Source organism: Pteronotus mesoamericanus, unplaced genomic scaffold, assembly GCF_021234165.1.
Source record: "Pteronotus mesoamericanus isolate MK-2021 breed Mesoamerican mustached bat unplaced genomic scaffold, CSHL_Meso_final contig_78, whole genome shotgun sequence".
NCBI lineage: Eukaryota > Metazoa > Chordata > Mammalia > Chiroptera > Mormoopidae > Pteronotus > Pteronotus mesoamericanus.
In genome coordinates, this window is record NW_026555258.1 from 2,049,111 (window position 1) to 2,115,130 (window position 66,020).

Consider the following 66,020-nt stretch of genomic DNA (forward strand, 5'->3'; position numbering starts at 1 on the left):
CTTAAGGCTCCCGCTGAAACCTAAACAAGAAAAAACAACCAAGAAAATTCTGACTAAAGGACGAGTGTGTTTCGGTCAGGATGAAGCTTGGTGGCATGTAACACACATTCATCCTCAGACGGTTGCTGATGCGCGTTTGTTTCTCTGTCCTGCAAAAGAAGCCCCGAGTGAGGCAGGCAGCCCAGGCAGGGCTGTGGGGGCTCCTGGTGTCCAGGACTCAGGTCCTTCCCTCTCTCTGCCCCACGCTCCTGTTGGGCGGTTTCCTTCCCAAGTTTGCCCAGCGGCCCAGGATGGCGGCTGGAGTTCCAGTCATCACCTCCACATTCCAGGAGGCCAGAAGGAGAGAGGAAGGAGAAGCATTCATGCCCTCCATGACAGGGACAGTCCTTGGAAGTGCCATAGCTCACTTCTGCTTCCCCCTCATTGGCCAGAACCTTGTCCTGTGGCCACACCTCTGTCATGAAGCTGGGAAAAGCATGTTCCCAGGCCTTTGCTGCCTCCAATGAAATCAGGTTACAGAGGAGGAAGAAGGAAGGTCATGGACGTTGGGGTGGGCTCCTCAGGTCTCTGCCGAAGTGAGAAGGAGGGACTAGCCCCACCAGGTAATAAGAACTGTTACAGCCCTGGCTGGTATGACTCAATGGACTGAGCACCGGCCTGCAAACCAAAGGGTCACCAGTTCGATTCCCAACCAAGGCACATGCCTGGGTTGTAGGCCAGGTCCCCAGTAGGGGGCGCGCAAGAGGCAACCATACACGGATGTTTCTCTCCTCTTTCTCCCTCCCTTCTCCTTTCTCTAAAAATAAATAAATAGAACCTTTTAAAAAATGTTACAAAGTGACAAAAATGAAAACAATGTGATAATGGTGCAGAAGAAGTAGGTGGATTCATGGGGCAGAATAAAGCCCAGAAACAGATGCAAATGTGTAAAGGAACTTCACGTGTGACCAAGAGGGAATATCAAATCAGCTAGAAACCAGGACCACCTGTGCCCAGGAAGCCAGGTAGTCTGGAAAGGATACAGCTGGATCTCACCCCTCGTGCCAAAATCAATTCCAGGGAGGCCAGGCGGGTCGGGGGAAAGACAAAACCACAAAGGCTAGAAAAAAGACAGAGGAGGTTTCTCTGTAAACTAGAGGCGAGAGCTTCCCAAGCGTGACACAGAACACCAAAACCAAAGGCCCGCACAATTTGCTCCATAAATGTCTGATCACGATATTGTGCACCTGAAACTAATCGAATGCTGTATGTCAACTGTAACTGAAGAACTAAAATTGAAACATGTTTTAATAAAGTCAAAAACATAAAATGCAGGTTCTGCATCGCACAGACCACCGGATGCAAAGCCGTGTCTGCTGCTCAGCACGGCGGGGAACGCGCTCTCCAACGACGTCGCACAGACGCGGCTCAGTCCTCTCCCATCTCCAGGGAGCGGACAGCCCAGTGTATGAGGCTGACCGTCCGGGCAGGGGGAGGGGGAAGCAAAGGGAATGCACAGACAGTTCATGTGGGAGGAAACGCTGTGGGCCAGGGAGAAGGTCTCAGCCTCACTCCTAGTGACAGAAATGCAGATGAGAACAGCGGATGGCACAGCCATCCCTCAGTCTGTCACGCCCTTGACCTCAAGCCGTGGCCAGATGGGGAGGACGCGGGGATGCGCGCTTACTATTGGAAAGCATCGCGACCTCCGCAGACGGCAACTGGGCGAAATCTCCCAGAACTGTGAAAGCACATCTCTGCCCCAGCGGTCGGTCGGTCCGTCCCCCTTTCTGGGAAGGCTTCCTGCCCCAGGTCACCGTGACAGGTTCCCGAATGGGCCAGGGTGCCCCCCCCACCCCTGCTCTGTGCCCGCCGGCAGGCTGCCCACCCTCAGCCAAGCGCCAGTGACGAGGGAGGCTCAAGGTGCAGCCGTTTCTACAAGGTGTGGGAGCGAAGGGCAAGGCCGGCAGCGTGCAGAGTGGGCTCGGGGTGGCGTGGGACGGCAGAGAGAAATCTTGTCTCGGGAAGGGCCCCCGGGACGGGCCGCCAGTCGTCTTCAGGACTGGGTAGCGGGAAGCCTTGCTCACACGCCCGGGGTCCTGGCTGACTTGTGAACACGTGACCATCTTCCCACTCAGAACACAAGGGCGGCCGGGAGGGGTCGGGGGTGGGTGAGGGCTTGGGGTCCCGCCAAAGCCAGGCCACCTGTCCCTGGGCTGGGTTGGGCCCTGGGTGTGTGAGAACAGGTGGGGAAGGGCGACAAGGTTGCTTCTCCCAAATGCAGCCGCGCTGACCCCAGAGCTGGGCCCTGACCAGATAGGCTCTGTCCTCTGAAATCGGGCCTTGGCGGAGGCCACAGGGTGGTGGCCTGGGGGGGATGGCAATGCACCGTGACAAAGGCTGTGCCGTGGAGGGGCACCCACCAGGCCGGGGTCCCGGACGGAGCCGGGGGAGGGAGGCCCAGGAGCGGCCCTCTACACCCCAGGCAGCTCTCGGCCCTGATGGGTGTGGGGGCGAGGGGGCGAGGGGGCGGCCACCCTTCCTCGGGGCTTGGCCCGGGCCCATCAGCACCTCATTTGCATGGCCATTCATCCTCTCCCGGCATTCCCAGCCGCGCCCCCCCCCCCCCCCCCCCCCCCCCGCCCACACCAAGCCCTTCCTGCCCCGGAGAAAGGGACAGGGGCCTGGGTCCCCTACCCAGTGGCCCCCCACTCTGCTGCCCCAGAGGGAAGGACAATGGGGGTGGGGGGAAGTGGGGGAGGGGTCTGGCGGGCCGGGCCGGGCCGGCGGGAACCATTGTGAGTGAGGCCCCGCGTGTTTGCACAGCGAACGCTGTGGCTGCTGAATGGGCGCAAGCATCCCAGGAATGCTCGGCGCAGAGGGGCCGGCTCCCAGCCCCACGTCCCTGCCGAGTCCCTGCTGAGCGGCTGAGTCTTCCCGCCATTCGCGCCTGTGCGGGCAGAGTGGACAGAGGGATGCGATGGGCTATGCCCTGCCCAGCCCCGGGGGCACCACGCACCTTCCAGTGACCTGCAGCCTCCCCACTGACCTCAGCGGTCTCAGCAGGGAAACAGGACAGGAGGCCCTGGCCCTGAGAGGCCATCTGCTCTCAGCCCAGGGCTGGGAGGGGCGTGGGCTGCTGGGAGGGAGGGAGGGAAGGAAGGAGGGAGGGAGGGAATCGCTGAGGCTTCCAGATGGGACCGGCTTCTCACCGGGCAGGCCGTGGGCCCCGCAGGGCGCGAGGGGCTACTGGGGGCACCCTGGGGCCCTGGACCCCGGGGAGGGTCCACCCTGCAGACCCAGTGGTGATGGCTAGCAACTCAGAGGCGGCCACAGCTGTCCCTGTGCGCCGGGACCTCGCCCTGCTGCTGTCTGTGAAATGGGGTGCAGGAGGCCGGTGGAGTCAGCACCCCAGAAATGGCAGCCAGATCGCCGCTGTCCCAGACAAGGTCCTGGGCTGCGCTTTCAGGAGCAGGGAAGGGGTCGGGGTGGGGGTGTTCCCGGCAAAGGCCAGGAGGCGTGGGGGGCCGGGGAAGAGGCCATTGATCTTAAGAGGAAAGGTAGCCAGGGGACAGCCAGGAGGCCCAAGGGCCAGCGGGTCAGCCCCTCTCTTTGCCCCAGCCAGGGGACATCACTGTCCCGGAAGCCATGGAAGCCACAGAGAGGGCGGGGGCACCCATGGCCCCAGCAAGGGAGCACCGACAGGCAGCATGCCGGTCAGGACCAGGGCACCTATCTGGCCAGGATGCTGGCCATGGGGCTCTGAGGGCGTGACTACTGCTCTCGCTGCAGGGCCCAGTAGGGCCCAGGGACTCTGGCTCCAAGGAGTTGTCCCCGGTCCCTGTCAGTGTCAGAACAAGCCAGGAGGGCTCCCTGGCAGAGGCAGTACTGACCGAAGGCAAGTGGGCTGGGGTCCCCGGTGCTGGGAGGGCCAGGTGCCCATCGCAAGGACAGGGACACCGAGGCGCAGAAAGCGGCCGGGGCTTGCCGCGGACACTGATCGTGGTGGGGGCCCTTGAGGGAGGGGGTGGAGCTCTGCCGTGCGGAGCTGAGGGGAGGGCAGGGGCCCCAGATCTCCCCAGGCCCCCAGCAAGTGGCCAGAACACCCAGCGCCGGGACAGAGAGGGGTCTGGGCCGCGGCCTCCCACATGCCTGGCCAAGGTGGGCCCCGCCCTGGGGGGCGGTACTGGGGGCCCGCCCTCCCATTTCAGGGCCTGACAGGAAGTGGGTCTCAGCCCAGCTCCGGCCTCTGGCCTGCGGCCCTGGCTCCGCTCCTGGGCGCCAGCTGGGCCCCAGGCGCCAGGAGGGCGAAGGGGGACCCGGCCGGGTGAAGGGCCGGAGGGACAGGAAGGGCAGGGGCGGGGGCTGTGCACGAGCAGGGTCGGACCCAGACCCATCAGCCGCCCCGGATGTGGGCGGAGGGCTGGCCATCCGGACCTAGGGCAGCCCCGCAGAGGGGCTGCTCCCGCCTGTCCCCAGGCCCGGCCCGGCCCTTTCTTGCCTCCAGTGACGTCTCTGGGGACACAGGTCCTCAGCCCCGGAACTGCACCTCCCCATTCCTGGGATCCCATCCCTGCTCCTGAAGGGGACCCGAGGCAGGGTGTACCCCCCAACACCCACTTTGCAGTTGGAGACCTGGGTTCAAACCCCACCCAGCCCTCGGCCAGGTCGCCGCACTCCCTGAGCCAAGCTTGCTTTCCGGGGAGGGGGACAGTGCCAGCGCAAGGCCCGCTGCCTGGAGGGCCCCGCACTTCCGTCTGTGTTCTCCGTTGGGGTGAAATTCACACAACGTACACCTAGGCACCGCAACGCGGGCAATCCAGTGGCGTCCCGCACGCGGTGCTGTGCAAGCACCGCCTCTGCCCTGGCCCAGAGCACCCTCGCCCCCCAACCCCTGGAGGCCACCCCGTCAGCGCACACCCACTCCCTGCGCCTGGCGGCCGCTCGTCTCCTCACCGCCTCCGCGGACTTATCTCTGTGGTCTCTTCCCGTCAATCCCGCGGCACTTGCCCCTCACGTCTTGTTTCTTTCCTGGACACGGTGTTTGAAGCTCCTCCCGATGCAGCCCGTGCCAGAGGTTACCCTTCCTGTCCCTCCGGCCCTTCCATCCCATTCATTCCTTCGTTCGTTCGTTCGTGCTGACGGTAGAGCCTCTGCCCGTCAGCCCGGGGGCGGGGGGCGGGGCAGATGACCCACCACCCTCACACCCTTCAAGGAAGGGAGCCCTGCCCCTGCTTTCAGGTGAGGAGGACGAGGCCTGGGGCGGTGCACAGTGAGATCGCAGGGGCTTTTCCTCCAGGGGCCGGCGGCTGTGGCCCCGTGCGGGGGGCCGAGCCTCCTCACCCCGGGAGCGGAGGAGGGCCCTGCCCGCCAGCCCGTGTGAGGCTTGTCTGGGCCCGACCCGGGGCTCTCGCCAGCAGGGAGAGAGAAATCGCCCACTTAGCCCGGAGATGGCACCCATCCCTCGTCTTGTGCAAGTATCGAGATGATTCACGGTGTGAGCCGGCGGTGACGTCCAGGGTGCGGGGGTCCTCCCGCTGCCCAGCCTTCCCCAGCCTGCTGCCTAGCACCCAGACACCCACGCGGCCCAGTCGCTCCCGGCTGTTTTCCTTAAGGGCGGTGGGGTTGGGGGGGCATTGCGGGGGGCCTCCAGGGTCCTGGGGCTCCGCTTTCTCCTTGCGAGGCTCAGGGATAAGCAACCCTCAAGTCTCAGGCTCCTTTGGGCAAGAAGAGGCCCAGCCCTGCGTGTGGGACCCCGAGCCCTGGCCCTTTACCTCTGCGAGGTCCCGCGGGCTTTAGGGACCCTGAGAAGGCTCAGACCCTCTCCCCAGGAAACCCCTGCAGCTCAAAGGTGTGCATAAAACTCCAGCGCATCCCAGGAACCAGGCGCACACAGGCGGCGGCGGCAGTCCGGCCCGGCTCCCTCCTGCCTCTGCCTTTCCTCACCACGTGACTCGGTTTCCCGGTCTTTAAACGGACCCTTCCCACAGGGCTGCGATAACGCAGTAGGAAAAGTAGCAGTGGTGTCCACCGAGATATATGCGGGCGATGGGGGCCCATGGTCCCTCCTCCGCTGGGCCCTGACCTGCCCCTGGGGAAGGGCGGCCTGTCTGTGGCTGCCCTGGAGCGAGGTCGGGAGGAGGGAGCAGCGCCCACCCCCTGAGGCCATAGTTGCTGACGGCAGGCCCTCCGGGGGCTGGCCCCGCCCCTGGCACCCTCGCGCATGCCCCTCAGAGCCCCATGCCCCGGGGACCTATCAGCCCTCTGGGGCTCAGGTCCTGGACCCCCCACCCTCCCACAAGGAGGCCTGTGTCTCACCCCAGGGCCTGCGCTGCGTTTGGGGCGGGGGTGCTCACCCTCCCCCTGTTGCCTCCCTGACTACCCTCCTCACCTCCTCCACTCCCCAGTGCCCCGTGCCAGCTGTGCCCCGGGGTGGATGCCAGCTCGACCCTCCTGGCTGCTAGGACCTCGAGGCAGTGCCCGAGGGTGCGGCACCAGGCCCGGAAGCTGCGCTTCTCCCCCTGGGGCTCAGCCCAGCCCGGCCGTACTCCTCCTCGGGGAAGCCCTCCCTGATTCTCCGTGGGCAGGGACGCCCTTCCTCCTCACTGGTCACTGTGCCCTGAGCTCCAGGCCTATCACGGGGCAGGGACACCAGCTAAACCCAGTCCACAGCCTCGTTAAGACCCCCACAGGCTTGGGGGGGAGGTGATAGGGGTGGCGGGGCAACAGGGTAGCCCCCATGGGTGGCCTCATTCAGAGAGGACCCCTCACTCCATGCATCCCAATGGCCTGGAGCTCAGAAACCACCCCTGAGGGGGTGCAGATCCCAAATGGGGTGGCCCAGCAGGGAGAACAGGCGCCTCCCCTGTCACCCGTTCACCCCGGCCTACACAGTGGTCCCCCCGGACAAGGAGGCAGCAGCATGCTCCCTCCCAATGCCCTTCCAGAGGCCCCGCGGCCAAGGGCCCAGCCCCTGGGGCCGGGCCAGCGCCTCTGAGCTGCGGCGAGGGCCTCACACGGTTTTGTAAGCAGGTCCCCACCGTGGACCATGACCCAGAGCAGAACGTGGCAGGAACCCAAACCACTTCTCTCAAGCGGGCGCTTGCATCCTAAGCTCCAGGCTTCAGTCTGCTTGGCCCGGCCGAAATCCTGGCGAAGATGACAGCGTCTCCTGCCTTTCCCCCTCCCGTCCCATAATAAGCATTTCCCACGTTGTTGGAACTTCCACAGACACGTTACCAATCATGCAGTGAGACAGCCGAGCGCCGGCCTCCGAGCCGGCCTCCCCGCGCGTCTGGGCTGCGTCCCGGTTCCCGCCGTAAATAACGCCGCTGAGCGACGTCCGCGCGGCCAGCCATCTGGGCTCCGCGTTATTTGCTCCACGTGAATTCCCAGAAGGAGACTCGCGGGTCAGCAAACGAACACTGCATGTATCTCACAGCACACTGACGTCAGGACGGACCGAACCTCGATCCGGCAAGACGGAGACACACCCGCTGCTGCGCCTCCCCCTCTACCCCCAGCAGGGTCTTCCCGGGCCCCCAGGACCGCCCTGTGCGGAGCCCTACCCTGCACAGCCGCTCCAATTTCTAAGTCTTCGCACTCAGAGGTGCACAGGGCCAGGCCTCCGTCGGGGGGATGGCTGAGAAGGCCCCTGGGACCCGCTGGGGCCTGGGGTGTGTCGAGAACATCCTGGGTGTCTTTGCGTGGCTCCACTGAAGGAGATGCTCTTGTCTGAGAAAATCAGCCTGTGGTCAAGCTTGGGCCGCCAGACTGGGAGGCAGAGACCCGTCACCGACCCCCAGGCGGACCCTGGGCCTCCCCTTCCTCCCGAGGCCTCAGTTTCCCAGGCACAGCTCCAGCAGGGAAGCCGGGGAGGGCCGCCAGAGCCACAGCGGAGGCGCCATGCCAGGGGACGGCGGAGGGGTGGGGTGGGAGGGCTAGGCCGCGGTGGGCTCCCTGCAATTCACACGTGCTGGGGCCCTGGGGCAGGGCCCTTAGCCTGCCAGCTGGCTCAGCAGTGGAGGCGGGGCGGGGGGGGGGGCACACAGACACTGAGAAGTCACCATTTCCTGCCCGCTCTAAACAGTCTGTGAAGCTCTTTGGCTCGGCCCTTTCCTCCCTCCCTGGAGCTCCAGCCCCCCGTGGATTTTCCTGTTTACTGCACCCCAGAGGCCGGCCTTGACCCACCTCTGCTGGGGCCTGTTCCCGAAAGGACTCTCAGCTTCCACAGGCAGCCGCAGGCCCCAGGCCCTGGGTGCTGGCGGGGGGCCCTGCGCCCTCAGTCAGCTCTGCCTCCAGGTCCTGGTGGTTGGTTGCCCACGCTGCCCCTTCACTTCTTCAGTTGCCCATCTTGTTAGTTGTCGCTCCTGTAGGAAGCTGTCCCCGCACCCCACTGAGGCAGGAAAGGAGGGGTCTCCTCTTGCCAAGGGCCTACCCGGGCCCTGACGGCCTGTCTCCCTGCCCACGCCCACAAGGCTGCCGCTCCTGACGGCCGAAGCCCGGGGCCCAGGGCCCTCACGGGGCTGGGCTCAGGGTGCCTCCAGCCAGTGCTTCTAAGTCTGAGTCTGAACCAGGGGCCTCGGACCCTGGAACCCTAGGAAGGCCCACCACATTTCCACATGGTCAGCCTGGTTTGGGAGCAGGGTGGTGACCACCTCCCCACCTTCCAAACTCCAGAAAGATCCCAGACTGAGGATCGAGCGAAGAGGAGCCATTGAGAATCCCAGGGAGAGGGCGCGGCAGGGAAGGGTTCCACGCAATAGTGCGAACGAACTGGAAAGTGCCTCCCTTGCTTTGGGAATTACCACGGGCCCCGTGCAGCCCCCCAGGGCGGCCGGGGGTCCTGAGCGGCGCAGACGGCCCGGCGGGAAGAGCCTCAGCGCTTCATCCGTCCCCCGGCATTTCCGCCCCACGCCACCTTCTTCAATCCCTGGCCAACCTGATGGCGGGAGTGGGTAGAAAGAAATATCCCCATTTTCTGGGGGAAAAAAGTAAGGCTGACAAAGGCCAGCTGGCTTGTCTGTGGCCACAAAGCTGGTGAGTTACAGGGTAAGGCCGCAAACCCAAGCCTCTTCGGTCAGTGACGGGGGGACGGTCCTTGTTGCAGGGGGGACATTGGTCATCCTGGGAGGCCTGGCCTTCCTGGGGCAGGGCAGGAGGCCCAAGGGTCGCCCCTGGGGAGAGCTGGCCAAAGACCGCCGGTGCCAGGCCAGGCTGTCGCCCAGGGGCAGGGCACCCCTCCCCGGCGAGGCCCGCGCACGCACGGCGACACCCCATCTCCTGGGCCTGCCTGGTCGGCAGTGGCGGCTCCTGCTGTAACCTGAGTGTGCTCCTGCTCCACCCCCTCAACCCCAGCCAGCGTCCCACCTGCTGGCTGAAGCGGGGACAGGGTCTCCGCCACCTCTGCCATCGTCCCCCTCCCGTGTCTCACTGCAGCCCTGGGTTGGGGTGGCGTTGGCCCCACTTGACAGGCGGGAAAGTCAATGCAGAAGAGTTGGACCTGCCTGAGGAAGAGCAGGCGGCAGGGGCGGGGGGGCGGGGCGGGGGGCTGGCTCCGTGGCTCCCGGCCAGGCGCCGATCCCCTCCTGATCTCGGAACAGAAAGGAGACACGCCCCACGAGGGCCAGGCTGGTCTGGCCGGTTCCCGGCTGCGGGCGGGCTGGGTGCAGGGCCGGGCAGTGTCCCGGTGGTCTCGGGGGTGCACATGGCGCCCGGCTCCTGCCAAGGTGGATGGGAAGCTTTGTCTGAGAGTAAACAAGCTGCGGCCTGGCTGGGGAGGCCTCTGGGAGCCTCTGATCCCCGCCGCGGGGCTCCGAGGTCCCCCCTGCGTGCCTGGGCGCGGAAACACCTGCTCGGCCCCAGGACGAAGGCAGTGGGCGCGGTGCGGCGCCCTAAGAATCTCGGGGCCGGGCCACTTCCCGAGTGGGGCTGACAGCCTCTGCTGCACAGCTACCTGGCCAGATGGCCCAGCCGTGCTCGGGTGGAGGAAGTGGGCACGGGACAGGTGGAGGGGCCTCGGCTGGAGGGAGGGTGCCCAGGGCTGGGGCCCGGTGGGAAGAGGGCTCCGGGACCCAGGTGGCAGGTCGTGGCCCCCTCTGCCGGGCTGTGGTGACCTGGGAAGGAAGTGGGTGGGCCGGCTTGAGCTGCAACAGGCGTCGGGCGTCGGGCCAAGGTGTCTGTCCCAGCCCGGAGGTCGCAGGTACAGGGACTTTCTCAGGCTGGCTCCGCAGCCGCCGCAGGGCAGGAGGGGGCGGGCGGGCCCTCGGAGGGGTCCTGGCTGCCGTTCGGCAGGCCAGCCCCGGGAAGCCCTGCGTGGTCATTCACACACCGGCCCAACAGGCAGGCAGCGGCTCGGCCCCAGCTGGGGGCTCCTGGAGGGGCCGGGGCTCCCCCCTGCCTCTGCCTCCAGCTCCCCACGCGCCCCAAGGGCTGTCCCAGCGGCCCCCTTCCCCTTGCTCGTTCGTGCCCGGCTGAGTGTCCGCACGGCGCCCGCCTCTGGAGACGCCTTGGCAGCGTCCCACCACCCCTGCCCTCGCGGGCACACCCCCTCTGCGAGGCTGGGATGACGAAACCCCGCGGTCCGCGGGACGGGGGTCCGGGAAGGCCCCCGGAGGAGGGGCGCCGGGGCAGCGGTAAGCCGGGCGCGCCTCGCAGCAGGCGCCCTGGCCTGAGACTGCCCACCGCGCGGGCCCCCTAGAGAGGAGAGAAGTCCTCTGTCCCGTGTAAGACTCGGCCTCTGCTGGGGGCTGTCGGCGCTGCCACCTCCTCCTCTTCGCTTTTGGTTCTGTCTGAAGTTTTATAATGGGGGTGTGGGGGTGCTGAGACCTGGAATATCTTTCCTCCCACCTCCTACATTCTCCTGGCCGGGTTAATCCTCACAGTGACGGAGACAGGCTCACAGGAGAAAATCAGACCTTAGCGCCACGCGTGGGACGGTCACGCAGGCCAGGCACCGCCTGAGCCGAGGAGGCAGCGCGGGGCGCCAAGACACTGCGGGCAAAGGAGGAGGGGGCGCTCGGCTGCAGGAGGGGGAGTGGGGGGTTGGCAGGTCGCCGGGGGCGGGGGACGCACGGGGCGGGAGATCCGCCCTGGCCACGTGGAAGCCGCGCGACCCGGGGGTGTGCAGCCAACACCCAGCCTGAGACCCTGTTCCCAGCCGTCAGGCACAGGAGGCCACGGCAACATCCCAAGGCCTCTTTCCTGGAGGAGCTTCTGTGTCTGAGCCTCTCGGGCAGGAAGGAGGGGTCAGAGGTTCTTTCTGAGTCTTTTGTTTCGTCATAAAGAGCTTAGAACCGATGTCCCAAAAGGCATCGTCCGGTGGCAGAGCTGTGATGCCCTGCAGGGGGAAACCCGTTGCCATTTGCATGGGGGAAAAAAACTGTAACCAGTAAACCCAACATGTTTGTTTCTCCTCAATTGGCCTTGACCTGAAAAAAAAATGAGACGCTGCTCCCTGAACCTCCCAGCACCTTCCTTCCCGGGGCCTAGGACACAGGACAGGCTGTGTTGCCCCAGGGCCTGGGTCACGGCTGGGCCGCCTGTGCAGGGGTCGGGGGTCAGTCAGTGGTGTGCAGGGTTGACCCCTGGCCCGGGGAGCGGGGGGTGGGGACCAGCTCTGGCTCTGCGCCACCTGTCCCGAGGGAAGCGGGCCTGAGCCTCCCGCCTCTCCCCTCGTGTGTGGCAGGGACAGAGGCCCCAAAACACAGCGCGCCCTCGTTGCGTCCTGGCGCCCTTCTTCCTGAACCAGTTTTCTGCGGGGCTACCCGAGCGCAGATGCCATTCTGACAGCGGCGGGAACCCTGGAGCCGCGTGATGGCTAAGGCCGGCAGCCACGTCACCGCTGGAACCAAAACTCCACGTCTTCCCCAGAGAAGGTGAGCCAGACGGGGCTTCCTCGTGCCCGGCTCTCGTCCCGGCCTCCCGGCCGCCCGCTGGGCTGGCAGGCCGGCCTCCGCCGGGCCAGCCCGAGGCCCTCGCACCTGCAGTTGCGCCCAGGAACCAGCAAGCAAGGCACAGATGCCAGCCCCCTGGGGCGGGGCGGGGGGGTGCTCCGGTGCGGCCCAGGCTACATTTTCAGGGCCCTGGTCATGAAAACCCCAGAAAGCGACCTGCTCGTTAGCTGCCGTCACCTTTCCGCCACGCGTTTCCCGGAAAGCCTGGAGCGGCCCCGGTCACGGGGTCGGCCTGCCCATGGGAGACTGTGCCTGGGGACAGGGCCCGTTCCCTGTTCCTCATCGGTCACGGCCCTGCAGAGTGCTGGCCCCCGGGGACGGGCGGTGGTCACGTGGCCCTCCGTGTGGCCTGACACGGATGGGTCCGGCGCTCTGGCCCAGCCGGGACAGGGGACAGGAGCCCTTTAGCCACCAGAGAGCCCGCGGCCAGAGCGGCAGTCTCTCTGCTGCTGTGGGGCCAGCCGAGTCCCGCTTCACAATGTCACGGACGCAAAGGCCACCTGGGAGGGGCCTGCTGCGGCCACAGGGGCGGGAGGCAGGGGCCGCACCTCCAGGGAGGAGGCCCCGGCCCCTCGGGGACCTGACGTGACTTCCTCACTCACCCTCGCCGGGCCCCCCAGCCACTTCGGGTGCAAAGCCCCCGAAATTAAAAGCTACGTTTCTTCGTATTAAAATACCTCTACCTGTCTGTTGGTCTCCTTGCGGGGGCAGTCACAATGACCGCAAACTCAGAGGCTCCAGACAACAGAGCTCGATTCGCCTCTCCCAGCTCTGAGGCCAAGCGTCTGAAATCTGCTCACTCTAGAGGCCCCGGGAGGGCGGCTCCCGCCGGCCAGGGGCGATCCTGGGGCTCCTGGGCTGTGGCCACATCGCCCCATCTCTGCCTCTGCGACCGTGTCCGAAAGTCCTTCTTCTCAGGATGCTCGCCATTGGGTGAGAGCCCACCCCACACTAGGCTGACATCCCCTAAGCTCGGTCTGCAGTGACCCTATTTCCAGACAAGGCTGCGTTGCATTGGCTCCTGGGGAACCCGTCTAACGTATCTTTAGGGGACATAATTCAAGTCCTAACACCCCGTGGGCGGCAAGTGACACACCAGGAGCCATCTCCTGGCAGGGAGTCAAGCGCGGGGAGGGAAGTGGGCGTGGGGACAGAGTTGAACGCCCGGATCTTAAGCCTCGGGAGCTGACTCCCATCTGAATGGCGCCCGGCACTCCGCCGCCCCGCCCCATCCCCCCCCCCCCCCCCCGCCCCCCGTAACGGTCCTCCGCCCCGGAACAGGCCCTGCCACCGAAGACACGCCGCCGGGTTCCCTGGGACCAGCCTGGGTCTGAGCACCGCAGGGACAAGGTGTGTGCCCGCTCCAGGGCTGGTGGGGCCACGGAGCACAAGGTTCTTCCTTGGACTTAACCCCCATGCTCCGTGTTCTCAGTGGGGAGGGGTCACATGTCACATTCATTGCTGGGGCCCCCCTCGCCCCTCGCACCTCTGTGTCCTGCAGAAAGGGACTTCCCAGCTCACCCAAAGTCCCCGAAGGGTGGTGGCCAAGGGGCAACTACCCCCCACGTGCACACTCACCTGGTACCGGCAGAGCCCTGCATCCAGCACCCTTCCCAGCCCCACCCTCAGGCAACGGAATGCAGACTGACACAACCCGCGAGGCCCTCCCCGCACCCACCCAAGGACGGTGGGTGTGCAGCCCGAAGTCCTCACCCCTGGCTCAGGACACCACCTTGAAAGAGGTGTCGCCGGCGGGTCCCTTGGCTGAGCGCCCGCACCCTGGGCAAGGAGGCGTGGGGGCCGTGGGTTCCCACGTCCACCGGCCCCAGCACGGTCCTGTCGGCCCCGCCTCCTCCGGCCAGCCCCTGGGAACGTGCAACCCGATCCTATGGCCGCTGGCTTTTCCATCACGCGAGTATTTTTATCTCCCTCCGCCCCAGCGAGCACAGGGCTGATTTATATTGTGCAGGGACCCTCGGGGGGCTGAAGCGCCCCTGGGGCCAGACTGGGGCGGCCCTGGGAGGGCCGGTCCTCCAGCCGGAGGAGGAGGCCGACCTTGCCTGCCGGTGTTTTAAATTATTGCATCAAGTGTTTACCAGGGATGATAAGGAGGCCAGAGAGGCCAAGAAAAAAAGAGATGGGGGGGCACATGGGAACCCCCTTCCCAGCCACAGCAGCCCCTGGGGCCGGCCTGTCCTGCTGGCAGTAGTCACCGGAGCGCCTGTTTTTATTTAAATGGCCCAGAGCAAATCTCTGACTAAACTAACATTCCCACGCCAACACTCAGCAGCGTCTCTGGTTTTGGGCGATTTTTTTTCCTGAGCTGTCAAGGCAGAAATATAGATGAATTCTGGTCTTACTTAAGGGTTGCTGGGTTTTTTCCCTTCCCCCTGGGGATGTGAAAATAGCTCGCAGATGTGCGTGTGTGCGTACCTGCAGCCGACCCGCGCGCGCTCTCCTGGGCCTTCGAGAGCGGAACTCCCCGCGCTCCCTGTAACCCAAGCCCCAACGTCCAGGCCCCGCCGTCTGCAGGTCCGCAGTGGGCCGCGGGGGGCGGGGGGGGTGCGGAAGTTCTGAACACGTCTAAATGCGCCTGGAGCAAATGCGAGAAACCCGCGGGGGCTCAGAGTTCCTGCGGGCAGGCGGATGGCCTCCGGGGAGGGCAGCCCGGCGGGGTCGGGCACGGTAGGGGCAGAGCGCTGGGGCGCTCCTAGGTCCTCCAGCAAGGCCTGCTGGGGCAGAAGCGTTCTGCTGAGGGCGGCCTGTTATCTTCCCGGCAAAAATAAAAGCGGGCTCTTTTTGTTTGTTTGTTTAAAGGACATTTCCAGCTATTTTTAACCCCAGAAAGGAAAAAAGGGAAGGGAGATAGGGAGGAGGAAGGGGGAAGGCAGGGAGGGGGCAGGAGGGGGGAGGCAGAGGAGGAGGGACTCGGCCTGGCTGCCTTTTCCACGGGTGACTCAGGCCTTTGGAGGCTCCGTTTGAACCAAAGCCCAGGGGGGCGGGGCCCAGCAGTTTCGTCCCCGGAGGCTCTTTCTTTCTGGAGCAGGTTCTGTGCTCCAGCCTGCAGGGCCAGGTAGGGTGGGAGTGCCCCAGAGGCGCCCCAGCCCTCCCCGGAGTCCACCTCCCCGGGGCTCTGCGGGAGCCCCGGAGGGGAGGGTTAGAGGCTGGTGTGGGCAGACCCCAGCGCGGGGCTGGGCTCCACGGCCCCTCTGGGAGCATCACTGACCCGGCCGGTCCACACGGTGGACATGGGGACGCCTTCCCTGCCGTGGGCGGGGAACTGCAGGGGGCATCAGCCAGCCCTTGCCTGGAGGGGTTGGCGCTGAGCTCGGACCTCAGACAGCACTTCAGAGCCCACTCCTCCACCCCTTCCCTCCTCTGTGCAACCCCCCTGATTTGGGCAGGACGGGCCCACTTCTCAGCACCTCCCCAACCCACCCCCCAGGCCGCCAGGGTGCCCTGGAGTCCTCCCCCCGCCAGAACCTGCACCCAGGCCTCCCCTTCTCTTAGGCCGCCTGCCTGCCTGGGGCGCCCAGGGGCGCCCACTGAACCCCGAGGGACGCCACTTCAGTCCGACGCAGCCCTGGTTCTGCGGGCAGCTGAGGGGCCTGGGGGACTCGAGAGGGCCCTCCCTTCTCGGGACTTGGGAAGCCAGGCCCCAGCCACCTGCTGTTGGGGTCTGCGCACTGGGCAGCCCAGGAGCGGCGGTCTCCGAGCCCTGGGGTGCCGGGAGCGGACGGGCGGGCGGCGTCTGCCCAGGCCTGCGCTGCCCTGGCCGCCCTCGGCCCACTGCTCAAAGGCAAGGACCAGGCCGGCCCCGCGGGCCAGCTTAGGGCCCTCGGAGCCCGCGCCGGCCAGCCTCCTCGGCTCGCTCGCAGGGAGGCAGGCCGCCGCCGGGGACTTGCCCGGGCAACACGCTCCCCAGGCTCCGCGACTGCTTCTGGGGCACTGACCCTCCTTCGCGGGCCTGGAGGGCGGCGGGGGGCTCACGCCCACGCCCACCCTGGCCCTGAGCTGCCAAGAGGCCTTGGTCTCCCCAGGTGTGGCCGCTGTGAGATGTGGGGGAACCGCATCCCCCCGCGGGGACCGGGGCCAGGGCAGAGGCCAGCACTCGCTGAGCCCTCTGTTAGTCACACGGGTCGGGCTACGTCTGCGGGGTGGGCACGGACCCACAGTGACAGGTCCCTGCCTCGGGGTCCTCACTCCCCCAACACCGCACGATGCGAGTGCTTCCCGGAGGAGGCAAAGGCCGAGGGGGGTGGGTGCTCCCAGCACAGGGGAGAACACACAGGAAATGGGGCAGGGCACCGACCACGGCGGGCAGCCTGGGGCGCAGGGCACAGCGGCCAGCCCCACCGGGCCTGACACGGCTGGCTCGGGGTGCACGCTGGGTCCCTGCACGGGGGGTGGGCAAGGGGCGGGCAGAAAGCGAGCCCCCTGCCCCAGCCTCCTTCTGGGAGCGAGGGGGAGCCCTGGAGGTCGGCCTGAAGCCCCTTTCAGGAGAGTGGCAGCGGCCCCCTGCCTGTCCCGCTCAGAGGCACCCTGCTCGCAGGGGAGCGGCCGGCACAGGGGCCTGGGTGTCAGCCTGGTCTGTCCACCTGACACAGCGTGCCGCCGTTCCCACCGCGCGCCGGGAAAACGCACGCTCAGGCCTCTGAGGAACGTTCCCGGTGGGTTTTAAGTGGGGAAAAGGCAGGGAGGACGTGAGAAATCACTTCACGGGGGGAAACTGAGGCCCGGGGGGCCGTGCGTGGGCCTGGCCATGGCGAACGGGGGCGGGGCAAGAGGCTGGACAATTCTCAGGCCCCGGGCTGTCTCTTCGCCAGCAGGTCGGGTCTGTTTTACAAGCAGCTTCAGAAGGTGGCGGCGGGGGTAGTAGCGCGGGGGACTCCACCGCTGTCTGCGTGCTGGAACCTTCCCACGGCTGCCCCCAACCCCCCAAACAGGCCAGCCCACTGCACCCTCAGCCCCACCTCTGGCCTTGCCCCCGCCCCCGACACTCCGGCCCTTGCTTTAGGGGCACGGTCACCCACCCGCAGCAGACCTGAGCCTGCACCCTCGGTCCGACGGCGCCCCACACTGTGAACAGATCCTGAGGCGGGAGGTGGGGGGTGCGGAAGGGGCAGGGGCGGCGCAGCAGGGCACCCCGGCCTTTCACGGGCGCGCGCGCACAGCCCGCCCAGCCTTCAGGGGCTCACCGGCCGCCGCCGAAGGCCAAGGCCCGGTCTGGCCCGACCCCAGCCAGGGAGCTCAGGAGCACTGTGCTCCCCCAGCCCAGGGCTCCAGGGCCACGGGCACCACCTGAAGTGCCCCGAGGAATCCCTGCAGGAAGGAGGGGACCAGAACCCCAAGACCAGGATTCTCGGGCCCGGCTGCACCTGCAAGTCCTTTAAAAACACTGACACTCCCTCTCCCCAGGAGGATGAGTCATGCTGGACCCCCTCCCCCCCAGGAGAGGGCCGAGTGGTTTTTCTTCGGGGGACAGGAACGGACTGACGTCAGCCCAGCCTCCCAGCCACCCTGATGACGGCACCCCACTATCTCTGGAGGCAAGAGAGAGGGACACTGAGCCGGCGCAGTCGGCCTGGGGCGCGGAGCGATGGTTTCCCCGCTCCAGGGCCCGGGAGATGCCTGTGCCTGATGCGGCTCCTGGAGAAGAAAGTGGCCGTCCGACACTCGTCCCACTCTGCAAGCCAGGCCTGCGGCCACACCACCGGCGCGGGGCGGCCCCGCTGCACGGCCTGTGCGGGGCTCTGACTGCCCTGCTGGCCCGTCCCAGCACCACATCAGCAGGGCAGGGAGGCCCATGTGGCCCACATTGCTGCCCCCAGTTCGGCTTCTTGCCGTCTGCCACCCAGGGCTGCCCACTCCCTGAAAGGTCTCCAGGTCCTAGGCCATCAGGACCCCCATCTCTCCTCTCCTTCCAGGCCCCTGGCCTGGGAAGGCTCAGAAAGAGACCAGAAGGGGAGGCCAGAAATCTCGCCCACTTGATTTGTGAATAAAAAAGCTTCTTTGCACTCGTTCCCCAGCCTGGAGGGGAAGGAGCCCTTTCCCAGCCTCAGCCGCTCCTGGCTTTCCTGGGGTCTCCTCCTGGGTCCCAGGTGCCCCAGGCGGCAGGTGGCACAGGGGCTGGAAGCCTGGGAGGCCTGCTTGTGGGTCTGTCGAATGGGCTAATGAGAGCGCCGGCTCCTAGGTGGAGGCCCAGGGTAGACCTGGCGCAGCCGGCACATCCAGGTGCGACTCTCCCTCCCTTCTTCCTCCTCTAAAACCTGCCCCTCTGGGCCCCGGCTATCAGACTCGTGTCTCTGCAGAATCCAGGCACATCCCGTCCCAGCACTGACCCAGAGAGAAGCCTCCCCGGACCAGGAGAAGTGCAGCCAGTATCTGGGAGGACCGTGGACAAGGGAGGTTCCAGAAGCTGCCCATGGCCCAGCCTGATTGTCTTGTCCCTCCAGTGCTCATGACAGCATCCCAGCTGCCACCACTGCCCAGCCACAGGTGGGCCAAGTAGGGCTGGCCGCCGGCAGGTGTGCAGTCTGCCACTGCCGCTCCAGCTCTGCCCATCTCACTGGGCCTCTCTGGCAAGGGCTGCTTCTCTGCCAAACTCCTGGTTTTCTGCGTCCCTGTGGGCTCTACTCCAGGGCCCTTCATCTGGCTAGGTCCCTCCGCACCCTGAGGGCTCGCCTCTGGCATCCACCTACTCCAGGGAGGCCTCCAAGACGCCCGGGCTGCGCGCACTGCCCTGTGTTGGGATGGGGCAGGGCGTCTGTTCCCAGTGCGAGGCTGTGAGCGCTGGTTTCCTTGGACTGTGGCAGGCATTTTGGATGCCCAGGGCTCAGCCTGCCTTGGCACAGGAGGTCCAAATCTGGCATCCGCTCGGAGAATTAAATCATCCGGAAGGAGTACGTGGGGGCCCAGGGTCTGCTCAGGCGCTAGCAGCGGGTCTGCGCGACCCGCACGCTTTGCACCATAGGGGGGAGGTGCCAGGAGAAGGGGTAGGACAGTGAAGTGACCAAGGAGCGTCCAGAGGCGAGTCCCTCCTGGGGGAGCCGGTGCGCAATCCCTCCAGCCAGGGGTTGGCCGTAGGCTGTTCCTTTGGGGCACTCAGAGCCTCCTTCCCAGAGGTTGCGTCCGAGGCCCCACCAACTCTCTGGGTCAAGTACCTCGGCAGTCAAAGCCGGGGGTGTCTAGCCTCAGCCTGACGGAGGCTTAAAGCTGCGACCGCGGGGCGCTTGGGGGTGGAGCCCCTAGGCCAGATTCTCCCAAATTTGGCTTCGGCCGCTCCGTCCCACCTCCCGGGGCTCACCTCGCCGCCGGGCACGGCCCCCCGCAGGCTTCCCCTTTCCCCTCTACGCCCTCGCCTCCTCTGCTATTGAGATGCAAATAGTTGCCAATTGCCGTTGAGCTCGGCACAGCCACAGCTGGATCCTTCCGCAGTCCTGCACCAAACTTTTGGCCTCTGAAAACTTTTGAACGAGAAGTAGTCCCCAGGGCTCGCCCCCGAGTCTCCGCACCTCCACATTCCCCAGTGCCGGGGAACCCGGGCTCCGGACGCGATCTCCAGCCCGAGGAGGTGCAAGGGTGGTCGGGGCGCGCGGAGGGGCGCGGCCAGCGAGGGGGCCGAGGGTGCGGAGGGATCGGAGGGATCTGTGGGGGCGGGACCCAGAGGGGCGGGGCCGGCGGGACGGGGGCGGAGCGCACGGCGGCACTGCACCTCACTAGTGCCTCGGCCGCGGGAGGGAGCGCAGGGGCGCGGGGTGCGGGCGCGGGCGCGGCGCAGCGAAGGGACAAGCCGGCGCGCGGAACCGGGGCGGGTAGCCGCGAAAGCCCAGCGCCGCCCGCCAGCCAAGGGAAGGGCAATAGCGGGCCGCCGCCGCCCGTGGGATCTCCCGGCGCGCCAGTGTGTGCCCGAACCCCGCCGGCCCGGCTCAGGAGGCCGCCACCGGGCGCAGCGGGCAGCCCGCGGGCAGGCATGCCGCCGCTCCTGGCGCCTCTCCTCTGCCTGGCGCTGCTGCCCGCGCTCGGCGCACGAGGTAGGCGCCCGCCCACCGCGAGCCTGCAACTTTCCGCGCCCTTCGGAAACTTTGGCGGCGCCCTACGCGCGCGCCCCGGGTGCTGGGAGCGGGCGGCCGGGGAGGGAGGAAAGGGTCCAGGCGCTTCGGGGCGGGGGTGGGGTGGAGGGAACAACCGGAGTCTGGGGCTAGGGGAGAAAGACTGATCCTCTCCCGCGCCGTATGCCCATTCGGGGTGGACTCGTGCCGCGAGCTCCCGGAGTCCGGGTTTGAAGCCCGATGTGGGGCGCTGGGAGCCCCCAGAGGCCCTGCTTTGGGCTCGCGCCCTTCACTGGCTGTGCGTGAGGCTCGCCGCCAGGGCGGGCGAACTGCCTACCCACTTTTCGATTTGAATTGAGTAGGTTTTGGTTTCCTGTTGCTTTGGGGGCCATTTATCTTTTTTCTTAGCCCTCTCCAAGGGCGGATGTTGGGGTGCGGAGTGTGGGGTCCGGGGCGCCGCGTTCGCTTTTACCGAGCCGCGCTGCCCGGCCGAATGCGAGGCGGGGTGGGCAGCAGGGCGCGAGACGGGCCCGGTCTACCTACCCCGTTAGAGTTCGCGCAAAGCCGGAGAAAGGGGCGCGGACCCAGGACCCACGGGTCCCCGGGCTCCTGGCCGCCTCTCCCGCCAGAGTCCTCTCCCCATGCCGGGTCGCTGCCCCCTATACTGGCTCACAGACAGTTTGGGGGAAGGGGCTGGTGTGGAAGACTCAGCTGCGACCGGGGGGACTTTCACTTTGCAGAGTTCAAGTTTGGAGACCTTGCCGCAGCGGGGCGGGGGCGCTAATTCCTCCCTCCCCTTCAGTTGGAGGGGATCAGTGAGGGATCTAGTGACTAATTTAATGCCCCCAAAAGTTGGAGGGCAGAGCTCCTCACTTCACAAGGTGGGGTTCCATGTCATGCCCTGTCCCAGCTTCCATGAGGGGCTTAACTTACACAGCCCTGGTGAGACGGGCTTGATTAGTTGATCTTTTCTAGGGAATAGGGTCAAATTCCTTCCAAATGGGGCATCTCCAATCCTCCACCCCGGGGTGTGTGTGTGGGGGGGGGGTGCGCAGCCCCGAAGACGCCCGAGGGAGCAGGTATTGGGTGTCCTCCGGGGCGGGGCCAGGTCCCCAGGGTGCAGTCCAAGTGCCCCAGGAGGCGGCCCTGGTACGACAATGGGCTGCTCTGATTCCTCGGCCGGCGGGCGCTTTGTTGGCGGGCGGGGCGGCTGGCCTTGCAGCTGTCGCATTTTCCCACGATCGCGGAGCCCAGGGCAGCCACCCTCCAGCGCCGCCCCCTCGCAGAACATGTTTGAACAGCAAGACAATCCTGGTGGCTGGAGAGGACCCCCAGCCCGGCCAGACTCCCCAGTGGAAACGGTGGGGTGCCCTGTTGACAAGAGCGGACCAGGGTCGTCTCAGCTTTTCCCCACCGCAATCCAGGGGGCATTTAAGGCCACCCTGACCCACTTTAGGCATAACGGGCGCACCTGCCACGTAGCCGACCTGTTCTCCCCGACCCCTGTTTCAACATTCTGGGCAGAACCTTGAAGCCCCTTGGGGTTAATGCAAGGGCTTCCTGGGGCCCCCTGCCCACAGCAACCCCATTATCCAGCAGAGGCTCCGAGGCGAGGGGTGGGTGATGCCCGGCCCCACCTCAGCGGGGCTCCGAGCCTCAGAGGCTGACCTCTCTTCTCGCCCCTCCCCAGGCCTGCGGTGCTCCCAGCCCAGCGAGAGCTGCGTGAATGGCGGGACGTGTGAGGTGTCCGCCAACGGCACGGAGGCCTGTGTGTGAGTACTGCCTCTGGGCGCCGCCCCGCGGGACCTGTTGCTTTGTCGGGCAGAGCCCCTGCCTCTGCTGTGGGGCCGGCAGGGACAGAACACTAGCCCATTGTCTTCTGGAGATGGCCCAGAAGGCTGGGCGTGGTCACGTGCTACTTTTATTGGAGAGAGTCTGGCAATTACTTAATCACCCGCAATTATGCTGCGTGTGGAGCCGGTCTGGGCTCCGGAGGTCGGCGTACTCCCCCGGGGGCCCATGGGGCTCCCGGCGCCCGAAGTGGGAATTCCGGGCTCCCGGTTCCTTCCCGAAGTCCCTGAGAGTCGACCGACCTGCCAGGCAGGCTCTGGATCTTCTATTGAGAGGTCCAGCCCCCGCTGCCCTGCCGGCCCTGGAGTACCTCTTCGGGGCGGCGGGGCGGGGGGGGGCCTCTCTCCTCCAGGCAGGCTGCGCCTCGCAGCAGAGCGCTGCTCTTCCGAAGCCTCCTCGGCCCCTGCTGCCCAGCCAGCTCCTCTGGCCTCCAGGGAGGCAGGGAGGGAAGTGGGAGCCAGGCCTGTCGGCAGTGCCCGTGCCCTCTGGTTGGGAGGCTGGGGCGGCCTCCCCTGCTGGAAGTTTGGTGGCGGTCCTGGGCCCTGTCATGCGCAGCTTGGCCTGGCTCCCAAACGGCCTTGAGTTCTCAGCTGTGAAATGGGCACGTGGGGGTGGGGGAGCGGCTGGAGCCCGGATCTGCTCTGGGCAAGTTTTTCTTCTGCGGCGGACCGATGCCCTTCAACTTGAATTCGTCCCTGATGGGAATAATGAGGAGGTGCTTGCTGGCCGCGGGGAGGCCCCCGCCTCCCCCTGGAGACTGCAGAGGAAGAAGCGGCTCCCTAGACCCGCAGCCGGCGCGCCCTCATTCCAAGTGCCGAGGGCCCATTCCCTTGACAACCCCCAGCTAGTGGGCCGGCAGCCCCCCTCCCAGCTCCCACCCTGCCCACACTGAAGCCAATTAAGCGGCCTGTGAGCAGTTTAATGGACAAAGCCGATTGTGTCTTTGTCAGATGCTAATGAATGCACACTGCTTTTTTTTTTTTTTTTTGGCTTTTTTTTTTTTTGGCTTTTTTGGGGCCTTTTCCTCCTGCAGAAGCCTCACCGACGCTTGATGCCCTAAATCTTGTTTCCCTTCATTCAGAGACCGACAGCTGGGACTCCGTGGACGTGCACTGGCTATTGTTGGGGGAGGCGGATTAATGCTGTATGATTAATTATGCGTGGCTTCCCAGAATGCACAGCTCCGCCCGCCCAATCCTGTGGGGGTGGGGGTGAGAGTCTGGGCTTCTGCAGAGGGTTTGGGGAAGGCGGGAGGGGTGCCGTGCGGGGAAAGTGGCGGCAGTGTCTTACCAGTGCCACCATGGAGTAGGGACACTCTGGCCCCGGGGACGCTGAGGTGACCCTTGGGACGAAGCTGCGCCGGCCTCAGGGTGGGACACAGCGATCATGCGACATGCCCTCCCACCCCTGGGCCTGGGCTCCTTGGGAGCCCTGCCAGGCCAAGCCAGGCCGCCGATCAGGGTGCCAGCCTTGTCTCTGCCCGGGGGCCTGGCGTGTGCCCCGCCCCCGCCGAGGGAGGCCTGCCTCCGTGCGGCCTGGCACTCCGCCGAGCTCAGCCCACAGAGACCCCATTGTGCACACCCCGCAGACCCACTTGGAAGATGGACGGAAGCGGCGTCCTCAGTGCCCCCGCCTCTGGGCGGCACCGTGTTGGGGGCGAGGGGCCCGTGCAGGGCTGGGCCCCCGCGGGGTCCAGGTGCGGCGAGGCACAGATTCCGGCTCACGGGGCAGTCTGTGGGTGTTATGGCTGTGGCGGGGGGGCCAGGGCCCTGGCGCCCTCCTCCCCCGGGGCATATGCCTTCCTGCGCATCCCCAGCCCGCACGGCTGCCCCGAGGCCCTGGCGGCTGCTAGTGTGGGAGATGCCCGTCTAGTCTGGCTGCGGGGCACACCGCTCTCTTTCCTCGAAGGTGCCAGGGCGCCAGCCTCTGGAGCCTGCCAACCTGAGACCCTCTGTAGAGTCTTTGACTGGGCCGGTTTGCCGGCTTCCTCATGGACAGGGCGTGGGAAATAGCGGTGTCACCGTGCCAGGCACGCCAGTACCTGCTGAGTCATCTGTTTCCGCCTCAAAGACAAGGAAACTTCCCCAGAAGCCGCTGGTCAGGTGGCCGCGGGGCTCAGCATCGGAAAAAAAGGTGCAAGCGTCTTCCCAGGATGTCCCAGTGGCCCGGAGGAAGGACTCTCTGCACGTCCCCGTGTGTCCCCGTGTGTGGAGCCAGATGTGCAGCTGCTGTGGGCGGTGGCCCCTGGGCAGGCCTGGGGGGGGCGGTCATTGCAGCCTTCTCCGCGTTTCCAGCCTCTTCGCCAGCCCCTCGGTGCTGAGGGGGGCTCCTGAAGTGGGCTCCCCCTCTTCCGGTTGGGGACGGGAGGCGACCTGTAGGGACTGTCATCATCGGGGTGAACGTGCTTTCTTGGTCCAAAAGGCTTGTGGGCCTGCCCGGTCCCAGGAGGACCAAGATGCTCCCCACGCCTGTGAGAAAGTCACAGCTTCGCTGACCGTCTCGCCCAGAGCCCTGGAGGGAAGTCTAGCGGGCGGCTTGGTGGTGGGCTTTAGCTCTAGACCCTCCTGTATTGGATGCCTGGCTCCGCGGCCCCAGCTCTGTGGCCTTGGGTCAGCGGGCCACCTGAACTCAGGTCCTCCGTCTGTACCGTGGGCGTCGTGCACGAGGAGTCCCTCAGTGGTCCGTGAGGGCAGCCTGCAGCAGGCTCCAGGGTGGGGCCGGCTTCTCCTGCCTTCTCCTTTTGAGCCGATGGCGCCGGTTTCAGGATCCTCATTTTCAAATGCTTGGTTGGCTAACGAGTTTAATTAGAGAACCCAAGAGGTGCTGCCTGGTGGTCGCGGCCTGGCCCGGCGGGGGCCTTGTCCAGCCTGCGGGTTTGGTCCCCAACGATGGCTCCGCGCCTCCTTCCGCAGACGCGTTCGGGCACCTGCTGTGTGCAGGGCCCAGCTGTAGGCGTTGGCGGGGCGGGCTCAGGACGGGCCGCCTCTGCCTGCGTGGAGTTGACTCTCCCGTGTCGGGGCAGGGGAGGCGAGCGCGTAGGCGTGTGACCGTCGGGTGGAGGTGAGCCCCACGGGCAGGGCGGCTCCCAGCGACCCGGCAACACCGCGTGGAAGGGGCACGGGAAAGGGAGCAGGTACAGAGGAGCCTGTGCGTGCGTGCCCCGCGGCCACACGGCGCAGACTGCACTCGGCCTGCCCCTCTCTCGCCTGCGTTCCTAACCACTGCCACCTGCCAGGCCCTCCCTCCCCGGCCGCTCCTCGAGGGGGCACGGCTGAGGCCGCGACTTCCCTTTAAGAGAGGAGGCTAGGAGGTTCAGGCAGGAAGTGGCTTGGGCGGAAAGTGACTGGGCCAGCCACATGGCTTCGAGGGACAGACGTTCTGTGTCTCTGTCACCTCGTCCAGCAGTTTCCATTGAGTCACTTGCAAACCTTGGGTGAGGCAGGGGGAGGAACAGGTTCGCACTCATCCTCAGCCTCCGGCTGCCGCTGTAGGGCTTCCTCTGTTGACGCCGAGCCCGGGCTTCAAGGGCGGACGCAGGTTAGAAAAACACATGTCAAGGCCCCACGTCAACCAGAAAGTCTCACTGGCTTCCACTGCGGGGAGACGTCAAGGAACAAGCTTTCGTTAAAGAAAGACACCTTCCCGGTCCAGGCCCCGCCTCTCCGCAGCAGCCAACATTTTTTCCATTGAAAAGATCATGATAATATTTTTTAGAAAGAGAAAGAAAACTGCTCTTAGCAGGAAGAGGGTGGAGGCAGGGCAAACGAGTGGACCAAGAAACAGCTCCACAGGGCAGAGGAGCTGGGTCTGGGCACTGGGACCCCAGGGAGTGGCTGGCGGGCGGCCGACGGGGCCCCCTGGGCAGTGCCAGGCCGGGCCGAGGGGTCGCGCCCTCTGGGGTGAAAGGACACTTTTCCTGTTTTGAGTCTCACCTGCAGGGAGTGAAAGGGTGTGGCTTTGCAGCGGTGACTGGGCGCCTAGGCTGCTTTCCTTAAAGATGGAACGTGATAACCCGCACACAGAGAGCTGTGCGGCCCGAGCCGGGGCAGCCGTGCGATCCGGCGGGCTCCCGCCCCCTCCGGGGTGGGGCTGGCTCTGCCCTTTTCTATGCCCAGTTTACAGGTGGGAAAGACGGAGGCCAGGCGTGGGGTGGGGCCCGAGGCCGGCCGTGGCAGCTTTCTCCGGCCTGTGCGGGTGTGCCCAGCACTTCCCAGCACTTCCCAGCGCCTCCCGGTGGTTTGCGCGAGCGGCTGACTCCCGGCATCCTGACTGTGGCTCACTCAGGACCTGTGTGGTTCTCACAGTTCCCAGGGGTGCTGGGGCTGAGCTGTCTCTGGGGGGCCACGTGGGCCACAGCCCGTGCCCTGCCTTGGAGGGTCTGGAAGATGTGACGCCAGCTGGGCTCCGGTTTGCTGTGCTCCCCTCAGACACACGTCTCCTCTCTGGGCCTCAGTTTCCCCCTTTGAATGTGAGGGGGTTGGGTTCCGTCACCCCAAACCTCCTAGCTGCACCCCAGCAGGGCCCTGGGGTGAGCCCACAGATGCCCCGAGCGGTGGCAGCGGGCAGCAGCGCGGTCGGGGGCCGAGGTGCCAAGGAGTCAGGCCGGGCCACGTGGCAAGAAGGCGCCGCCAGTCCGGGGCCTGCAGGCAGCTCCCGCGTCCTCCCCACCTGGCCCGCTGGCGGGACACACCTGCCGGGGAGCCGGCCATGACTGACGGGCGCTTGGGAGGGGGCGGGCCAGCAGAGGACGCACCTTTCCCGAAGTGGCCTTCTCCTGGCCCCTCCTCAAGGCCTCACACACACCCCAACCGCCGCCCTGTTCTCGAGGACACGCAGGAACTGACAACTAGGTTCGGGGGGATGGACAGACACGCGGGGATCTTGGTAGGGAATTACATGTATAAATTGTGCCGGTTTAGCCCCTTAAAGCGTGCAGCGCCGTGGCGTTCAATACGTCAGTGGGGTTGGGCAGTCATCCCCGTTACCTAGCTCCGGAACTGCTCCTTGCCCCGGGCAGACCCCACACCCAGTGGGCAGCCACTCCCCGTCCCCCGGCCCGGGGGCCCTGTTCCGCTGTCTGCCTCCGGGCTGCTTGTTCTGGACCGGTCCCGTGCATGGGCTCAGGCCACGGCCGCTCGCGTTCCGCGTCCTCACTCAGCAGGTACCCCGGGCTCGCCCACGCCGTAGCAGGGCTCAGGGCCTCACTCCCGAAGCACGGGCCTCTACACCCGCCTGAGACCGGCCGGTTGCGCCCACGGTGAGCACCAGCATCCGAGGCTTTGTCCAGTGTTGGACGCAAGTCCAGAGGGGGTGGGGGTGGAGAGGTGCATGTCTGGAAGGCCACCTGGAAGAAGTGGTGCTCCTTTCTGGGCCAGTGTGGCTGTCCCCAGAGCCGGGGGATGAGATGGTCCTGCGTTGCGTGTTGCTCTCTGCGTATCTGTGAGGCCTGTGGAATTCTGGGAATAGAAGCCCCCCCCCCCCCCCCCCAATGTTTCACCACTGAGTGGTCCCTTCTTGCTGCGGGTCTTCCCCCCACCTCACCGCACCCACTAACCCTGGGACAGATCATTCTGGGAAATGGAGCCCCCTAAGCCGCCTCCTTCATTCCCCCCTGTTCGCAGGCAGGCACCGGGACGCGGTGACCTTAGGGTGAATTAGGTTGAACATCCCTCTCCCTGGTGCGAAGCTGCCTCTGGGATTGGGCGCCCACTGGGTGGACACCCCTGAGAGGCCCCCCCGAGGCCTCGCCTGCCAGGCGGCGCTCCGTCCCCGAGCTGCAGCCGTTTGCTGCCCTTGGGCTCCCCTCGGCTGGGGGTCTGACAGGAGCCTCCCCCGACCTGAGCAGTGGAAGCTCTGAGCTTCCTGGAAGGAGCGCCTGGGACGCTGGTTTCGCGTGGGCCTGTGGGGGGTACTCCAGGGGGGGCCCGGCCTCTGATAGCTGCCCTGCGGTTCTCAAGCCGGAGGGTCACTCAGGCGTGGCTGCCAGGCCCCTGTGCCGCTTTAGACCCTCCGCCCAGGGCGCCCATCCCCAGGCTGGGGTCCCGGCCACAGGACAGCCTGGACTCCCCCGGCCCTGCCTGCACAGGGCTGTTTGGGGACAGGCGGCATGGGGTGGGGCTGCCGTCACCGGTGGGCGGCCAGGCCGCGTCCCAGGCTGGGCATGGGACTTCCACCAAGCACGTGGCTCCGTTAGGGCTTCCACAGTGCCAGGCTCGAGGCTGTGACGTGCTGGCCCCGCGTGGTGAGTGGATCGTTCCTGGCCTTTGTCACAAGGCTGGCTGTCATGTGTGTCTCTGAGGGGCTTGCGTTGGCGGTCCCTTTGAGCCGTGCAAACAGTCGCTTGCTGAACAAACTGTTGCCCACCGGGGACTCCCAAGGCCAGCCTCCCGCGTCCACGCCCAGGCCCTGGGCAGGCCGGGCCCACGCCAAGTTTGTCTGTGGGCGAGCTCAGCAGGCCCAGGACAGGGGCGGGGCCTTGGGAGGCGCCCCCACCTGCCCCCAGACCCGCAGGAGGCTGGGGAGAAGCCTGACCGTGGTCCTGGTGCTGAGGTGCCGCTCGGGCGCTCCACAGGCACCTGCCGGGGGGGGCAGCTACGCTGGCCGCGGACCCTTTGCTGGAGGTGCCCAGAGCCACTGAGCCCGGGACGGCGCCGTTGCCCATTGGTGTGGCGGACACGCCCCTGGCCCACTGTCCCCGGCCACCGCAGGCCGGGCCGCTGTGGACAGAGTCTGGAGAGAGCAGGTGGGCCGTCTCTGGAAAGACCTGTCCCGTGTGAGCAGCAGGGACAGGGACTGTCGTGAGCCTTGGGGACCTGCCTCCCACGTTTCCTCTCGGTTTCAATTGCTGGTGAGCGGAAACTGCAGTTACTGGAAATGAGAGCTTCGGGGGAGAAGCCGGAGTTCTGAGTGTGTGTTTTTCCCTGAAAGCTTTTCAGTAAGAGATGCTGAGCTCGGGCCGCGCGGCCGGTGGGAACCCAGGCCCCGTGGGGAACGTGGGCTGGGGCCTCGGCCTCACTTCCGCCCCCGGGGCCCCTGCCTCTTCCTCCTTCCATGGGGGCCCCACTGACGTGACTACCCCTGGGCCTCGTGGGTCACCCTGAAGGTCCCCCCCACCGTCAGCCAGGCTGCTGCTCCCGGGGTGCCCCAGTGGGTCGACTGAGGGAGGAGGCCTCAGCCGTTGGGTTGGGGGCCTCGTGGGGGGAGGGGAGGCCAGGGGCAGCTGTCGTCCTGGTGTCCGTCGGTAGCGGGGGCTCAGACCCTGGTGGTGTCCAGCCCGCAGCGTCCAGTACAGCACGGGGACTCAGCAGGTATCTCGTGTGTGCCCTTGGCCTGGGGCAGCAGCGGGGGAGGGTGGAGCCAGGGGGCGGCTGCAGGTTTGTGGTAGGCCTGGCTTCCAGCCTGCGGGACGCTGCTCCCGCCAGGCCCAGGTGGTGCCGCTGTCAAAGGCGTAGGCCCTGGGACCGACCCTTCTTCCACCCAGGGGCTGTGGGACCTCAGCGGCTCGCCCACCTCTCTGAGCCGCCCCTCCTCCTGGGAGGGAGGCGACCTGCAGGGGAAGTGCCCCTGGGCGTCCCTGCCGGGCGAGGCCTGCACTGCTGTTTTTAACTCGGCGTCTTGCTTCGAGAGGCCTGTAGGTTCACACGGGCTGTAAGAGATCAGACAGAGCGGTCCCCTGAACCTCACTCTCCGCTTCTCCCGAGAAACGTCCGAGTTTTACTCCTGGAGCCCCTTCCCGCTCCGCAGCCTCGTCTAGAAAGCTCTCGCAGAGATCAGCCCAGCCCCTGGTTCTGGGCAAGGTCGTGCAAGGGCCCAGGGTCGAGGCCAGCCCGAGGACCTTTCACTCTCCCTATATGGAAAAGCCCGCAGAGAGCCCTCGGCCGAGGCCCCGGGTCGGGGGCGGGGGGGCGCCAGGGTGTGATGTGCGGCCCCTCTGTCACCCGAGCCACCCCGGCCTGGGTGCAGACAGCTGGACTCTGTCTCCAGCATTTGCTGAGCCCCCAGGGCACCGTGGTGGCTGTGCTGGGCCTGGGGTGAGATGGAGGCCGTGTGTGGACAGCCAGGTGTGCAGCGGGCCCTGTGGGGGTGGGGCGCGCGGCGGCCCGGCCCCCTGCTGGGCAGGGGGCGGGGGGGAGTCCGGACTGTGAACTGGGAGAGGAGGCCAAAAGAGAAAAGGGGGCTGGTGACTCAGGCAGGATGGGGTGACTCGGGCACCGCCCTGAAGCCTTTGCCCCGCACTGTGGCTCACCCAGGAGCAGCCCACGGCCGGCCCTGCCAGGGTCCCCACTGCCCAAAGTCAGGGAGAGCACCCTGGGAGCCCTGGAAGAATGCAGCGGGGGGCCGGCCCTGCCCAGCAGCCGGCCAGGCGCGGGCCCCGCCCCCTCGTCCCCGGTGCCAGCAGGTGCCGCTGGCCCTGAGGGTGAGGGGCGTGACAGGCGTGCCAGCGCTGGCGTGGCCCCGCTGCTGGACGGACGGGTGCGGAGGAGCCGGGGCCCGGGGGAGCCGGCGGGGAGGCTCTGCCGTTCCCAGGCCTCTCACCGAGACCCGCCCCCCACCCGGCCTGGGTTTTGTGTTTCAGCCAAGCTGGTGAGGATGTAAGAATGCATTGTCTGCCCAGGCTCCCGGCAGGTCTGGGAGATCAGGTGGTCAGGCAGAGGGCCCGGCGCCCAGCGGGGCCGCTGGGGCGCGCACCCTCCCTGTGCCCATGGGCGCGTGCTGGCCCCCCGCGGCCTCTGGGGGCGGCCCTGTTCTGACTGTCCAGGCCCCCTCAGCCCCGTTCTCCACACCCTGAGGCTGGCCACCATCGGGGGCCAGGACGGCTAAGAGAGGTGTTCGCACCCAGGTGGCTCTGTGGGCGTGACCTGCGTGCGCCTGGTTTTCTCATCTAAAACAGGCTGGTGTGGACGTGCCGGGCCGCCACGGGGCTCCAATGAGATAGAGCCGGCAGCATCCGAGGGCGGCCGCGGGCGGAGGTGGCCTCTGTCTCTTCACCCTGGGGCCCGCGGGAGGGGGGCCCTGCTGTGTTCCCTGAGTTCTCAGGACGCTGGGCCCGCACTGGGGCTGCCCCTAAGCGCCCGCCCGCTTGGCGAGGGGAGGACAGCCCTCCTCCCCCCATGCCCCCGAGACAGCGGCTGCCCCTGTGGGCAGAAGCCAGGCGTTGCCAGGATCAGCTCTGGCTTCGGCGCAGAGCTCAGCTGGCAATTGCTGACTTAATTAATCGAGTTTGGGATTAAGTCCTCCCTGCACTTCCGGCCTCAGCGCCCATCGATCCTTCCCTGCGTCGAGCCCCGCCCTCCGCGGCAGCAGAGGCCCCGGCGGTGCTGGGAGTCCCGCTCCCCTGACTGTGGGGGCTCAACAGGCTTGTCTCCGTGGGTCTCTAGGGGCTGCTTGGGGTAGGAGGCACTCAGGAGAGCCCAGGGGGACACACATTCCAACCTTGTCCTGGCCCGGGGCTCTGTCTTTTGGGGACCAAGCGGGACACTCCTCGCAGTGACGGGGCAGCAGGCTTTCCCCGCCTCCCCTCCCAGCCCCGGGGCCGCCTCCTGCCAGGGGCCCCTCAGGGGGCCTGTGCCTGCTGGTCCCGTGCCCTCCGCACCCTGTGGGCGGCTGGGCAGCAGCTGGGCCATGTCCGGGAAGCTGCTTGACCTCCACGCTGGCCTTCCCGCCCCTTCAGACGGGCACCCACTTCCCCCGTGGGGGTGGGGTGGCGGAGGACAGGGAGCGCCGGGGACATTGTTTTCCCCGCAGTGGGAAAGCGGACTTCCGCGGGACAGTTCCGTCCCCACACAAAGGGCTTCCCCGGAGCCAGGACGGAAGACGGCCCTTTTCCTGCCCCCCCGCTTTCCAGCGCATTTCAAAGCACCCAGGGGTGCAGCTTGGGAAAGAGGGTCGAGGCGAGAGCCCAGGGCGCCGTGAGCAGCTGCGTGGGCCGGGAAGCGGGGCCTGCGGGCACACTGCTCACCCCCAGCCCCCCTACCCTGGACTGTGTCCCCGGCTGCCATTTTGGTCTGAGGGGCGACCGATGCTTGGGTTGGGGTCTGTCTGCATCAGACCAGGCTGGCCCCCAGCCTGCCCGCCCCTTTCCCCCCTCCCAAGGCCCGGGAGCCCGGGGCCGTGCCCTGGCTGCCGAGGCCAGAGGCAGCAGCCCCCAAACCCGTGCTGAACCCTCACCGTGGGCCCCTGACTGCCTGTTGAGGTGGGAAGGGGGCTGGAAGCAGAAAGGGGCGAGGGCGAGGAGACCCCAGGCCCCGGGAGCACAGCAGAGGCCTGGCTGGGGTCCTGGCCCATCCTCAGGCAGGTGTCTGGACAAAGGCTCCTGCGGGTTTGAAAGGAACCTGAGACCTTGTGTTCTGCGGTGCTCTGTCCGGAGGCGGGGCCGGGGTTGGGAGGCGAGGACAAGGGGCCGGGAACACTGCTTGGCACCGGTCACCCTGGCTCGCAGGTCTCCCAGGGGCTTTGTTCTGGAGCTGAGCTGCCCTGCTGTTCCTAGTGGGAAAGGACCCGCGGTGGGGGGACGAGGAAGGAGGCCAACAGGTCCCCGAGGCCCTGCCCAGCCTGCTGGGACACGGGGGGCCCTGGGCTGGGGCCACCGTCCCAGGAACACCCCCCTACAGCCATGTCCAGAGACAGAGGTGGGCTGGTTGACTCCGCCCCTTCTGGGGCATGAGTCTGGGGACCCGGGCCCCGTGCCGCTCAGTCCTGCGCTGTCCTGGCCCCGGTCTCCCACAGGTGCCCCGTTTCCTGGCCGGGCCAGGGGCAGTTCTGTTCTCCCGGGGCGGGGGAGGCGCCTGGCCGTGGCCTCTGGCTGTGTGCCTTGGTGGGTCTTTGCCTCCTACGGCAGGACCGGGCACTGGGGAGGAAGGCGGGGCCGCCCTGAGCCATCCAGGCTCCCTGGCCCCTCGCCAGCAGTGGGTCCCGGCGGCACCGAGTTGGTCGGAGCTGGTTGAGGACAGGAAGGTGGAGGCCAGGACGGGACGGCTATTCCCAGCTGGGTGGCTCCTTCCACAGGTGCCCGTGCAGGCTGCCGGCTCTGTGTGCGAGGGGCCCGGGGCCCACTGGGCGCTCCCTTGCTGCATCGGGAGTCTCAGCCCCTGCTCACCGTTGAGGTGGAGTCCAAGCACCGTGGGTCTGAGCACGTGCAGTCCCTGGACCTCCCACTGCACCCACGGGAAACTGAGGCCCGGGCGCGCAGTGCTGCGTAGCGCGCGGCCCCCCTGAGCGCCCCTGGTAGAACCTCGTGCCACCCGCCCGCCTGTGGGACCCCCAGGAAGCAAGCGCCTGCCCTGGTGTCTCCGGTTCCAGCTGCGATGGCCCCCAGCGGGGTCCGCCTCGCCCCTGGGCCGGGCCCTGCCGGACCGGAAACTCCTTGAGGGCAGAGCCCAGTCCTTCGTGGCTCCCCTTTACGCGTTCGGGGCGGAGGGAGCTGTCATCTGTCCCCTGGGGGTGGCAGATGGCCGCTTAGCTTAGAAAGGAAAACAGCACAATTTAGCATTCGTCCCGGGTGAAAGGTCGCGGCAGCATCTGTCTCCGGACGCTCTCTGGAGTCACATTTCTATGGAGTGCGGCGTGCGCCACGGGGGAGGGGGCCTTCCACAGTGGAAACATTGAGGCCGGGAACAAAGCGCGGGCCAGGCTGTGGGACAACAGGCGCGGCAGCCATTTGGCGCGCCTCCGGGCCGCGGGGGGCAGGCGGCTGCCGGAAGCCTGGCCCCTCCGGAGTCCCGTCCCGGGCCTCAGCCCCACCTGTCACTCACCTGCTGCCTGCCAGGACGGGCCACCCGTCCCAGGGCTGCGTGAGGGACGGAGAGAAGGCATGCGGAGGAGCAGGCGCTGGGGCGACCCCCTTCAGGGGCCCCAGGGCACCGGGAGCTGGGCAGTCGGCGGACATGGCCGTTCTCCAGGCTGTCCCCGGAAGGAGGGGCCCAGGGTCGGTAGGAGGGGTGGTTTGGGTCACTGAGGCCCTGGGCCGCTCTAGGAAGTCCCTGAATTTCAAGGCAGGCATCGGGCTCGCCTGTCCTTGCCAGCCCCGGGCCCCTGTCCCCACGAGGCATGTACATAGACCTGCCAGGACAGGCGTCGGGGACAGGGCGCTGTGGCCCTGGCCGGGTCCCAACGGGTGCCTTTCCGTCACTCCCACCTTCTCAAGGAAGCCTGGTCGCTGTGGGCAGAGGAGGGGACAGGTATCCGTGCCTGGGAATGTCAGCCTATGGCCAGACTTGCAAACAGGCGCAGAGAGAGAGGTGGCCTGGGCGGGAGGCCACCGGCGCTGGCGCCCGGGGGTCTCCCACAGGAGTGGCCGTCGGGACTGGCCCAGGCCCAGACCCAGCATCCCTCGCGTCCTCCCGCCCCGGCCGGCCCTTGCCCCGGCCCTCCCCCGCAAAGCACCTGCCTCGACTGTCCCTCCTGCAGGGGCAGCTCCTCCTGCGTGGCCCTGCCCGTCCCGTAGCTGGGCCGCTGGTGGCGGAAGGAGGCTGCGCCCAGGCCCAGGCCCAGCCCCAGCCCAGGAGCCAGCCGGGGCGGGCAGCATGCCTTCACGGCGTGTCCGCCAGGCCTGGGCGGCCGTGGCAGGACAATGGGTCCTCTCAGCTGCTGTTCCCCCAAGGAGGAGCCCGCCCGCCCCGCCCGCCAAGGCCGGCGGCCCACCACGCCCGGCTGGGAGCAGCTGCCGCCTGCGTCCCCTGCCACAGACGCACCTGCTCCCCGGCCGCCCTTTGTCCGTGCGGCCGACGCCTGATTGATTGGGCGTGTTTTCCCTCTCGCTGGCCCAGCCTAAGACAGCCTGGCTGGCTGTGATACGCCCGGTCCGGCGGATTCTCCCACAGCCCTCCACGCTGGGTCCCCATTCAGGACTTGGTGGCTAGACAGCCGTGAGGGGGAGGGGGGCGCATTCACGGCAGCGCTGCCCTGGGGCTGGTGGGCTCAGAGTGTATGTCTGGGCAAGGCTTTCGGGTCCATTTGGGGACACCCAACATCCCGACATGTTAGGGTGCTGAGTGGCGGACGGCTGTCGTGACGGGTCCCCCGGGACCACTGAGGGAGGCCTAGCCCACAAAAAGTAGGGCAGGGGCAACCTCTCACTGCTTTGATGAGCAGCGCCCTCTGTCCGGCACCCACCGCCCGCCCGCCCGCCCCGTCCGCCGCTGGGAAAGAAAAGGAGCCTTTTCTCCGGCGGCAGCGGTAGCCAGCTCCTGCCTGACAATGGAGGGCATTGAGCGGGTGGGGGAGGTGCTGCCGCTGCCCCCCCGCCGCTCCGTCCAGTTCCCAGTGAGCTCAGGCCAGGACCAGGCGGCCTGTAACTGGACCCACGTGCGGGGGGGCGCCGAGCCGCCCTCCCCAGACCTGGGCGCGTGGCCGGGCGAGAGCCCCAGCACTGGGGCCTGAGCACCCCGGGCCCTGGGCAGTGTCCGGCAGGAGGCGCCCCCTCCTCAGGCCACCGGGGTGGGAGCCGTGGCCCAGGCCTACGTCCACTCCCCGGGCCTCCTGGGGGGCAGCTTGTTTTCTTTAAGCCAATTGGTTTGGGACTTACGGCTTCTGGCAACAGATGGTGGGCCCAAGTAGCCATTTTGCGTCCGCCCTGCCCAAGCCCAAGCTGCAGCCACAGATAAAAAAGCCTCCAGAGAGAGACAGATGCCTCCCAGGCCGCGGGGACAGGGGGACGGGGACGGGGACGGCCCCGTTGCTGAGAAATGCCCAGACCCCGGCCCCGCCAGACCACCCCTGTCGCCCCTTGAGGGTCGGGCCGCTTCCGGGGCCACCCTGCTCGTGGGGGCTGGGGGAGTAGCAGGGCAGGGAGTGAAGAGTGGACAGCTGGCATTTACGCAGCCACAGCCTCAGGTGCTGGCGGCAGCTCCTCCCGCGTGGACTCTGGAAGGCGGACGGCTCCATGCCCAGGAGAGCCGAGCCCCCCGTTCATCCGGGGGACGCCCAGGCCCCCCGCCCGACTCTTCGTCCTGTGCGAGGCCCCGCCCAGCCGGCGCCCAGCGCTGTGGGTGCAGCAGGGGCGCTGCCTTCCCAGGCCGCCGCGGGCGGGCACGTTCTGCCTCAGAGGCTTTGCCTCTGGGAAGAGTGACGCCTGGCTGGTCCCAGAGCCTCCGTGCGCTTTCCCGCGAGAGCGAGGCCATGAGGTGACCCCAGCCGGCAGTTTACGGCCCAAGCTCTAGAGGCTGGGCCAACAGGTGGCCAAGGAGGGTCCTGCGTTGGGGAAGGGAGGCAGAACCCCTGCCCTGCAGCTCACCTGCCCCTGAGGTTCTGCCCAGTGTTCAGGGTGGAGGGGCACAGACCTGCGTGTGCAGCCGCCCTCCGCCCCCCGGCCCCGCGAGCTCAGGAAGGACGCCCTCGTTTTAGCGTCTCTGTTTCTCCCGTTGTGAACCGCGTGGCCTGGCCCCGGCAGATGTTGTCTGGATATCCGTGACGACATGGTCCTGAAAGGAGTAAGCTGGATCTGGTGCTGGGCGCAGGTGGCGGCGCGGTGCCAGCCGGGGCCCCGCGTGGTCCCCATCGGGGACAGCCCTTGACAGGGACGGTTCTGCACCACGTCTGCTGTTGTGCAGATGCTGACAGAAGAACACATGAGCTCTTTTTTATTACCCATGTGCGGCATCATCACCATGGGAAAACCAGAGGGGAAGGAGGCAGGGTTTTACCGAACGCTCCTTCCCCACCTCCCACTCTCGGACGGTGGCGGTGGCCGGTCTGCGGTGGCTGGCCTTCTTGGTGGCTTGCTGGGGCACAGCCACAGCCGCCCACGTGGGTGTGGAAGTCTGGGCTGGGTCCTGCCGAGTGTTTTGGTCTCTGGCCCATTCCACCAATTAACAGATGATGATGATGATGATGATGATTATTTATTTTTTATTTTTTTGGTGGAGGTGAAAGTCACTTAATATAAAATTCACCACTTTGGAGTGTCTATAGTTCAGTGGCATTTGGTCTATTCATGACATTGGGCAGTCAACACCCTGGTCCCAGAACACATCCGTGGCCCCGGGGGGCGGCCCGCCCGCCCCCCGCCCCGCCGCCCCCCGCCCCCCACCCCTGTGCGCAGGCACGGCCGTGGCCCCGACAGACATGGCACTGAGGGCAGGGCAGCCGGCTGACTGACCCTTCTGCTGTGTCTGCCGCAGCTGCAGCCAGGCCTTCGCAGGCCAGCGATGCCAGGCGCACAGCCCCTGCCTCAGCGCCCCCTGCAAGAACGGCGGGACGTGCCACGCGGTGGACCGGGGTGGCGCGGTGGACTACGTCTGCAGTTGCCGCCTGGGCTTCTCCGGACCCCTCTGCCTGACGCCCCGAGACAACCCCTGCCTCGCCAACCCCTGCCGCAACGGCGGCACCTGCGACCTGCTGACGCTCACGGACTACAAGTGCCTCTGCCCCCCGGGCTGGTCAGGTGAGGGGCTGGTGGGCAGGGGCCCCAGGGACTCCTCCCGAGGCGCGGATTTGCCCCGGCCTGCCCCGGCTGTACGACACGCTGCCCGGTGCCCGGCTCCCCTTGGGCCGCCGGAAGCTGCGATCCCGAGCCTGCACCCTGGAGCCCCACTCCGGCCCTGGAGTTGCCGGTCTCGGCCACCCTGCTCGGGGTCCCTGCCGTCCGCCGCCCCGCAGCACAGGGCCCCTCCACTGGAGGCGGGCAGGCCCTGTCAGGTCTGGCGGCCGCCTCCCGGCACCTGCGTGTGTCCTGAGACAGTGACTCAGCCTCTGGGAAGTCCCTGGTCTGCAGAAAGACGGCTGTGCAGTGCAGCGGGGGCCTGAGGGTGAAAGAGGAGAGCAGGGGGTGGGGGTGGGGGGCCCAGCGACAGGGAGCGGGATGGTCAGTGCGACCCTCCTGTGGCCTCGCCCCCCAGGGAAGATGTGCCAGCAAGCCGACCCCTGCGCCTCCAACCCCTGCGCCAACGGCGGCCGGTGCCTGCCCTTCGAGGCCACGTACATCTGCGGCTGCCCGCCCGGCTTCCACGGCCCTACCTGCCGGCAGGACGTGAACGAGTGTGGCCAGAGCCCCGGGCCCTGCCGCAACGGCGGCACCTGCTTCAACGAGGTCGGCTCCTACCGCTGCGTGTGCCGCGCCACCCACACCGGCCCCCACTGCGAGCTGCCCTACGTGCCCTGCAGCCCCTCCCCCTGCCAGAACGGGGGCACCTGCCGCCCCACGGGCGACACCACCCACGAGTGCGCCTGCCTGCCAGGTACTGCGGGCCGGCCTCAGGGGGCGGGCCTGCGGGGATGGGGTGCCCCTGTGGAGGGGGCTGGGCCGGGTGGGACGGGCTGTGTGCCCCGACCGCAAATTAGAAGGCGGCCCTGGGCAGGGCACGGGGGCAAGTCTGGAATAAGGAGTGTCGTTAGGAGGGCTGCGCAGGGTCCGGCGCCCACCCCGCCCCCCGTCCCCCGACTGCCCATTTCTGACTGGGGCGGGGCCTGCTGTGACTGGACAGCTGGGCCACGGCCCCCCACACCCCCCTGTGCCGGGGCCCCGCAGTGAGGCCGAGCCCCGAGCCTCCTGGGGCAGCAGACACAAGCCACATGTGAGCCCCCTCATCGGGCCTCCTGGGAGCCCACGTGCAAGCTGCGGAACTCTTACTGCTGCAGGGAGCACCTCCTTTGTGCATCCCCGGGGCTTCCCCTGCTTCCTGAGGGTGGGGCCGCCTGGCTGGCATCGTCACTTCCCCCAGGGATGGCCCTTCCCTTCCTCTGGTCCCTGCTTGGCTCCCCTGGGGGGCGGGGGCGACAGCAGCACAGCCCCTCCTCCACTCGTCGCCCCGGCTGCCCCCCGTACTGGTTGTTCGTACTGGTCTTTCTGTCTTAGTTTTTGTTTGACTAAGTCTTGTTGCTGATAATCTAAAAATAATAACGGTGAGGAGGTTAGAAACCTCTTGGTCTGCCGGTTGCACGTCACGGCGGGGAGGTGGGACCCCAGCGAGGGGGCAGGAATGAGGGGGGAGTGGGTGGAGTGTGGGTGCTGGGGAGCACAGCCCGGCTGACCCAGGGGTGACCTGGGGGGGTGCCCTGGCCCCTGCGAAGAGGAAGTGCACACCATGCCACTGCGCCCCAGGCCCTGCTACTGCAGCGCTGCGTTTGCGTGCAGACGCCGGGTGCAAGCACTTCCTGCGTGTCCCTCGGTGCCACCCGCCACCCCCCCGCCCGTCACCTGCTTGCCCCGCCTGCTGCTGGCCGCTAGGCACAGGCTCCAGGAGCTGCGGGCCGAGCCCTCCGGCCAGGCCCGCCCCAAGCCTCAGCTCAAATGCCTTCTTGCTGGCTGTGTGATCTCAGGCCTGAGACCTCTGTGTTGGCCCTACCTGGGTTGGGGCAGGGGGTGAGCCCGGCCCTCCTGCCCCATCTGCTCGAGACGGGGATCCTCCAAGGCAGGGGGCTCCCCGGCGTAGTGGGAAGTGGAACTCAGGCTCTGCGCTGGTTTGGGGCGTTCCCCAAACCACTTTGATTTACATTTTGGCTTTCCCCGGTTGGCTGATTTTGCTCCCGGGCAGCTGGGGGTATGGGGGGGAGGAAATGGGGGGGGGGAGGCTCTGTCTCAAAGGGCACGGAGTGTTCAAAGGCACCCATGGGGACGTTAATTAGTAACTGGCTGCAGGTTCAGCTATTGCCAGACACACCTCTCTGGGCTGATCATTGAACCAGCGGGAGCTGAGTGGATTAGTAGCTGACGGGCCGGCGGCCGCCGCAGAGGCTGGCCTCGGGCGGGGAGGGGGAGGTAGCAGCACCGTGTCTTTTCCTGGGAGGAGAGGGCTGCGGGCGCTCCGCACACCCCCAGGACTGCCCGCGGGTCCTGCTTCCGTGGCCACCACCGCCCAGGCCCTTGCAAGCTGGCATTGCAGGCCCTGCTGTGGCCGAGCACCCCCCACGCAGTGCCTAGCCCGTGGGCAGTGCCCAGTCCCGGGGGCCGCTCGCCGCGCTGGGCCACAGTGGGGCTTCTGCGACAGACCCCCGGAACCCGTGTGCATGAGTCTATCTGTCCAGCCGCCCTTTACAAAACGGTTCCTCGGAGAGGAACATGCGCATGCTTGGTCTCAGGAGCGGGGCAGGCAGGGGGCGGGGGATGGTCCCCAAGGACCCCAAGGCAGTGGCATCGCAGGAGGAGGGCTGACTGGGGCCCCTGGCTCCTCCTGCCGTAGGCTTTACCGGCCAGAACTGCGAAGAAAATATTGACGACTGTCCGGGGAACAGCTGCCAGAATGGGGGCACCTGCGTGGACGGCGTGAACACCTACAACTGCCGCTGCCCGCCCGAGTGGACAGGCATGTACTCAGGGAAGCAACCAAGCAGGGACATCACCCTTGTCACACTGCTCTCCTGGGGGGGGGGCTGCTGGTGAGGGGCCCGAGAGCCTTGTCCAGACCTGGAAGGATGGTGCGACCTGGGGCGGCCCCTCTGCCCACAGCCAGGGGTTAGGCCCCCGCCTCAGCGGTCAGCACGGATCTGGGCCATTTGTGCCCTGGGCCCAGGCAGTCCTGTACTAGAAACAAGTCCCCAGGTTTGAGCCCAGCTTGCTGGGTAGGGCACAGGGACGCTGGCCGGTCGGATGCAAGCCCCGCCTTCGGGGCTCGCAGGCTGGTGGGGGTGAGGGCACGTGGACCCCAGTGCACCTGTGTGCACAGTCAGAGCAGGAAGACAAAATTCCCCCCCGCCCCCGGTGCCAGTGGGGAGAGGGAAATGGGATACAGGCTGGCCATCAGGGCGTCCCCCCAGGAAGGCTTCCTGGAGGAGGCGGGGCCTGCGCCTGCAGGGGTGAAGGTCCCAGGCTGTGGCTGAGGGCACTGCTGCCCCCGCAGGCCAGTACTGCACCCAGGACATGGACGAGTGCCACCTCATCCCCAACGCCTGCCAAAATGGCGGGACCTGCCACAACACCCTGGGCGGCTACAACTGCGTGTGCGTCAATGGCTGGACGGGCGAGGACTGCAGCGAGAACATTGACGACTGCGCCAGCGCCGCCTGCTTCCACGGCGCCACCTGCCACGACCGCGTGGCCTCCTTCTACTGCGAGTGTCCCCACGGCCGCACGGGTGAGGGCTGGGACCCGGGCGGGGCGGGCTCCGACGGGCCTTGCTGCCCTTGGCCGAGGGAGGGTCCCCAGGGCCAGGCGGGAGCACGGGTGACGCCTGCCTCCGCGGGCTCCCTCGGGCCAGGCCTGGCAGGGGCAGCGGCCTCGCTCAGGCACACAGGCTGGCGTTTCAGGGTCCCCAAGGATAATACCCCAAAGGGGCCTTTCTGGAGCGAACAGGGGCAGGGGCTGCCTGGGGCCGGACCCGGTGGTGATTAGCCTCCTGGGATGACCCCAGGGACCTGGGACACTCAGGGCGTCTGGGTGGGCTGGAGCCCGGCCGGGGCGGGGCAGTGCCCGCTGACTGCGGACGCCCTGCCCAGGCCTGCTTTGCCACCTCAATGATGCCTGCATCAGCAACCCCTGCAACGAGGGCTCCAACTGTGACACCAACCCCGTCAACGGCAAGGCCATCTGCACCTGCCCCTCGGGGTACACGGGGCCGGCCTGCAGCCAGGACGTGGACGAGTGCTCGCTGGGTAGGCAGGCGCCAGGCTGGGTGTGCAGCGGCGGGGGGCTGGGGACCTGGTGGAAGTGGACTCCACCCTCGGAGGGTCCCCTGTCTCGGGGGGAGCGGGTGTGAGCCGACCTGGAGGGTCCCCGGTTTGATGGGGGGGCGGACAGGTGCCAGAGGGCCCGAGGCCGGGGCGCTGGGAGCAGCCCCTGACCGCACCGCACCCCCAGGTGCCAACCCCTGCGAGCACAAGGGAAAGTGCCTCAACACGCTGGGCTCCTTCCAGTGCCGGTGTCTGCAGGGCTACACCGGCCCGCGCTGCGAGATCGACGTCAACGAGTGCGTGTCCAACCCGTGTCAGAACGACGCCACCTGCCTGGACCAGATCGGGGAGTTCCAGTGCATCTGCATGCCCGGTGCGTGGGGTGCGCAGGGAGACCGAGTCGGGGCAGACGGCCCGGGCACCGCGAGAGTGGGCCGGAGGGGTGGGCGGGCCGGCCCCGGGTGGCCGGCGGGCTGCACGTCAGGTGTGGAAGGTGCCGGGCGTCGCTCTCTGGGCCGAGACCGACCGTGGCCCCCGCTCTCCCTCGTGCTCCGACCCCAGGCTACGAGGGCGTGTACTGCGAGGTGAACAAGGACGAGTGTGCCAGCAGCCCCTGCCTGCAGAACGGCCGCTGCCTGGACAAGATCAACGAGTTCCAGTGCGAGTGTCCCCCAGGTGCGGCGGCCGGGCCCTGCCTGGCCAGGTCTCACCCCGTAGGAGCCTCGGGAGTGGGTGGGGCGTGTCCAGGCCGGCCCCTCCCCTTGCTGGGTGTGCTCGCCTGGGCGGGGAAGCCCAGGGCCCAGAGACCCTCCGTCCAGCTGCTCGGGCTCCCTGCGGAGAGGGCGTGCTGGGAGCAGCAGCACGCTCCCCAGACCCCCAGACCCTGAGGGGTCCGGGCGGAGAGGGCCCCAGCCTGACGCCCTGAGGGCTCACGGCTGACGGAGCCGGCCTGCGGGGGGCTTGAGGGCCAGGGGGCCTTGCGGAGCCCCTGGGGTCCGAGCCTGTCCCACGGACGCGTTGCGGGTAGGAATCTCGGGCTCCTGAGATGCCGGTCAGCCGCCCCAGACACCTGAGGGGAAGCCCATTCCCAAACTGACCGGCTAAGCCGTGGAGCCCACAGTCCATCTGGGCAAAGGCCCTTCTGAGCGGCCCGGAGGGCTTGGCCCGAAGGTTGGGAGCCGACACAGGAGGGAAATCTGGGGTCTGCCCAGCCCCCACCGAAGCGTCCCTGGGGGACGCCGTTTCAGGCCCCGGCCTGCGCTGGCCGGGCGCGACCACGGGGCCGTGGCGCCCGCCCTGGCTCACGGCCGCCCCGCTGCAGGCTTCACCGGGAACCTGTGCCAGTACGACGTGGACGAGTGCGCGAGCACACCCTGCAAAAACGGCGCCAAGTGTCTGGACGGGCCCAACACCTACAGCTGCGTGTGCACGGAAGGTGAGGGGCCGCCGGCCGCAGGGAGAGCAGTCCTGTGGAGCCCCGAGCAGGGGGCGGGGCGCCCGGTCTGGGGGCCGGGAGCGCTGCTCAGCCTTGACCCCGGCCGTGGGCACGTCTCTCGGGGAAAGACAAACCCCCGGTCCCCCCGCACCGGGACACCGTGACCTGGGCCTGGTGCAGAGTGGCAGGGCAAGGGGCAGCCTCGTGCCCAGGGGGCTGCCGCGCTGAGCCCCATGCTCCACGGGCCCTGCAGGCTACACGGGACCCCACTGCGAGGTGGACATCGACGAGTGTGACCCCGACCCCTGCCACTACGGGTCCTGCCAGGACGGCGTCGCCGCCTTCACCTGCCTCTGCCAGCCGGGCTACACGGGCCACCACTGCGAGACCAACATCAACGAGTGCTACAGCCAGCCCTGCCGCCACGGAGGCACCTGCCAGGACCGCGACAATGCCTACCTCTGCCTCTGCCTCAAGGGGACCACAGGTGCCTGTCCGAGGCTCGGTGTGGGGCGGGGCGGGGCGGGGGGCCTCAGGAGCTGACCCCCAGGTGCCCCGCACCCCCCAGGACCCAACTGCGAGATCAACCTGGACGACTGCGCCAGCAGCCCCTGCGACGCGGGCACGTGTCTGGACAAGATCGACGGCTACGAGTGTGCGTGCGAGCCAGGCTACACGGGTGAGGCGCCTGGGAGCGGGCTGCCCAGGCTCCGGCCCTTCTCGCGGCCTTGCCACAGCGGCCGAGGCTGTGCTCGGAGGTCAAGGGCGGCGGTGTCCTGGCCTGGCTGTCGGCTGCCGGCCTCGGCCGGCTGAGGGCAGCGGCGACCGTGGGAGGCCTGGGCTCGCGCCGAGAGGCAGGCACTGCTGCCCCGAGCACGTCCTGGCTCTGGGCCCCCAGCGCTTCTGCAGCCCGAGGCGTGGTGCGGGCTCTGTCCCCTGGCTGCCGGGAGGGGACCCGCGAGTGCCAGGCTGGCCGGGGCCGCGCTCACGCACGTGGCGGAGTCCCATAAGACGCCTGCCTGGCCGGTTTACACCGCGAAGGACCGGGCGGTGGGCATCCCGCTTTAATGACGGGGTGGGCCAGTGGGCACTGAGGCTCGGGCCGGAACCTGCTCACTGGGAGCCCTCCTCCTCGTCCTCTTCTGGGGGTCCCTGGTGTGGGAGCTGAGCCGCCTCCCCCTCGCCCTCAGGGAGCATGTGCAACATCAACATTGACGAGTGCGCCAGCAGCCCCTGTCACAACGGGGGCACCTGCGAGGACGGCGTCAACAGCTTCACCTGCCGCTGCCCCGAGGGCTACCATGACCCCACCTGCCTGTCTGAGGTCAACGAGTGCAACAGCAACCCCTGCATCCATGGGGCCTGCCGGGACAGCCTCAACGGGTACGGGCTGGGCCGGGGTGGGGATCCGGGGCGCCTCCACCCCTCCATTGCGCTGCCGTGCGAGCCGTGCCCCCTGAAAGGCGGCTGGGGGGGACGCTGGTGGGGGGCGGGCCAGGGCAGTGGGGGGCTGTGCCGCTGAGGGCAGACCTGCTGTCTATGCCCCGCCAGGTAGGCACCTGCTCAGCCCTGGCCCGTGCCCAGCGCTGCCCGGGTCACGGCACCGGCTCAAGAGGCTGGTGCGGCGGCGGCGGCGGCGGCCGCGTTTCCACGGTTACTCAGACATAGTAAGGAGTGGACGTCTCGGTCTGTCCTGGCTCCTGAGGCAGCCCCTCGGGTCTGCGGAAGTAGAAGGGGCCTCTCCTATTGTTCATAACAAACCCCTTTCCACCGCACCTGAGCTTACCTGGATGAGGTGGCTGAGTCTCACCTCAGGGCGGGGGCTGGGTGCCAGGAGCCAGGCCTGTCATTAGAGGGTGGGACCTTTCGGTCCCGACCTGCCAGGTGTGGAGAGGAGCCAGTGAGGCCGCCACTGCTCACAGAGGGGGTTCAGGGCCGGGAGTGCGCCGGGGGCGGGAGGCGGCTGCCTGCAGAGGGCAGCGAAGCCCCTGGCCCTTCCCCGTCCCTCACCCTGCGTGTCTCGTCCATCTGGCTGTTTTTGAGTTTAACCTTTTATAATAAACCACAGCCCTCGTATGTGAGCTCTTTCCCTGAGCCTGCGAGCCGTTCGGGCAAATCCCCAGACTTCAGGGGCCTGTGGGAACCCCCGAATAGGGCTGGCTGGTTGGCCAAAGGAGCGGTGACGAGCTGGGACTTAGGATGGGCCCCTGACTTGGGGCCGTCTTGTGGGACCCAGCCCGTAAGCCCCCATTCGGTGCCAGAGTATTCGGGCGCAGAGAGGAATGGAAGCTCTTTCTGGTGTCCACTGTGTGCCCCACGCGCCTCGATGGGGCCGTGGGCCCAGGCAGGGACCTTGTGCCCTCGTTCTGCACGGGCCGAGCCCTCTGTCGAGGCCGCACAGCCAGTGGCGGGGCGCCTTCCGGTCAGCGTCCCGAGCCAAAACACCGCCCCTGTCTCAGGCAGGCTGGGTGCTGTTGCCCCACTGTAAAGGACCCCGGGGGTCCATGGGGACCGGCACCTCCTTGCCGTCAGACCGTAGGAGGGGACTGTAGCTGGGAAGGCCCCCAGCGCCAGCCCGCACCCCTCGGCCACGCCTGAGCTGCAGTGTGGTCACCTCTGCAGGTACAAGTGTGACTGTGACCCTGGGTGGAGCGGGGCCAACTGTGACATCAACAACAACGAGTGTGAGTCGAACCCCTGCGTCAACGGCGGCACCTGCAAGGACATGACCAGTGGCTACGTGTGCACCTGCCGGGAAGGCTTCAGTGGTGAGTGGGCGGGGCCTGGGGAGGCGGGCTCCCGGTGCAGAGCGGGCTGCTGGGTGGCTCCAGGCCCACGGTGACGGGTGCTGATGGCCATGCCCTCTGTTCAGGCCCCAACTGCCAGACCAACATCAACGAGTGCGCATCCAACCCGTGTCTGAACCAGGGCACTTGCATCGATGACGTGGCGGGGTACAAGTGCAACTGCCTGCTGCCCTACACAGGTGGGGGTGGGGCCTACCAGGGGCGGGGCCGGCAGAGCCGGCGGGGCCTGAGCACCGAGTGGCTTTTCAGGGGCTGGCCTTGTCTGTGTTGCTCACAGCCATTCTCGAAGGTTGTGCTCTATACTTTGAGCTGTCATCTGGCTGCATGCGGGCCTCACCCTGTGGGTGTTATTGCCAGATGGGCACCAAAAAAATACACGGTGTCCCGGAGAAAATTTTAGTCTAAACAGCCCAGATGTTTCATCGGGAGGTAAGAGGGTGGAGCCCTCGGTCGCAGAGGCAGGGCCTGTGCCCGGGTTTCAGGCCCCTGTGGTCCGGCCACCGCGGGCCCTAGGGCCAGGCCACCCTCCCCATTGCGGGCCGGGCGCGGGGCTCTGTGGACGGCAGGCCCTCTCTGTGTAGAGAAACAAGGAGCTTCTGTTCCCGCCGAGCAGCGGCAGGAGATGTTTCCCTGGGCATCCCGGCCTCTGTTCTTGTTGCCACCAAGGGGATCACAGGAAATGTCCCCTCCTCAGGACAGTTAGACAAAGAATTAAAAGTGAAAAAGCCCCCTGCCATGGGGGCCTCCAGGCCCCGCTGGGGGTGGACCGAGGGGACCGCCCCGGGGTTGTGGTGGGCCCTGCCGGGAGGTGGGGCAAGGCTGAGCCTGCAATTCCCATGGCATCGGGCAGCCTGAGGCAAAGCAGTGTTTCCTTTGACCAAAGCTAGGGACCTGGATTTTCTCTCCCGACTCAGTGTGGGGGCCCCCGGGGCGGCCCAGGGCCTGTGCACCCGGGCGCGCGAGTCCCTCTCGGACTGGCCGCTATCGGCCGGGTCGCTATCAGAGGCTGGAGGGAGGGCCTGGCCGGGAGGAGCCGGCCTGCGCTGACTCGCTTCCCGTCTGCCCGCTTCCTGCTTCCCCTCGCACAATTGTCGGAAACTCTGGCGAGCTTCCTGCCTGCCCAGGTCACCGTGGAAACCGAAAGAAAGAAAGGCCCTGGAAAATCGCACCAGCAGGCCGGGGCGATAATGGGCCACGAGGAAGATAAGGCTTCCTTGCTTCCCGGGGACCAGCCCCACGGGCCGTAAACAGGAAAACTCCCGGCTTTCAGGGAGAGCGCCGCCCGGTGTGCTCAGGGCTCTCCCGGGCGCCCTGCCTTGTCCCACGGCCCTGGCGCCGCCCCGTGCTCCCCTGTGTATATGCGCCTGGGGCCGAGGCTGCCACGACGCCCAACAGTGGGTGGCTTGTTCCCTGCTGTCCCAGCCTCTGCTCAGTGGCCTCCTTTGATGGGCGCTTCCTGCCCGCGACAGGCCTGAGGCCCCCACAGGGTTGCGGATGGGCTGCCGGCCCTGGTGGCCGATGCTCCAGGTGGGGAGTCCCCACTGAGTCCTGCGGTCCGTGGGGAGCCAGGTGTTCCTCCGGCTTGTCTCCGGCCCCGAGATCAGGTCCTGTCTGAGCCAGGAGCGGACACAGGCCCCTGTGCAGCCCCACGCCCCCCGCTCCGGGCCAGCCCAGTGCGCTCTGACAGCGGAAGGACCAGCAGGCACTGGCCGCGATGGTCTGTTGCTGCCACAGGCGCCGACCCTCCGGGCCAGGCGCCCTGGGTCTCACCGCCTGACCCTCTTCCCGCAGGAGCCACGTGCGAGGTGGTGCTGGCTCCGTGTGCCTCCCGCCCTTGCAGGAATGGCGGCGAGTGCAAGGCGTCTGAGGACTACGAGAGCTTCTCCTGCGTCTGCCCTGTGGGCTGGCAGGGTGAGGCCCCCTGCTCCCTGGGGGCCCCGGGACGGGCGAGGGGAGGACCCCGGGGGCTCAGGCGGCTCCAGCCAGGGCGGGAGGGAGCGAGCTGCCCGTCTTTGGAGACAAGCTAGGGAGTTCTGAGCCACCTGCCAGGGCGAGGGGCCCTAGAAGCAGGCACTGACCTCGCCCTGCCATTCTGGCCGGGCATCCCCCAAGGACACCCGGGGCTGAGGAGCCCCGTTCCTGGGTGCACTGGGGAAAGGCGCGGGGGGCGGCGGAAGTGACAGCTCCCTCCTCTGCCCCGCAGGGCAGACCTGCGAGGTCGACATCAATGAGTGTGTGAAGAGCCCCTGCCGCCACGGTGCCTCCTGCCAGAACACCAACGGCGGCTACCGCTGCCACTGCCAGGCGGGCTACACGGGGCGCAACTGCGAGACGGACATCGACGACTGCCGGCCCAGTGAGTGGCCCGGCCAGCGGCCCCCGGGAGGCGGGCTGGGAGCTTGTTGGGTCAGGTGGGAGAGTGGGTGCGGCTGGGAGCAGGAGCGGGGGCCGCTGGCTGTCCCGGCTGTCACCCCCAGAGTGCCCAAGCCGGCTCAGCCCCGGAGGGAGCCGGGTCGGTCCTGGAGGGTGTCCTGGGGGTGGCCGCTGCGCGTGCAGCATCGCTTCGGGCCTTGCGTGGACTGGGCGCCATGCTTCCGGATGGTTCCAGCAGTGTCCGGAGCGAGACGGCCCGGCTTTAAGCCCACCCCACATCACCGATCGTTTTCCAGTACCTCTCCCCCCAGTGAAAGAGCCTGGCTCTGTGGCTCCCGTTAGTCCTTATCGCGACCCCCGAGGAGCCACCTCCGGCCCCCGCCCTGCCTGCCTCTCAGGCCTGCCCTCCCGTTCCCCCCCCCCAGACCCGTGCCACAACGGAGGCTCCTGCACAGACGGCATCAACACGGCCTTCTGCGACTGCCTGCCCGGCTTCCAGGGCGCCTTCTGCGAGGAGGACATCAACGAGTGCGCCAGCAACCCCTGCCACCACGGCGCCAACTGCACCGACTGCGTGGCCAGCTACACCTGCACCTGCCCCGCGGGCTTCAGTGGGATCCACTGCGAGAACAACACGCCCGACTGCACGGAGAGGTGGGCGGGGCCCCGGCCCACAGGTGTGGGGGGAGGCGGGCCTTGGGGGCCGGGCGCAGTGTCTGGAACCTGGCGCACCGGGCCGGTGTCGTCCTGGTCACACTCAGAGCTGGCTGCGCTGCGTCAGACATTGTTCGTTGTATTGCGGTGATCCTCCTGAGAGGGCCATTGTCCGCTGACGAGGAGGGGCCCGGGAACCCCGGTTGTGTGGCACGGGCGTGCCTCCTCGCAGACAAGGAGAGCTTTGTCACCCTTCTCGTCACCTGTCTCACTCTCCTGCCTCAGCTGCCGGGAAGGTCGGCGTTCAGGGTTTCCGTCCCTGCTTTCCGACGTGGTTACTTCCACGTTAACCGCCAGGCGTCCTCGCTTCTCTCTTGTTTTGATCTTAACCTGAGTGCGTGAGAAAGCCCCTCCCAGAATGATTTCCGAGGAAAACAGGGGCGAGGGGCCGTGGCCCTTTGTCGGGGGCCGCCCGAGGCTCCCGCTGGCCTCCCTGAGGTCAGTCAGGCCGCATCTGGCCTGTGGCGGCCGCCGGGCCCCTTGGGCCACACGGTCTACGCCAAGGCGCGTGCTCTGGCTCGGTCCTGCGGCCCCAGCCACCCTCTCCCCTGCCGCCCGCCCGTCTCCAGCTCCTGCTTCAACGGTGGCACCTGTGTGGACGGCATCAACTCCTTCACCTGCCTGTGTCCACCTGGCTTCACGGGCAGCTACTGTGAGCACGACATCAACGAGTGCGACTCTCGGCCCTGCCTGCACGGTGGCACCTGCCAGGACAGCTATGGCACCTACAAGTGCACCTGCCCCCTGGGCTACACCGGCCTCAACTGCCAGGTGAGTTAGAGGGTACCTGGCAGGACGTGGCCACGACGGCGCACCAGCCTGTGGCCTGTCACCGCAGCCCCCCACTGGGCGCGCTCCCGTCAGCCCGGAGTAGGGAAGCGCCCGGCACGGGGGGCAGGGGCGGCCCCAGTCACATGCCCCTGGGGGTCCGGCACAGCCTGGCCCCGCCTGGACCGCGCTGCCGTCTGAGGATCAGGTGCTGGCCGGACAGTCACCCAGGTCAGGGAGCAGGGGTTACTGGAGTGAGAGCCAAGAGTAGGTGATTTGGGGCGGGGTTGTTAGAAGCTAGTGTTTTTATAGGGAATGTACACAAGGATCGACGCCTGCGAGGTTGTCACGTAAAGCATCCATTACAAAAACCTCCAGCTAAATTACTTACTCCCGAAAAAAATCTTCCCTCAAGGAAAGGTGGTCTGGATTTGCTGGGGGCCCTGAGAGAGAGAGCCCACGGGCCTCGGTTTCCACCGAGGGCGGGAGGTTCTCTGGCGCAGGGGTGTCCCGCACGGCCCGGGGGAGTGGTGTGACGCTGGCCTCCTGCCCCCAGAACCTTGTGCGCTGGTGCGACTCCTCCCCATGTAAGAACGGTGGCAGGTGCTGGCAGACCAACGTCCTGTACCGCTGCGAGTGCCACAGCGGCTGGACCGGCCTGTACTGCGACGTCCCCAGCGTGTCCTGCGAGGCGGCCGCACGGCAGCGAGGTAACCCGCGGGGCCCCCTCCCGGCCCGGGCTCCCCTGCTGGTCATCCCCCCGCGGGGGGGGGCCGGGCCTCACACACCCCCCCGCCCCGCGCTGCCGCGTCCCCTGCAGACACCAACGTGACCCACCTGTGCCGGAACGGAGGGCTCTGCGTGGATGCGGGCAACACGCACCACTGCCGCTGCCGGCCGGGCTACACGGGCAGCTACTGCGAAGACCAGGTGGACGAGTGCTCGCCCAACCCCTGCCAGAACGGGGCCACCTGCACCGACTACCCTGGCGGCTATTCCTGCGAGGTAGGGGACTGTCCTGGGGGAGGGCGTGTGCGTCCGGGGTGTCGCCGAACGTTAGGCACTGGGCTAGGGGCCGACACAGTAGGAGAGACTAAGCTGGCAGATGCGGGCATGTTTCGGTCCCATGAAGAGAGAGCCAGGGTAATCAGGGAAGACTGCCTGGATGAGGTGTCCTGTGGGGGCGGGGGGGAGAGTTTGGAAGAATACACTGAGGAGTTGGACCACAGCGTTTTTCCTCCCATAGGGTCTTCCATTTAGCTCATCTGACACCTACCCTGAGATTACCTCCCCGCCATGTCTATCCCGGGGGATAGGGTCTGGCTCCTGCTCTGGGCAGTGACCCTTAGGTTACTACAGCCCTTCCTAGGGTCAGCTGGGCAAGGGTCTGCCTCTGGGTGACCCAGGTATGAGAAACCCCAGGCTTCACTAGGCGAGGGGCTTTGTCTTCACAGCTCGTGTGGCTCTGTCTGCACAGAGGACTGAGCCACAGCCACCCCTCACCTGTCTCCCCGCACAGTGCGTGGCCGGCTACCACGGGGTGAACTGCTCCGAGGAGATCAATGAGTGTCTGTCCCATCCGTGCCAGAACGGGGGCACCTGCATTGACCTCGCCAACATGTACAAGTGTTCCTGTCCCCGGGGCACACAGGGTAAGGGTCGCCATGCCCAGGGCTGGGGTCCAGGAGGAACTGGGCAGGTGCGCACCCGGCGACCAGCCCAAGGCCCCCTGGACCCAGCCCGAACCTCACGTGGGCGAACGGCAGTGCAGGGCTGACGGCGGAAGCCTGGCTGGGCGCGGGCACGCAGCGGCCAGCCCGTGCTCGTCCCGTCTCCCTTGCGCGTCCGTGCGGCCCCCCGGCTCGCCGCTGATCCGGGGGCGCCTCGGGAGGGCACAGGGGCCGGCGCTCGGCCAGCACAGGCCCCTGACGCGCCCGGGCCCCTGCAGGGGTGCACTGCGAGATCAACATGGACGACTGCAACCCCCCCATCGACCCCGTCTCCCGCGGCCCCAAGTGCTTCAACAACGGCACCTGCGTGGACCAGGTGGGCGGCTACAGCTGCACCTGCCTGCCCGGCTTCGTGGGCGAGCGCTGCGAGGGCGACGTCAACGAGTGCCTGTCCAACCCTTGTGACGCCCGCGGCACCCAGAACTGCGTGCAGCGCGTCAACGATTTCCACTGCGAGTGTCGCCCGGGCCACACCGGTGGGTGCCCGGGCAGGCCTGGCGGGGGGGGCGGGGGCTGGCGGGGCGAGCCTCACACGCTCACTTCTCCCCACCCAGGGCGCCGCTGCGAGGCGGTCATCAACGGCTGCAAAGGGAAGCCCTGCAAGAACGGCGGCACCTGCGCGGTGGCCTCCAACACCCCCCACGGGTTCATCTGCAAGTGCCCGGCGGTAGGTGCCGCCGCCGCGCTGGCATGGGAGGGCTCCCGGGCTGGAGGCGGCAGCTGAGCCCCAGCCGCCCGGCGGGCCTGGCCCTGCACACGTCTGCCGGGGGGCTCCCTGGTTCCCATGCCCCTGGAGGTTGCCTTTGTATCCCCAGACATCATTTTTAGAGCCATTTTAGGTTTATAGAAAAATTGTGCGGGAAGCAGGGTTGCCGGATCTCCTCTCCTCAACACTTTCCCCGGTTCCCGTTATTAGCATCTTGCCTTTCTGCGGTCCTTTGTTACTATTGATGTTGTTACTATTGACCGGCTGACATCGATACACTGTTATTAAGTCAAGTCCATGGTGTTCCCCAGGGCGGCAGGGCCGCTCCCAGCGATGTGCTGCTTTCCTTGAGGTCTGGCAACGCACAGTGGGGCATGGCCGACGTCACAGTGTCCCGTGGAGCCTGTCAGCGCCCTGCGGCCTGTGCTCCACCGGGCATCTTCCCTGTTTCCCGCCAACCTCCAAGCTTTTTAACTTTTTTCAGATTTTTTTAAAACTTTATTTTTAGAGAGGGGAAGGGAAGGAGAAAGAGAAACATCCATGTGTGGTTGCTTCTCAGGCCCCCCCAGCAGGGACCTGGCCCACAACCCAGGCACGCGCTCTGGCTGGGAATCACACCGGTGACCCTTTGGTTCACAAGCCGGTGCTCAGTCCACTGAGCCCCACCAGCGAGGGCTCCCCTGAGCTTTCTACGTTCACAGAAAAACTCCCCAGAAAGCTCTGCTGCCCGGGGAAAGGCTGCCGGCCCCGCTCCCAGCCACTGTTGCCTGGGGAGCCAGCCCGCCCTGAGTGCCCTGTGCCCTTCCCCCACCCCGCAGGGCTTCGAGGGCTCCACATGCGAGAATGACGCGCGCACCTGCGGCAGCCTGCGGTGCCTGAACGGCGGCACCTGCATCTCGGGCCCGCGCAGCCCCACCTGCCTGTGCCTGGGCACCTTCACGGGCCCCGAGTGCCAGTTCCCAGCCAGCAGCCCCTGTGTGGGCGGCAACCTCTGCTACAACCAGGGCACCTGCGAGCCTGTGCCCGAGAACCCGTACTACCGCTGCCTGTGTCCCGCCAAGTTCAACGGGCTCCATTGCCACATCCTGGACTACAGCTTCCGGGGCGGCGTGGGCCTGGACATCACCCCGCCGCAGATCGAGGAGGCCTGCGAGCTGCCCGAGTGCCGCGAGGAGGCTGGCAACAAGGTCTGCAGCCTGAGGTGCAACAACCACGCGTGCGGCTGGGACGGCGGCGACTGCTCCCTCAACTTCAACGACCCGTGGCAGAACTGCACGCAGTCGCTCGAGTGCTGGAAGTACTTCAGCAACGGCCACTGCGACCACCAGTGCAACTCGGCCGGCTGCCTCTTCGACGGCTTCGACTGCCAGCACACCGAGGGCCAGTGCAAGTAAGCAAGCGGGACGGGCGGGGGCTGCGGCTCCTCCTCAAGGCGCGTGGCGGCCCTGCAGGGCGCATGGGCGGAGGAGGGCGGGGCCAGAGCTGGAAAGCCGAGCGAGCAGGGCGGGACCCGACCGAGGCCTGAGCGGTGCCCTGCATCCGTCCGCAGCCCCCTGTACGACCAGTACTGCAAGGACCACTTCGGCGACGGGCACTGCGACCAGGGCTGCAACAGCGCGGAGTGCGAGTGGGACGGGCTGGACTGCGCCGACCATGTGCCGGAACGGCTGGCGGCCGGCACGCTGGTGGTGGTGGTGCTCATGCCGCCGGAGCAGCTGCGCAACCACTCGTTCCGCTTCCTGCGGGAGCTCAGCCGCCTGCTGCACACCAACGTGGTCTTCAAGCGCGACGCCGACGGCCAGCAGATGATCTTCCCGTACTACGGCCACGAGGAGGAGCTGCGCAAGCACCCCATCAAGCGCTCCCTGGATGGCTGGGCCGCGCCCGGCGCCCTGCTCGACCAGGTGAAGGCCGCGCTGCTCCCGGACGGCAGCGGCGGGCGCTGGCGCAGGGAGCTGGACCCGATGGACATCCGCGGGTGAGTGAGCTGCGATGCATGGGCCAAACCCCACGTCACTCCTAGGGCTGCCCGAGAGCGAGGCTCTCCCTCCTGGACAGTAAAAAAGACCGAGGTTCTGACTGGACCCGGACGTCAGGGCTCGCCACGGGCCAGGAGCAGAGGCAGCGTTCCCCCTCAGGGCCCCTGACCCCAAGGCCCACGCCCTGGGGCCTGGCCTCAGCCCCCAGGAGAAACCAGGCTTGATGTCTCGGTACCACTGAGAAGAGGAAACAGGCGCTTTTGGCACCTAGGGGAACCACCTCAGGGCGGCAGAGCCGGGGCGGGCGGGCGTCTGTGAGGGGGCGCCGTCCTCCTCTGGGGTGGTGCCTGGCCAGACCCGGCTCCCGGCCGCCCCCACCGCCTTGGGTTCTCCCCGGGGGCCTCTCGGGATGAAGCCTGGAGGCGGCTGGATGCGGGGAGGAAGCCTGTGGCCGAGCCCCACCCGCCTGCCCATCCCCAGGTCCATCGTCTACCTGGAGATCGACAACCGGCAGTGCGTGCAGGCCTCTGCGCAGTGCTTCCACAGCGCCACCGACGTGGCTGCCTTCCTGGGCGCGCTCGCCTCGCTGGGCAGCCTCAACATCCCCTACAAGATCGAGGCCGTGCAGAGTGAGTGGCGCCGGCTCGCCCCGGCGCGCCCAAGTCCCAATCCGCGCCCCCGCCCCCCCGCAACGCGCTTGCTCCTCCTGTCACTTGCCACCCACGGGTGTGCGCTGTGCCACCGCGCGTTTAGGGAGCGCTTCTCTGGAATCCGCTGCTTGGCACATCCTCTCTACCGTCGTGACAGCTGCCGGTGGGGCTGGCCCCGGGGACGAGCGCATCCGCCAGAAAGTGGGAGCTTTTTTCCCCTCCCCGCTCCTCCCCCCCCCCGATTTTTCTTTGTTGGGTGTTATTTCAAAATGATTACAGCTTTTTAAAAAGGAGAGAGAGAGACAGAGAGAGAGAGAGAGAGGGGGGAAGAATTGATCGGTGTCATGTGAAGAGTTGAAGTTTGTATCTTGAAAATCCCTGTAAATCCTTTGTCTTAACAGCTCAGTGTGAGCGCAGCGGTTTCAAGTTGGCTAATCCTCCTCCTTAAAGGAGAGAAAAGTAAAAGCCGCCTCCAGATACTCGGCCGGTGCAGGAGAGAATTTAGCGATAGTTTGCAATTCTGATTAATCGCGTAAAGATGACCTTATTTTGGGGGGCGGGATGGAGGAGAGCGGTGGAGGCGGCGCCCGGCTGCAGAGCCAGTCCGCTGCCCCCCGGCCGCCGGCCTGCCGCGTCGCGGCCGCCTGACGCCCTGGCGCCCGCCGCCGTGCCCGCAGGTGAGACGGTGGAGCCGCCCCCGCCCCCGCCGCTGCACTTCATGTACGTGGCTGTGGCGGCCTTCGTGCTGCTCTTCTTCGTGGGCTGCGGTGTGCTCCTGTCCCGCCGGCGCCGGCGGCAGCATGGCCAGCTCTGGTTCCCCGAGGGCTTCAAGGTGTCGGAGGCCAGCAAGAAGAAGCGGCGGGAGCCCCTCGGCGAGGACTCCGTGGGCCTCAAGTGAGTGGGCGCAGCGGCGGCTTCCCAGGGGCTGAAGGGAGGCGGGGCCCCCGTGGACCGTGGGGTTTCCCGGGCGCCCTGCTCAGTCTGGCCCCTGCTCCCGCCCCCAGGCCCCTGAAGAACTCCTCGGACGGCGCCCTCATGGATGACAATCAAAACGAGTGGGGTGACGAGGACCTGGAAACCAAGAAGTTCCGGGTGAGTCGGGGGGCTCCAGGGCCTCCCTGGGCGTCCCCTGCTGTCCCCCTCCCCCCACCTGCCTGACGTGACGTGACGTGATGTGACGTGGTGTGGCGTGGCTCTCTGCTTGGTCCCCCTGCAGTTCGAGGAGCCGGTGGTTCTTCCTGACCTGGATGACCAGACAGACCACCGGCAGTGGACCCAGCAACACCTGGACGCCGCCGACCTGCGCGTGCCTGCCATGGCGCCCACGCCACCGCAGGGCGAGGCCGATGCAGACTGCATGGACGTCAACGTCCGCGGGCCTGGTGAGTGTGCGCCGGCCCACCGGGGCTCTCCGGCCAGGGCCACTGTCCTCCGGCAGCCTGTGCGTCCCTGACCCCGTGGCCCACCTGCCTCCCTCCCCTGAGCCCCTGGGGTCAATATTCTGAAAGCTGAGTGGGGGTGGGGGGACATTCAGTCCCCGCCGCGCTGCCTCCCGGCCGACTCCCAGCTGCCTCCCGGCCGACTCCCCCAGCCTGCTCTGCCCCGTCCATTGATTTCCTCTCCCAAAATGCTTCCTTCGAGGCCTCCAAAGCATTGATTTTTCTAACTGCATGTTTACGTCATCGTTCTCCTGGGGGCGTTGTCGGCGAGATCATGAGCAGAACCCCAGGTCTTCATTGTCCACGGTTCCGCTGGCCACCCAGCTGGGCTCTGTCTCTTGGGAAGCTCGGACTGGTTTTGATGGCGCCCTGGCGCGGCGGGCAGGGCTACCAGGAGCCAGGCCACACGTCCGCCCAGGCTGCCCGCCAAGCCAGGGCCTCCCTGACTGCGCGCCCACCCCTATTCTCACCGCAGACGGCTTCACGCCCCTCATGATCGCCTCCTGCAGCGGAGGGGGCCTGGAGACAGGCAACAGCGAAGAGGAGGAGGACGCGCCGGCCGTCATCTCGGACTTCATCTACCAGGGCGCCAGCCTGCACAACCAGACCGACCGCACCGGCGAGACCGCCCTGCACCTGGCCGCCCGCTACTCACGCTCCGACGCGGCCAAGCGCCTGCTGGAGGCCAGCGCCGACGCCAACATCCAGGACAACATGGGACGCACCCCGCTGCACGCAGCCGTGTCTGCCGACGCACAGGGCGTCTTCCAGGTGGGCCGCTGCTGCCGGCCCCCGGGGAGCCTACTGTCTTGGCCGGGGTGGCGCTCCAATCCACGTGGACCGGGAGCCCTGACCCCGCACGACCTAGACAGGACAGCTGGTATCATTATCCCACATGAGGCACAAGGGTGGGGAGGGCGCCAAACCCCACGCGTCATCCCCACAGGGAAGCCAGGCTGGCGAAGGCCCCGAGCAGGCGGTCCGAGGGACCTGCTGTGAGCAGGGCCTCCTTGGCCCTGACGCCTCGCTCCTCCCTCCCAGCTGGGGCCAGAGACGTAGCCTGTGGAGGGGTCACAGGCTGCTGCTTGCTGCCTGCAAACCTGGGATGTGGCCTTGCTGGGGAGCCCAGGACAGAGGTGGATTTAGGGATCTGGATGCCTGGGTCTCTGGGGAATGTCCCTGACAGAGGCCCCCCCCGCACTGTAAGCTGTTTGGTGGTCCCCCCTGCCATAGGGTCTGGGGCTCTGAACAGCCCTGCCCTGCACAAGTGGACAGATGGGCCGATCCCGGGGGAATCAGCACAGTTTTTGGTTTTGTAATTTTTAGCACATTTTCCTATGGAAATCAGAAACTGAGGATTTGGGTTAGCTAAGGGAGGACAATATAAACGAGCCTGAGAGGCAGGCTGTGGCCGCAGGTGCAGTGGCAGTCTTTCTGGCACATAGAGACACTCCCACAGGCATTTTGCAGGAACAAGGCCAGCCCTGCACACTGCCTGGCGCCCAGCTTTTTTCACTCACCAGCAAAATGATTGTCATCCTGGCCTGTGACCCAGGCTGGGCTGCATCTGCGTTGCTGTAGTCTCTGGAGCCGGGGCCATGTGTGGTCCCCAAGAGGCTGGTGTGTGGGTAACACAGCTTGCTCTCTGGCCTGGCGTCCCCAGCAGCAGCCACAGGGTCCTGCCCTCACTGCTCTCTCACTCCATGGCCATGCAGTCTGGCTGGGGCCACAGGTCCCACTTGGCGAAGTCTGAGGCCTTCCCTGTCCCCCAGATCCTGATCCGGAACCGAGCCACAGACCTGGACGCCCGCATGCATGACGGCACGACCCCGCTGATCCTGGCCGCCCGCCTGGCCGTGGAGGGCATGCTGGAAGACCTCATCAACTCGCACGCTGACGTCAACGCCGTGGACGACCTGGGTAAGCTGGGCTGCAGCTCCACCCGCTGGGGACGGGCCACGGCCAGCCGCTCCGCCCTGACTGACCCACGGCCTCCCACACAGGCAAGTCTGCCCTGCACTGGGCGGCCGCCGTGAACAACGTGGAGGCTGCGGTTGTGCTTCTGAAGAACGGCGCCAACAAGGACATGCAGAACAACAAGGTGGGTGCGCTGGTGTGGGCCTGGCCTCCCAAGCCGTGACATGCCGCCCAGAACGGGGCTCACAGGTGGACGCAGACGCCTTAGCTTGGCCTGTGTGTCGTTAGGAGTCCTTCCTCCACCCGACCCGTGTTTACTGGTCCCCTCCCCAGCAGAGGGCTGCCACGCAGCCGGACATTGGTCCTAGTGTGGGGAATGACCTGAGCCTTCCCTTCTGTCCTCGGCTCTCGCCGGGCAGGGTAGGGTGACCCAGGTGGCGAGGGCTGAGCCAGGATGATGGTGGGTTTGGGGGGCTCAGGGCACTGAGCGGCCCAAGATGTAACGTGAGTGGCCACCTACTGGTTCGTGGGCCCGCGCCCTCGCACCTGCCATTGCTGCAGTGTCCCCGGCAGCCGGCCTGACCCCCTTGTTTCCTGAACCTGCCTCAGGTTCCATTGGGCACTTGGCACCCCTTTCTCCTTGGCTCTGCTGGCCCCCGTTGCTTTTCGGCCTGCGGTCTTCCTCCTCGGTGAGGGGGTGCAGCAGCAGACTAAGTAAGCCAGGCAGACTAAGGGGCACTGTTGGACACAGCTCCTGAGTCCTGGGGGCCTTGGGCCACTGCTAGGGCCTGGTGGGGACATGTGGCATGTCCGCTGTACAGGCAAGGTGACCAAGACCCAGGGAAGGAGCTGGGGTGTCAGGATGACTTGGGGACCATCAAGACGGGGGGCCCCCGCCCTGGTGCCCACATGTACACTTAGGGATTCCCCGAGCTCCTGAAATTGCTGTCACGCTTGCGTCTGTGCGGCTTTGGGGGAAGAGGGGCCACAGGCTGTTAGGTATCCTTTGGGACCCGTGACCCCTGCAAGGGCAGAGCATCCTGATTCAGAGGGTAGGGTCCCACAGACCACCTCTGGCCAGGCCTCGGGAGGTGTGTTTGAAGCTTTTGTCTTTAAGACTTGGGCTAGTAACGGGGGACGCTGGGGTCGGGTCAAAGGCTCTTTGTCCCCTGCTGTGGGGGGTAGGGGAGTCAACCTGCTGGTCCCACTGGTGATGGGGCACTGGGGGTGACCCGCCCGCGTCCGCAGGAGGAGACGCCTCTGTTCCTGGCCGCCCGGGAGGGCAGCTATGAGACCGCCAAGGTGCTGCTTGACCACTTCGCCAACCGGGACATCACAGACCACATGGACCGCCTGCCACGCGACATCGCGCAGGAGCGCATGCACCACGACATCGTGCGGCTGCTGGACGAGTACAGCCTGGTGCGCAGCCCCCAGCTGCACGGCGCCGCCCTGGGCGGCCCACCCACCCTGTCGCCCCCCCTGTGCTCGCCCAGCGGCTGCCTGGGCACCCTCAAGCCGACCGTGCAGGGCAAGAAGGCCCGCAAGCCCAGCACCAAGGGCCTGGCCGGAGGCGGCAAGGAGGCCCGGGACCTCAAGGCCCGGAGGAAGAAGTCGCAGGATGGCAAGGGCTGCCTGCTGGACAGCGCGAGTGTGCTGTCGCCCGTGGACTCCCTGGAGTCGCCACACGGCTACCTGTCGGATGTGGCCTCGCCGCCCCTCCTGCCCTCCCCGTTCCAGCACTCCCCGACCGTGCCCCTCAACCACCTGCCCGGCATGCCCGACGCCCACCTGGGCATTGGCCACCTGAACGTGGCAGCCAAGCCGGAGATGGCGGCGCTGGGCGGGGGTGGGCGGCTGGCCTTCGAGGCAGGGCCACCCCGCCTCTCCCACCTGCCTGTGGCCTCCGGCACTGGCACGGTCCTGGGGACCAGCGGTGGCAGCGGGGCCGTAAATTTCACTGTGGGTGCGACCACGGGCTTGAACGGCCAGTGCGAGTGGCTGTCCCGGTTGCAGAACGGCCTTGTACCAAACCAGTACAACCCTCTGCGAGGGAGCGTGGCGCCGGGCACACTGGGCACGCAGGCCCCGGCCCTCCCGCACAGCATGATGGGCCCGCTGCACGGCGGCCTCTCTGCCACCGCCCTGTCCCAGATGCTGAGCTACCAGGCCCTGCCCAGTGCGCGGCTGGCCACCCAGCCTCACCTGGCGCAGGCACAGCAGGTGCAGCAGCAGCCAAGCATCCAGCAGCAGCAGCAGCAGCAGCAGCAGAGCCTGCCGCCGCCGCCCCAGCCGCCCCAGCCGCACCTTGGCGTGAGCTCGGCCGCCGGCAGCCACCTGGGCCGCGGCTTCCTGGGCGGGGAGCCAAGCCAGGCAGACGTGCAGCCGCTGGGCCCCAGCAGCCTGGCCGTGCACACCGTCCTGCCGCAGGACAGCCAGGTCCTGCCCACCTCACTGCCCTCGTCCCTGGTCCCGTCCATGACCACGGCCCAGTTCCTGACGCCACCCTCCCAGCACAGCTGTTCCTCCTCGCCTGTGGACAACACCCCCAGCCACCAGCTGCAGGTGCCCGAGCACCCCTTCCTCACCCCGTCCCCCGAGTCCCCCGACCAGTGGTCCAGCTCGTCCCCTCATTCCAACATCTCCGATTGGTCCGAGGGCATCTCCAGCCCGCCCACCAGCATGCAGTCCCAGATCGCCCACATCCCGGAGGCCTTCAAGTGAACAGGCGGCCGCAGGACCCAGGCCTTGCCGGGGCGCTTGCCCGGCGACTCTGCAGACGCCGGGCCGACCAAAGGAGCCTTTTTTTTTTTTTTCTTTTTTTAAGAAACTTTTTTATACAAAGTAAGACGACAAGATTTGAAATTTTCTTTTGTATTTATTTATGTACTTTTATTTTATGTGGAAACACTGCCTTTTTATTTATATGTACTGTTTTCTCGCTCCAGGTAGAAACTTCTACCTGTTCCAAGAAAGCAAATTAGTTCTCAGCCGTGACTTTTTTTACTTATAGAGCGAGGGTTGTTACGTATTTGTAAAAAATATAAACAAAGATTCATGATTTATAAATGCCATTTATTTATTGACTTTTTCAAAATCCGAAAAATAACGTCAGACAAGGGAGGTGTGAGCCGGCATTGTCCAAGAAGCTCCCCGGTGCCTGGGCCAGCTGTGATTACTCCAGAACCCCCAAGCCCCCAGCACCGAGAAAGAAGCAAAACCTCCACGCCTTTGGCACACGGATTAATTTGCATTTAAAGTAGGAAGCTGAAAGGATGTGGATCCCACCGTTGGGTGTTTTTCAGTGGCGTTTTGCACGGTTCTTCTGACAGTGCGCTCTTGGGGTGCAGATCATGAATCTTTGTTTCAGGCTCAGTGTTAGGTAGTCAGTCATTGGTTTTGCCAGGTCTTGATCTTTCCGGAAGCTCCTTGGCCCCGGCCCTTGGTATTCAGCACGTTGTAGCGTGAGAAGTCAAGCACAGCTGTGCAGGACTCCCCTTGGCCCGCATAGAAGAACACTGCCCTTCTCTGGGGAAAGACGCTGCCTGGGCCACGCTGGCAGATGCCCCAGCGCCTCAACTCGCACAGAGTCCTCCAGGTCCAGTGGAAGGTGGACTGGGCCGCGGGGGGCTGGGGCTTGGCGCACAGGCCCGGTTTTATAGACTTGCCAGAGCAAGCTGCAGCGAGGCTTCGGAAAACCACGGCTATGTCTGGCCTTGGTGTGCAGAGGCCATTGGTCCCGGGGCCCGGTAGGGTGCAGCTGAGGTGGCGGCCTTGGGGACGACAGGAGCCTGCTCTTGGGGCACCCTTCCTGATTTGAGGAGGTTTGTGTGCCATGGGGAGGAGCAGATTCTTGCAATATCAAGTATAAGCCTGTGGCGGTGTCTGTAAATACATTTTTAAAGATGGATTTTGTTTAAAAAATCTGAATGAACAAGTCTGGGGCGGGGGTCGTGGTAAGGAGGGGTGTCACAACGGTTCCCACTCGCAACCCAGGCCCCGGGGCCTGCCGCTGCCACCGCAGCCCCTAAGCACACCCAGGGAGGGTCCGCCGCGTGCTCGGGCCGGTGCCCGCGCGCCGGGGCAGCTTCTCCGGCCTTGCCGGGGGCGATGTCGTATCACCCCTTGTGGGTATGACCAGACATATCCTAAGATGTTGATTCTTACTGTGTTCATAAAATAGGGTGTAGTTTACAGAAAAAAAGGAAAGTCTTTTGTAAATGTTAACTACATGAAAAACTGTAGGTAATAAAAATGATGTATTTTTTTTTCATCTTTTTTTGTTAACTAATTTGCAATAAAAAACGATACTGATGCCATCCAGGTTTTGCTAAACTTGGCTACTGTGGTGTTGGCTCCCTATCCTGCGGGGGCGGGGTGGGAGGGAGGGGCAGACCCTGGCCCTTGCCAGGCGCCCCCCACAAGCCTCCCCTTCTTCCCCCACCCACCTGGCCCCGCCCCGCCGCCCTCGCCCCAGGCCGGTGGGATTCAGAGATTAACAGAGCCTTCTGTCCTCTCCTGCAAAGTGCCCTGCCTCCTGCCTCCTGTCCACCTAAATACAGTATAAGCCCAAGAATTCCTCCCTGCGTTGGGTGCTTCCCTTGGCCCCAGGGTGCTGGACGAGTTTCCAGGGAAAGAAACAGGGTCACGTGGCCCGCCTCACAGAGGGGCTCAGCCCAAAGCACTCTGAGTGCCCAAAATGCCTCTCCCAGGCGTGCACCCAAAGGAAGCAAAACCAGACTCAAGTCTACATTCACCTGTGGTGCCAGCAGCACCAGCCACATCGACCGAGAGCGGGGACCAGCTGCAACGCCCACCTGCTGATGGTAGGTGAGCAGAAGTGGGGTTGGGCCACAGAGTGATGGTTAATTTTGTGTCACCTTGGCTGGGTCACTTGGCCAAACGTGAGAGTGCCTCTGGATAGGTTCACATTTGAACAGGTGGACAGACTGAGCCAAGCAGATCCGCCTCCCGACCCCCCGCCAACGGGAGTGGGCTTCGTCCAATCAGGTGAAGATCCAAGGAGAACCCAGCGGCTGAGAGCGAGAGCCCCTGAGCTGGACATCAGCGCAGTCTTTCCTGCCTCTGAACTTGGAAACATCAGCGCCCGGGGCTCCAGCTTGCTGACCACAGGCCCGGGGATGTCTCTGCCTCAGTCATTGTGTAGGCCAATTCCCTACACGAAACCTCTTTGTCACACATTACGTGTGCATCTTATTGCGTCCTTTTCTCGGGAGAACCCAGACTAACACACAGACAAAGGAGTACTTTTCAGCCATGGGGAAGAAGCCAGACATGGGAGGCCAAAGAAACGCAATCCCGTTGATCACAGTGATGTCCCTAAAAGTTCAACTTTGTGTTCTGCAAACTTTATCTCCAGAAATTAATTTTTAAAGAAAGGACCAGCAGTGTTTGACCTTCTGAGAAATTCCTTCGGGGTGTGGGGATCCCACAGAGGCAGCAGGCTGGGCCTCAGGTGACCTGCTGGTGTTGAGGGCCTCTCTGCTCCCAAAGTCTCTGAAGCCCCTGCAGAGAAGATGCGCCACCTTGAGCCTTAACATCATGTTGACATCTGGGCATGTGGGACCCCTGGCCCTGCCGTCTCCTGGCAGGCCCCCAAGGGTCGCAGGGGCGCAGAGCACCTGGCCCTCTGTTCTGTCTTTAGGGCTCGATCCCCACCAGCCCCCCAGGCTCCGAAGAGTTGGCATAGATTCCCCGGATCCCAGACACGCCCGCAACAGCCTGGAAAGGGGCCTGGAACCTACCCATTTGACCTGCGTGGGCTGCCAGCCGGCCCTCTGCCCCTTGTCCTCATTCCTGACAGGACCCCGGGTCGGCCTTCTCTGCCGGCCCAGCCCTCAGAAGGATGCACACCCCAGGGAGGACACAGCCTCTCCGTCAGGGCTAAGCCGGGCTGAGCCCCCAGCCTGCGTGGCATCGGCTGAAGTTCCGCCTCCCAGGACCTCGGCGCCCGGCCGTATTTAGAGGTGGGTCTTACGGAGGTGACGAAGGTAAAACGAAGTCACTAGGGTGGGACCTAACCCCTCCTGCCTGGCGACCTCATGAGAAGAAGATGAGGCCACAGACACGCGAGGACACGGGGCAGACAGCTGTCTGCGCACCCGGGAGAGCGAGGCCCCCGGGGGAACCAACCCTGCCCACACCTGCATCTCAGACTCCCGGCCTCCAGGATGTGAGGAAGCTAATTTCCACTAGGCCGCCTGGTCCACGGTACTCTGTTACGACAGCTCTAGCAGCTAATATGGGATCCCAGGTCACACCTCTTGGGGGCCGAATGCATGTCCCAAGGGGCCACCTCCCCAGCAGCAGCAGCACATGGGCCAGGAGCCTGGCCTGGCCACCTCTTCAGGGTGTCACGCCACACACCAGGGACCTGGAGGCCTGCGCTTGCAACATTCAGCCCGTGAAGTCAACTCAGTGGCTGCTGCCGCCCACTCAAGGCTGCCTCCCTGCCTCCCCCGCCCGTGCGCTGTGGCCCCTTCCTCAGCGCTCCCGGGGTGACTTAGCGGGACACCTCCAACAGAGGTGCCATGCAGGCCACACCTGCAGCTTAAAGTACGAGACTTTAGGAGCCACATTGAAAGAGTAAAAAGAAACAAGTGAAGTTTATTTTAATAATACGTGTTAGCGGATCCAATATGTATTATAATTAATCCTTGAACAACCAAGGGGGGCCAGAGGCGCCAACCTTCCAAAGGTCAGAATCCTGAGTGTAACTTCTGACTCCTCCCAATCTTAACTCCTAATAGCCTACTGCTGGCCGGAAGCCTTACTGAAAACATAAAGGGCTGATCAATGCATATTTTGGACATTATATGTATGATATAGTGTATTCTTTTTTAAAACGATTTTTTACGTATTTTTTTAGAGCAAAGAGAAGGAAGGGAGAAAGAGAGGGAGAAAAACATTATGCATTTCTTAGTTGCCTCTTGCACGCCCCCAACTGGGGACCTGGCCAACAACCCAGGCCTGTGCCCTGACTGGGAATCGAACTGGCAGCCTTTAGCTTAGCAGGCCAACACTCAATCCACTGAGCCGCACCGGGCGGGTTGTATTCTTACAACAGAGTAAGCAAGAGGACAGAAAGTGTTACTAAGAAAATCGTAAGGAAGAAAAAATATATTTACAGCATTTATGGGGAAAAATTTACACAAAAATGGACCCGATAGTTCAAACCCGTGTTGAGAAAGGGTCGCTGTACCCAAAACTTCACCACCTCAACACGAGGTCGACGTGAACGGTCCAAGAGACAGTTTGCACTCTTCTCAGTACCCATGTCTTTGAGACCCAGGGTGCGCTTAGGCTCGCAGGACACCGCAGTTCGGACCGGCCACGGTTCAGGGGCCCCGCCACCACAGGTGGGCGGGGTGGACTAGATGACCCGGAGGGAGCCCCAGACGTGGCTGCCCAGCGTGCGGGGAGCAAGCGGGGTCTCTGCGGACACAGCGGGTGCCGGCAGCCCGCTGCCCCCCGCCTGAAAGCCTCGCTTCCAAAGGCTGTCAGTGGCAGAGACGGCTTGGCGGCACAGCCTGTCCTCATCCTGGTTCCGTGTGTCACCACAGATGACACATCACCTGTGGGCCACCCAATCTGGAGAGCGCAGGCAGGGGCCCCGCTGGAGGGGACAGGCCCAGGCACTGACAGCATGCAGGGTCCCCGTGGCCACTTCGTGGGAGTGCCCCAGCAGGGCCCCTGGCATAATGCCCAGGATTACTCTGGAAAGGCATTTCAACCAGAAGCCTACGCAGTGGTCCAGCTTCATGCTGAGGTGAGCCAGGACCGGATGCGCCGTGCCCCGAAGGGTGTTTGGTGGGAAGATGATGAGTTTGGGGGCCCGGGGTCCGAGGGTCCTTTCCTGCAGCACTTCTTTGGAATGATGGCCATGCAGTGGGTCTCTCAGGGAGCAAGCACGTGGGGCGGCTCCCACACGGACCCCCCTTACTGCCGTGAGGGGGCACGATGGCGCCCCGCCCGCACTGGCTGGGAAACCACGCTAGGGCGGCACGCCAGCCGGCCCCGGTGTGCTTTCCGTCGCTGTGGCTTCCTGTCTGCAGCACGGGACCACGTGAGTGGGCGACTTGGTGTCTCTGAGCCTCAGTGTTTCAGG

At 66.2% G+C, this 66,020-nt stretch overlaps 1 protein-coding gene across 1 annotated transcript; it reads left to right on the forward strand.

Annotated features, from left to right (window-relative positions):
* The first annotated feature begins 19,905 nt into the window (after nt 1–19,905).
* Nucleotides 19,906–60,631, forward strand: NOTCH1 (notch receptor 1). The gene is made up of 34 exons (XM_054584152.1): nt 19,906–19,966; nt 21,675–21,756; nt 36,952–37,214; nt 37,669–38,007; nt 39,949–40,071; nt 40,606–40,839; nt 41,201–41,356; nt 41,562–41,747; nt 41,936–42,049; nt 42,696–42,809; nt 43,063–43,296; nt 43,378–43,488; nt 44,000–44,192; nt 45,432–45,577; nt 45,682–45,795; nt 47,408–47,527; nt 47,820–47,972; nt 48,415–48,643; nt 49,273–49,474; nt 50,028–50,181; nt 50,292–50,476; nt 50,991–51,123; nt 51,420–51,677; nt 51,756–51,868; nt 52,726–53,297; nt 53,457–53,885; nt 54,367–54,515; nt 55,214–55,430; nt 55,541–55,628; nt 55,753–55,918; nt 56,451–56,746; nt 57,748–57,895; nt 57,979–58,076; nt 59,141–60,631. Exons 1-34 carry the CDS (start codon nt 19,906–19,908, stop codon nt 60,614–60,616), a joined length of 7,656 nt encoding a protein of 2,551 aa, XP_054440127.1. The 3' UTR covers nt 60,617–60,631.
* The last annotated feature ends 5,389 nt before the right edge of the window (nt 60,632–66,020 follow it).

Bases quoted from the DNA above. Each gene is read 5' to 3' on its own strand.
- NOTCH1 (XM_054584152.1), top strand. From the start codon at position 19,906: ATGCCGCCGCTCCTGGCGCCTCTCCTCTGCCTGGCGCTGCTGCCCGCG. The intron at 55,431-55,540 runs GTGAGTGGGCGC...TCCCGCCCCCAG, and splicing joins GAGGACTCCGTGGGCCTCAA to GCCCCTGAAGAACTCCTCGG. The intron at 55,629-55,752 runs GTGAGTCGGGGG...GTCCCCCTGCAG, and splicing joins TGGAAACCAAGAAGTTCCGG to TTCGAGGAGCCGGTGGTTCT.